Source organism: Eumetopias jubatus, unplaced genomic scaffold, assembly GCF_037043125.1.
Source record: "Eumetopias jubatus isolate StellerSeaLion01/CBP00866 unplaced genomic scaffold, mEumJub1_p1.0 scaffold_1, whole genome shotgun sequence".
In the NCBI taxonomy this organism is placed as follows: Eukaryota; Metazoa; Chordata; class Mammalia; order Carnivora; family Otariidae; genus Eumetopias; species Eumetopias jubatus.
The window spans coordinates 147,205,432-147,277,520 of NW_028274807.1; the positions used below are offsets into that span (position 1 = coordinate 147,205,432).

Genomic DNA, 72,089 nt, shown 5'->3' on the forward strand with positions numbered 1-72,089 from the left:
AACACCTTTGGATACACTAATACAACCATTTAGCAAGGTTCTGGGGCAACAGGAGGTACCGGTGGGAAAGGAGGGATCTAGTGCCTGGAATGTTGCAGGGGAAGGTCAGCTTGGAATGAGAAGGGATGGGTGGGGAGGGATGCAATTAGCAGGCAGGGGACAACAATGGTGGCTTTGGGGCCCCAGGAGGTGGAGGTGGGAAGCAACACAAATTAGCCTGCAGGAGTTTGAGGAATGGGGAGCATGGAAGACTCTGGCAACATTAGCATGAATAGCGTGGTCTTTGGACGCCAGTCAAGCTGGGTTTCCATCCCAGTTCTGCGACTCACTACTGAGTTACTAAACTTCCGAGAGTCTTTCTTCTTCTGCAAAACGGGAATAATAATGGCTTCGGTTAGGGCCAATGGGAGAGTTGGGTGAGATAATCTTTGAAAAGTATTTCAACACATTGTCTGGTGTGAGTGAGGATTCAATCTATACGTCTATTATTATAGTAATTCCTAGTTTGCCACCATCCTTCTCTAGAAGCCATTTTAACTAATATACTTAATTACATTTTTGCATTCTTGCCAAGCACCGTGCTGGTCACTCTTGGGTTACAAGGAAGAATGTGGCGTATTCCCTGACTTCTGACAGGTTCCAGTCCAGTGGAATAGACAGATTTGTACACAACCTGGTGAAATATAAAGCAAAGCACACATGAGAAGCAAACAGAAGTGCCCCAGCCCAGTACCATGTACCAGTCACTGTCAAGATTGACTTTTTAAACCTCACCCCAGCCCCATGAGATGGAGGTTCTTGCCATCCACATTTTACAGATGAAGAAACTGGGGCAAAGAGAGGTGAAGAACATGTCCAGGGTCACAAAGCAAAAAACTGACCCCATGCTGTCCTTCCCGGTGCCGCCAGAGCTGCCTCTCTCAATAGCAAAGCTGGAGGTTACGTGTCCGCCCTACAACATAAAACCCCTTGCTTTCCCATTCTCTCACACAGCTACTTTTCAGAGACAGAACTATTTCAGAAGGTGAAGAATTCTGGGTGAACTTTCCAGGTTGAGGACAGGGCTGGAGCTTAAGCGCAGGATCTGAAGGACTGTGTTCTGGGAAAAGCGTGAGGATTCTCAGCTAAAGAGCAGAGGAAATTAGTGAATAAATGACAGTGGCTTGGCTTCCCGCACCATGACACGCTTCAAACCTCAGGAAAGGAAGAAGCTGGAACGGCAACACTTTGTCCACTTCAGACGTAAGGGCGGGCAAAGAGTGGCCATTCCAGCATCGGGGGCTCCCCCGTCATCACAGAGTCCCCAGAGCTAGAAAGCAAATCTCCACTCTAAACCTGCTGCTCTCCTCGGGTTCTCTACCTCTTCAGATGCCCCCACTATCCAGCTTCTTGCTGGTCAGAAACCCGGGAGTCGTCTTCAACTCATCCTTCTCCTTCCTACTTCGCCAGGTCTATTTCCTAGGTATTTAAAACAAAATGTTTTAATTTTGCAACTGCCTCCTGTGGTAGTCGAGGCTCTTCAAGGAGCTGACACCAAGGATTTCAAGGAAGGAGGATGTCTGTGAGAGGAAACGTGGAGGAAGCCAGGGAAGTTCAGGCGAGCTGGCAGACCATGACGCAGTCTGACCCTGAGTGAGGGAGAAGGGAAGGAAGGCTGGGTGGAAGTGCCCCACCCTGTTCCGTAGCATAAGGAAGTTTCCACAAAGCCATTATTGGGCATTCAGGGTCCCTCAGAACACTCCTGTGTATTTATTACTGCCATCCCCAACAGCTGGTGGAGAGCAGTCCGTGGGAAGCATGGCTCAACAGAAGCATGGGTTTCTGAACCCAGGAGCCGGGCCAGTGGTCAATTATGTTCTCTGCAATTTGGAGATTCGTGAGGCCAGACACCCGGCTTTTCAGCAACTCTACCATCCCTGGCTCAGTTCAGACCCTACCGTTCCCCTGAGGATTGCACTAGACCCCCAGCTGGTCTCCCTGGTGCTAATCTTTATCCAACCCCCCCAAACCTTTTTCCACACCACAGTCAGAAAGACCTTTCTAGAACACAAATCTCACATGCCAGGCCTCTGCTAAGAGCCTTCAATAATGATTTTTGCCAATTCCCTTGAAATCTATAAGTGGAGCTCTTGCTTTGAATAAGAGATTGATTGAACATCTAATCAAACAAGATGTCCTTGAACTAGTAACACAGGCATTATCCCAGCACTCAGACCTCTGGGTGAGGTAGGATTCTATGGAGACTAAAAATACAATCTAACTTAGACACTTAAGCATCACTTTTGTGGAAAGTCAGTGAATCTCTTGTTGATCTTGTTGGGGAATTAAAACCTCTGTAAAATGTGACTTGGCTAGGCTTATCACCAGCTGGTTATTAATGATAACACAGCAAAACACAATCGAACTCAAGAAACTGCATTTGGAGTTCTTCTTTTGGAAATTTGACAAACTCGGGATTTTCCAGCACTTTAGGGACATGTTGCCATCTAGGATTCAGAGGTAGTACCATCTTTTGAAAACCGTATTAATTGATCCTACTTAATCATGAGGTAGACCGATACTTAGCCATGGAAAGACTAGAGGAAGCTCTTGCCATAAAACATGTGACTGGTAGTGTGGCTCCCATTATTCACTCAATGTAAACATGTGCTTTCATCTTGTAGTTTTATATACACATGTGTGTGTGTGTGTGTGTGTGTAGTTTCTGATCCTCTGGAGAACCCTGCCTAATACACAGGCCAAGGAGTTTCCTTGGGCTTTCTCTCAGACCTACAGCTGGGGAGAAGGGAAAGATAAACCCAAGAGACAGACCCACAGAGGGGGAGTTTGTGTCCCACTGGGGCCCACACCTGATCTGCCTACGCTTACACACTGAGGCTGTGCCAGGAGAGAGGGACCCTCCCAAGTAGGCAGTGGACAGTGAAGTGTTTGCACCCTAGAGTTCTATTTGATACTAGATCCACTTTACCAAGATGCCCAGAGTCACCAAGATGTCCTGTGCTGGATATTTTCCATTTGACCCTTTAGATCCAATCCCCTCCTGTCTACACCAGCCCCAAGAAGCTGATCGTTTTAAGCCACATTTGAGAGGTTCTCTCTCCTCCAGGACGCCAGTTGGGTTCAGCCTCTCACACAAAGGTCATTGCTCAGCAGACAGCCCTCCCCACAGAACTTCTCTGTCTCTAGGTTCTGAAACCACCCCCTTTCCTTGCTCCTTGAGGGGTTGTAACTGTACCCTGCTATTTCTAACTCCAGAGTATTTCCCATCATCCTTTGTGGTCTCCTGGGACTGTCCACACCTTTGTAAATAATATCTTCTTGAAACTCTTTTCAAATTCCTCAATTTAAGTGAGTCATCTCTTCTCTGACAAGACCCTGGTTGATGTACCACCTTCATTAGGGTTGCCAGATTTAACAAAACAAAAATATAGGACGCTCAGCTGAAATTGAATTTCAGATACATAACAAATTTCTTTTTAAAGATAAGCAGGGACCAATATTCATTGTTTATCTGAAATTCAATTTTAACTGGGCATCCTGTATTTTAACAGGCAACTCTAGCCTTCACCATCAACTATGAAAATATCTTGGGGATCCTGGTGAACTTCTGCTGATCCCTGAAAGAAACAAGGTTAATGACAGCCTCAGAATATTAATACTCATGTTGCAGATCCGGTTCTAATTTGAAGGACTGGTCTCTGAACTCTGTGTGTGTGTGTGTGTGTGTGTGTGTGTGTGTGTGTGTGTGTGTGTAAAGAGAGAACAAGGGAAAATAATGGGGAAAAAGCCTGGAAAGGAAGGATGGGGCTGGTTCACCAAGAACTTAAATCCAGTAAAGACAACCTGGAGCCTCACCATTCTATGACTTTCTCAAACCCTCGTATGCTCAATAAGAGTACGGATCCTCCTACATATTATCCAGATTTTCTTACATATCTTTTATGGTTGAATCTGATGAATCTGGCTCTCCAAGTTTGTTTTGTCTTTTTAAAAAATCTCCTGAGATTTATATCAAAGGATACAACTGGACTCTGGGAATCTTACTAGTCCTACTAATTTTAAGTCACATTTGGATATTATTTCATGTTCAATTTGTAGAACAGATTCTTGATAATAAGATGAGGTAAAAAGACTCAGTCTAATTCCCCTTTTTCTTATAGTTTTCTTGAAAAGACAAAAAGAAAGAAAAAAAGAGCAAGAAGGCAAGTACAAGGAGTTCTGAAAGCTCAAATTAAGTGAGCTGGAAAAAATTGAAAAGTTGTGGCTGTAGTAATCTATGGCGGAAAAAATAGAAACATTATGTAATCACCAAATAAATTATTATTTTTCACAGCCTCTAGCTATTATAATTTCACTGGATACCTTAAAAGCAATTATTATTCTGGGAGATACTCCAAGACTTGTTCCGGGATTTCACAAAGCAAAAGTTGCCACAAGTCTGAAAAGTATTTGATGCAGTATTATTGTAACTGCCTTTTCAGTCTTTGACGAGGGGAGGCAACTGTGTGGGTGTGTGGGAAAAGGGAAAGTGGCTGTCACGTGGGCAACAAGCATAAACAGCTCTTTGTGTTTTTTGAGTTGGAATTAAAAAGAAAACAACTTAATTTTCCTGCCTTCCATGGCTCTGAAACAGAGACTTCATGAATCGCTTTCAGCAGTGACTTCCGGTTTCATTGTGGCTGGTGGCGGACGCTATAGTCAGGCCCTCTTAAGCCAAAGCCTAGAAATGATAGAAAATATAAGAAGAATAGGTTACATATCTATATGAACACTCTCAAAAATAAGAAGAGGAGCTCTCGATGGACAAAAAACTATGAGAAACTCATAACAACGGAAAGCGGAGAGGATCCTATTGAACAGGAAGAGGCAGTGAGGAGCACGTGAGACAGTATGGCTGTGGAAAGGCAGCCCCGCAATGAGGACCTGTGTGCTGTAGTTCAGGAGCTGGAAGGGGCCCTGGGCAACCCATAGCATCACTAGTTGGGGTCCTGCAGTGGAGCAACCACGTGGTGTACTCTGGGCACCCCTCACCACCAGGCAGGGCAGTCCTGCCTGAAGTGTGAGTGTAGTTGCTCAGAGCAGTCAGACCACCAAGCCGTTGTCACCAGACGTGGCCACAACATGATGTTGGGTCTTGTGAGGTGTATGATTATCTGGCCCCTACCGCAAAGCACCCAGAGAGTCCCCCAGGGGGGCCCTCAACCTGTGCGTGGACACGGGTTTGTCTGTGAAGTCCGACTCCTCATAATAATCTTGAATCTCTATCAAAATTCCTTCTGTGTGCCTCCTGGCTTTATGCAGTCTAGGTCAGGGGCATTTAAAACAATGTTAACCAAACCCAGGCTGAAGGCAGAGCCTGTTGGTAATCCACTAGCGACCAACATTTCTCCAGGTTAATATGGAGGCATGAAATCAGCGCTTTCTGAGCAAAGGTCAAATCAGCTGCTAGTGCACTTCACTTATAAATGGTTTTGCTTAACCCACTAACTAGCTGTGTGAACCTGAAGGAGTCACTCAGTCACTCTGAGCCTCAGTGTCCTCTTCTACCCTTATAGGATTAATATGGGGACCAAATAGGAGAACACGCCTTGCACAGTGATTAGAACACAGAAGGCATTCAATAAGTGTTTGGTTTTTTTTTTTTTCAGCATTTGGGGTAGCCAATGGTTTTCCTGACATTGAGTCTTCCTGAGGTCCTCCTGCCCTTTATCATACTTTTATCATAGTCCTCGACTGTGCCCCCTTTTCTTTAGAGTACAATTAATCTGAGAGCCTCATTACTGGCACATTCTTCTCTGGAAATGCCTTCTTCTTGGATTGTTATAATTCTGTTTTTAAAGTCTCGATTTTGTCTTATGTCATATCACCATTTAGATATTCTAGCCACAGGATGGTGCCTATTTTTTGTGGCATTTTAGAAATCTGCCTTCTGATGTCTAGAATCCATTTTCTTACCATCCCCAATACTTTACTGATGAATCCCAGGGTAAAATGGTCACTTTATACAAAGCTTTTATCTCTTCCATTTTGCCGGCTAGTTTGGTGGTGGTGGTCAGACCCATTCCAGAATAATTTTTCTCCCCTTGCAGCCTTCTCTGGCTTGCTGGGAGTTGAAGTTGTCAGCAGGCCACATTAGGAATGTGCCGTGCTTTCAGCAAAATGGGGCTTGCTGCAGGAATCTGGAGAGCTGACACTCCAGCCCAGCCCCATCAGTAAAACCCCTGACACGAGACAGATTGTCCTTCCCAGCTTCTAGCCTCACTGGAATAGTCTCCACTGAGCTTGTCCACTTGGATCTATGAGTTTCTGGGTCACCCTATTCTGCAGAGTGATTCTGTTGCCATTCTTTTGAACATGGCACCCTTCTGCTTGTATTTCAGATGTGTTATTTACCAGGCCTGAGTGTACTTTGAGACTATTTTTCCCTTTTCATGTTAAAATTCTTGGTGACTTTGATTTTATTCTTCCCTCCCACTGTCAAGGCTCATCAAGTTCCGTCTTTATCAAGGAAGCAAGTCATATGAAACCTTCCTTCTTTTCTTCATGGAGCGCCTTCCATCCCTAGCCAGAACCCTCCACCTTGCCATCAAAGGCCACGGTCCAGGAAAAATTACCTCCTCCTTGCTGATGTGGAGCCAGCTGTTCACACCCCACACCCTCCACTTGTTCCTTAGGTCCAACAGTGAGAGCGGAAATGAAAATGCTGAGTCTTCAACCTTGCCGTTATTCAGACTCCAAGGCACAGCCCACATTAACACTGAGAGGATCCACATGAATCTGCAGAATGGGGGCAGCCTTTTTTTGGCAGACCTCCCATTAAATCATACCTAGCAGACCCTGTGGGGCCACCATATTGCCTCAACCTCACCATTGCCCCACACACCGATGGTTTTTTACTGGGAGCACCTGCAACTCTTTCCTTGAGAACTTTGATTAGTCCATGTGGCAACAGGCTAGAAGAGCTTGGAACCTCCAAAGGCAGCCATTGGCCAACAACAGACCCCAGCTTCCCTGTTCGTCAGACAGAACATCTCTGAGTCCTGCTCCACACTCTGTCCCAAAGATCCCGAGACAGACTCACCCCCAACTGTCCACAGCAGTAACTTGCTCAGAAAGAATAACTTTTTTTGCCTCCCTCTCTTACTTCTCTACTTTTCTACATTTCCAAATCAATGACTTGCATTCAAATCAGTTTCAGGGTCTGCTTCTGGGAAACCCAGCCAAAGACAGAAGCCCACTTGTGACATGTCCTCACATCTGCCTTGGTGCACACCAAGCAAGTTTGAACAGGTGTATACCTTGTTAGTTTCCTATTGCTGGTGTAACAGATCACCATAAACTTGCTGGCTTAGAACAGCACAAATTTATTATCTTATAGTTTCGTAGGTCTGAGGTCTCACTGGGCTAATCACAAGGTGTTGGCAGGGCTATGTTCCTTTCGGAGGCTCTAGGGAAAGAATCCATTTACTTGCCTTTTCCAGCTTCCAGAAGTTGCCTGCATTCCTTGGCTCATGGCCTCGTCTTCCATCAGCAAAGCTAGCATCATAGCATATTCAAATCTCTTTCTCTCTCTCTCTGTCTCTCTGTCTCTGTATCTCTTCCTCCCTCCTTCTCTCTGAAAATCTTGCCTCTTTTTCATAAGGCCCCTTGTCATTACATTGGGTCATCCAGATATTCTAGGATAATCGATCATTTCATCTCAAGGTCCTTAACTCAATCACATCTGCAAAGTCTCTTTGCCATATAAGGTGTCATATTTGCAGACTCGGGGAATTAAAACATAGATACCTTTGGGGGCCATTATTTAGCTTATCACAGATATTCAAAGGCCCAAATCACAATTCTGAATCAGGAACTGTTGCTGTCATGGTCCATGTGAAACATAGGACACATGAATGAGTTTGACACAGAAAGGGAGTTTCAATTAGGCCTTCCTGCATGGACAAATTTCCTTCTACCTGAAAAAAATTTTTATTAAATCTTGTCTTTCTAGATTTTCAAAGAGAAAGAAAGAAAGAAAGAAAAAGAAGAAAGAAAGAAAAAGAAAGAAAGAAAGAAAGAAAGAAAGAAAGAAAGAAAGAAAGAAAGAAAAAGAAAGAAAGAAAGAAAGAAAGGAAAGAAAGAAAGAAAGAAAGAAAGAAAGAAAGAAAGAAAGAGGGAGAGAGAGAGAGAGAAAGGAAGGAAGGAAGAAAGGAAAAAAGGCAGACCTTGGAGATGGTGGAATTCAAGCACAGGTGGGCACAGGTCTTCAGGGCTCACAGGTGGGCACAGGCAGATGTATCCATGCATTAAGCCTCTGGGGAGGAGAACCAAAGCCTTCTCTTTGTGCCTTTCACAGAAAGAGAGTTAGGCAGAAGGGATTGTTCCTCCCCAGCTCCCTGCCTGGCAGTGGCATGAACAAGAACCAGCACCAATTTACAGCTTGGAAAGAGAGGAAGAGGTGAGAGCTGGGGGAGGGGAGGCATGCGGTCTCAGCTGCGGGAGGGAGTAGTGCTGAAAACCTGCTCAGTCTTCAGTAATTCAAATTCGCCTGCAATCTGTCTTCTCAGGAGCCAGCAGTGTTTGATCCTGTGCTGCTGTTTTGAGCCCCCTGTCACCCCAGGCCTCCTTGCCTCTCTCCCCAGTCAGCTACACAGTGGCCTCTGTGTATGTATGGGGCTTTGCAAGCAACTGTTGAGAGCAGAATGTTCCACTGCCTCTTTGGTATCACAGGATCACAAAGAACCCTCCTTCCTGGCCCCTGGGGCACTGCTCTTGCCTAGCTCATGCCAAGCAGAAACACGCACGTCCAAGTGCATTAGTGCCCCAGACCCATGTCTTCACCTAAATCCCCATCCACAAGTGGCAGATGGGGACTATATTCCAACTTGCCCAGAATAAGGCTGACCTGGCTTGGTAAAGGTAGCTTTCTGAGGCTCAATTTCCTCACCTAAAAATGGAATGATCCAGTCTGGATGCAGGGTTGTTGAAAGGTTTAAATAAAATGCTGTAGTCAAAAATTCCCTTGATAAGTTCTTTTCACCTCTTGAAACTATATGTTTATTTTGACTAGTTCTCCATTTATAAAGTGGTAGAGAAACAAAAATACATTAAGTACATAATTTAGGCTCAGGAAATTGACCTTTCGCTCAATTAGCTGTTCTAGGCTTTAGGGATGCTGGGATAACCTGTCTAAATACCATACTCTCTCTATTGCAGGTGACCCTCAGAGGATTTAGAAACAATTCTGTCTTCCTGGTTGGTGAATCTCTGCCTCTCCTCTCAGAGGAGAATTACCTTCATTAACTGAGTCAGGAACTTAGAACAATGGGGACTTGTGTGCAGCTGGTCATGTGGCAAGGCAGAGGAGAGATCCAATCAGGATCTTCAAGCACGTGAAGGAATGTAACCCAGAAGATGAAAAAGATTGCTTACCTTAGCACCTCATAGTCTTCTGGACTGACTGTGTCAAGGACACAGATTTGCTACTCTCTCTGGCCCAAAGTACAGAACTGGGACCCACAGGTAGAAATGGCAGGAAAGGCAGATTTCAGTTTGGCCCCAGGAAAGATTTTCTAGCATCCAAAGATGTCTTATAATGGAGGGCTTCCTTTGGAAATTGGTAGTTGGCCTTCCACATTGCTAGGACTCTTCACTCAACAGTGGTTTAAACATCCAAGCCTTGCCTGCCCCCTCCCCACAATCTTTTCTAGGAGATGTTATTATACCCAACTCTACTATATTTTGATGGTTGTCTTAAACTGCTAAGTTTTGAGGTCATTTGATACACAGCAAAGCTAACTGATAGGGTTTCCAAACAATTTACCCACATCCAAGTTAACAACATAATCCCTGTCCATCTCAGGACTTGAGGAATTTTAAATTTGATTATTCTCATTTCTGAGCTCAACATCTATCATCCACGGTTTTGAACTCATGTGGAATTACACCTGTTCTTTTTTGGTATTGAAACCTTCACATCCTCCCATCATTTGTTTCTCACCCCAGGCATGACTTGGCTTTCTTCTCTATGCAGCCTAGACCCTGAGGTTTGATTGTCCTCCCTTCCTGGGGGTCATGGTCAACAGAGTCCTGGCCCCTGATTTTTCTGCATTTCTGTTGACTCCAAGCTTTCTCCACCAACCTCCATCCTGGTGTAGGGCCTCTTGGCTACCAGCCTGCCCCAAGGCAGGCGCTCTATCCTGGTGAGTCTTCATCCCTGCTGAACTCTGATCTGAGACACTGTAGGGGCCTTTAGGCTTAGGAAAGACATAAAACGTTAGAGCTTGAGGGACCTTCAGAGACTCATGCAGACCGTAGGGTCCACAGTAGGGAAGAGTTTTGGCACGTGACTGGTCCAGTCTCTTACCATAGAGCCCAAGAGGCTTACAAGCACTGACCAGCTCACATGTTCACTTCTAGTTCAAGTACCCATGGTCAGAGTTTTAAGGTACATGGAACAGGCTCTTCCAGGCAGGGACTCTGGGTAAAGCAGGCAATGGACACAACCTCATCTGACCCAAAGGCAGTATATCCATAGGCTAGCCAAATCAGATTTTCTTCTCAAAGATGTGAACTGAGATACATAGAGATTATGGTTAGCAAGGATGGGTACCGCCCCCTAAAAAAAGATCATGGTGTAGAGAGAGACCAGTGAAAGTCAAGTGGGATCTCAGTAGTATTTACAAGTCAGGTACATTCATGGGTTAAGAAGTATTCATTCAAGGAGATTTATCATTATGAAGGCAAACATGAAGATTTATGCAAGTTTCTGTTTACTTTACTTGTCTGCACAATAGAAAGCCCTGTCCTTGGGCCACCCCACCCCCACCCCAGACTAGCATTTTGGTAAGGTGTTTTATTTATTTTTTTTTATGATTTTATTTATTCATTTGAGACACAGACATACAGAGAGAGAGAGAGCGTGAGCAGCGAGAGAGGCAGAGGGAGAAGGAGAAGCAGTCTCCCTGCTGAGCCGGGAGCCCAATGTGGGGCTTGATCCCAGGACCCTGGGATCATGACCTGAACCGAAGGCAGACGCTAACCATCTGAGCCACCCAGGCGCCCCATTGGTAAGGTGTTTTAAATTCTGCTACTTTGAAATGGCAATAAACCAGTTTCTAATTTCAAAAACTCTAGCCTGCCTGTGAATTGAGTGAGGAATGGTGGAATCTATCTAAGGAGCTTGACAGTTTAATGCGTTTTGCCATGGAGATTACAGCTATTGCGGCATGGGGAAAGGGGCTGGCTTGAAAAGGTACGAGTGCTCATTGAGCATTCTGTTCAGGCAACTGCCCATTATCCAGGGGGTGGATGATCCAGTTTGTGGATTTTTCATGCCTCTGGCTTCTCCTCCCTTCTACTGTCTGCCCTTTGGCCACATTACAGATCAAATTAGCATGTCTTTGAGAGGATAGAAGGGGAAGGGACAGGTAGAATTCAAATTGGTCAATTTTGCAGCTTGTCCGCTCTTCTAAGACATGAGATCAAAACCAAAGGCTAACGTGGGGTTTTGGATTATCAGTGGGTTATACTGAATCTATACCAGACCTCCTCTCCATCACTAGAGAAATTGGAGCCTGATGAGAACTCACTGTATTTCATATGGACGTCAAGGCTCAGCATACAGCGGCTTGTCCAGAATCCCAAACACATTCATGTTAGAAATTGAGAGCTGGAAGGGGCCTCCAAGATGATCCAGCCTTGGAAAATCAAGGCTCAGGGATTTGAAGTGCAGTGCCCAAGGTCACACTATGTGATGACCACCAGTGGCTAGTGGACAACTTGCAAGGGGAGCAGAAACCAGTTAACTTCAAAATTACATAACTGTGGCTGGTCGATACATGAAATACTGATGAAATGGGTTTTCTTTTGACAACCCCCCCCATAACTCTTTGTTAGGACTTGCCAGCCACTAGAAACTAAAATCAAGACCATCCATTGTTTAGGAGATACCCCCAGCACAGGGAGCAAAACCCCTAACCCCAGAGTTGCTAAAGAACACAACTCCCGGTCTGAGACTGGATATACTGATGCAAAGAGGTGCCAGGAGACAAAACCAGGTCCTCCTTCTGCCTGAATAGAGGACAGCAGAGTTTAAAGATCCAGAATGAGAAGCCATGTATCCCACTGTATATATATACCCACTCATCACCGTTATCATCATCACCATCGGAGTAAGGAGCAAGATGTAGAAGAGAGTTTCTCCATGAGGTTTGGAGAATCCTGAGAGAGGAGAGAAAGGCCTTTTGTTTCTCTTCCGGAGGTTTCCAAAGGTGGTGGTCTCACTCAGCTAGCTAGCTGGAGCCAACAGAATGGAAGGGAGCCGATGTGGGGGAGAGGAAGGAGACCGGCGGCACTTTCCCCAGCCCCAGTGTGGTGTGGAAAAGATCTCGATGGGACCACATCCCCCGGCAGCAAGAGTCAGCGCGCTGCCTTGGCAGTTGCCTGTGAAGGAGGTAATTCAAGGAGACATACACCAAAAGCGGATGCAGCTTGTATGGTGAGGGCTAAAGGGAAGCATGGCCGATTTGGTTCTAAGGGAGCTTTTTGGAGACCAGACCACCCTCTGGCCACACCCAGGGTATGAATTATCTGAGTAACAGGCCTCAATAGGGCTGCCCGTACCTGGTCCACCTGTATGGAGTTGCTGGCCACCACCCTCCAGGCAGGCACCCAAGGCAGGACAGAACAACGCGGCTGCTCCCTCCCAACACATAGCCCACAGACCCCCACCCACCGCCCACTCCTAGGGGCTTAGTCAGAACCAGAAGGGGCAAGAAATTCCACAGTATCATTTGGACTGTGTTGTGACCAAACTACAAACTACAGATCCTGAGTGGACCCTAGAAATGACTGGAATCACGGCAATGAACTAGAAGTTTCCTGCTGCCCAGTGGTCCTGGGGCTTAATGAATAGAGGGAAAGACAAGGAGCTCTGTTGCTGTACTTGGTTCCCCGGGGGGCTGTTGTAACTGCAACCTTCTATACCCATAACGCTCTCGATGGAAGGGGCAGCTGTCTTCTGTCTCCTGAAGGCAAACGAAGAGGCTATGGCCTCAAATTATAGCTGAAGGAATGGCAGTAGCACCCAAGAGGCCTCCAACGACAAAGGGGTAAGGGGGAGCCCACGCTGAGTGAGCACCTAAGATGTCCCCACCCGGTGGTTAGCACCTCCACCATCCTTTGCGCCCCCCCCCCCCCCCCCCCCGTCCTTAGAAAGTCTCCAAAAGGAGGAAACACTATTCCTCGTTTCAGAGAAACAGCTAGGATGTAGCAACCTGGGGTCTGACATGGCCCACCTCCAAGATACCAGCCGCCCTTCCTCTTAAGCCAAGGCGCCTCCTGGCAGAGTATCTCAGAGAAGAGCTGAGGAGGATCCTCAGTCCCAGGCCTCATCCCCCTGTCTCACATCCCCTCCCCACAGGTGCCTCAAGAGTAGGGGAGTCAGCAGCTGAGCATACAGATGCAGCCCTGTCTGGGAACAGGCAGCCCGAGGGGGATGCAGCAGTGGCCTTTGCAAGGGTCAGTGACAACTGTGTAATCGGGGAAGCGCCTTGTCCAATTGGAAGTCCACCCTCCCTTTGAACTGTGCACAACCGCCCTCCCCAGTTTGGGTTGTGTTTTTTCCCTTGGCCAATCACACCATCCCACCGGGAGGGCAGCTTGCTGAGTGTGACAGTGTTGACACAGCAGTCGCAGGACACGTTCCGGGAAAGCAGGCCCCAGCATGTGAGATGAATTTTCTCTGAACCGTGTGGTTTCCGATGTGTCAGAAAAACAAAGTCGGAGAAGTCTGTTTGGCTTGTGTGCCTGCGTAGACCCCCTTCCGGAGTTGAAGATGCAGTTGGCCTTAGCCCCTGTTGCTTTAAAACAAAACAAAACAGAAAGTCTTTCCTGTGTCTGGCTCCCTGAAACCTGAAGCTGGCACAAGCAGCTCTTTCAAGTGGCAGCCCCACTGGCCATGTGACCGCGTCTTTGTGCCCGAGCGAGCAAACGAGGCCAGGGGAAGCTGCCTCTGTTCGGTGTCGCCCAGCCCTTGGCCCTCTCCCCCGGCCCGTCTGCCTCCAGGCGCTTGGCTACCCCTCTTCCACCCAAACAGCCGAGTTCCTGTTCCCAAAATAGCTACGCGGAGGAAACCGCCGAGACCTGGGGCCCCCGCAGGGGTGAATGCTGCGCGCGGACCGGGCTGCAGGGGGCGTGGCTGCCGCCGGCCGCGCAATTCAGCCGCCTGGCGGGGCCGCCGGGAGGGCCCGCGGCGCGCCTCCTCGGGTTCCGCCCACCGAAACTTCTGTTTTTCCTATAAGAGCGAGGCAGGCAGCAGCCTGAGTATTACAGCTTTCATTGCTTTTCCGTCCCTCGGGAAAGGCGCTTACGCTTCCCGGCGTTTGACCTCCAGATGAACTGACCAGTAAGTCCTCCCCTCCTAGCAGGGACTGTGGCTCCCGAACAATGGAAGCACCCCAGCAGAAACTTCTGGATCCCTACATCCCACCTTCCCATCATATGCAGCTGAAGAAGCCCCCTCGGTTTGTTGCCAGAGAGCGTGGTCTCTGCTTCTTCCTGCTGGGGGGAGGTGGGGGGGGAGCCAGGAGGAGGGGCCGGTCCTGGGCGGGTTCACCCTGAGCTCTGGGTGATGAAGCCCCTGCAAGTAGGCCACTCCTCTTGATTTCCCTTAATGTCCTGTAAAGTGGAATGAGCCAATGCTCTAGGCAGTGGTTCCCAGCACAATGGGGTCACCTGGGCAGCTCCTAATAACCCTTTACCCCTGCCCCACCCCCCCGGACCCCAGACCTAGGAAATCAGCGTCTCTGGGAGGTGGGACCAGGCATTGGTGGTTTTTTTTTTTAAACTCCACCTGTGGTTCCAGTGTGCAGCCAAGTTTGAGAACCACTTGTTTAGCGTTCCTTCTCAAACTCTTAACATAAGAACCACCTGGGATCTTGTTAAAAATAAATAAATAAGTATATCCGATTCAGCGGGTTGTGTAGCTCTAACAAGGGATGTTGCCGCCACTGGTCCATAAAACACACTTCTAGTAACCTAGCTTTAGGAGACCTAAAGAGTCTCTGATAACAGCCTGGACTTCTCCCTGGTTGATTTGACAGGAGCAATGAGGAGATGAGATGGGGAGTCAATAGACTTTCAGGCTGCTAGATCTGGAAGGGATTGCTGGGCTGGAAGCCACGTCTATGCATCTGGAAAATCTCTTCAGGGGAAGAGACAGTTGACAGGCAGTAGGAGGGTGACTGAATTTGGGGTGGAGTAAAATATAAAGGTAAACCTCAGCTGTCCAAGCCAGAATGAGAGAAATGGCAGGGTTAGGGGTCACCTGAGCTCAGTGGTGGTGACTCTCATCTCAACGCTGAGGCAGCTGAGTGACATAAGCCCCGATGGGGACCATCAAAACCCATCTGGCTGAGTGGGGTGATGGGGTCCCAGCTTGCTTAAGTAACAGGAGGGATGAGGCAAGGTGTCTGCTTGGCTCGGGGTCTCAGCGTCTCAGATATCACTGGTGTGCTCTCCCAACAACAGGGAAAGCCTCTTCGCTGCCCGTTCCCCTCTGCTTGCCTTAGGAAGTAAAAGTAGCATCAGAACCTTAGGAGAGGCTTCTCCAAGTTACAGGGCCACAACATGCAGAGCCTTTGAGCCTTCCCTAGCTCAAATACCCTGAGTCAGGAGGGCTGGAGCAATAAGGTAGCAACGCAGGTGGGATTCAGGACTCCCCAAACTTCACTTTCCACTGGTAAAAGGGGGGTAACAAAAGTATCCACCTCGATGGATTATTGTGAAAATTATATGAGATAGTATGTGTGAAAGCACACAGTACATGCTCAATAAATGCTAGCTCCTATTATAATAATAGTTATTATTAAAATAGTACCATTCATCTCATAGGATGTGCAAACATCTATCATAATGCTTCACCTACACTAGATGTGCAGTAAACACTTGCTAAATCTAAGCAAAAGCTAGGTGAGTTTTTCTGCTATGCCCCCCTTCTTTTTTAGGGTAATCCATCAGCTTTGAGTCAGTTTCCATCCACCCCTGACTCAGGCTTCTTGGCCTCAGCCCTAAACCTGTTCCCTAATTCCCATCCAGATGCACAGAGAGCGTGCTCTGGGAAGCAGGCAGAGAAAGTTTGGAATGCACGTTTTCCCTGAGGAAGTGCGGCCAGCAGGGCTGCCTGCTTCCCAGAGGAGAGGTCTTACTGGTGGGAGTCAGAGGAAAATGTAGACATGGGAAGGGAACACGTACAGAGACCCCACCAGTGAAGGACTCAGTACCAGGCACTCTGCAGGCGCTACTCAGTCATTGCCAGCATCCCTCCTTCCTTAATGACAAAGGAAGAAAGAGGAAGGAATCATCCCCATCTTAAGATGAAAGCATCCCCATGCACCACATCCTTGCCCTCAGAGAATGATTTTAGGAATCACTCCTTCATTGCTGGAAGTTTCTGTCTCTCCTAGGACTCAGAAGACCAAGTCTGGGGGGGCTTCAGCATCCATCAGCCTCATGGTGTCCCCTTGACTTTAAATGCAGAGGGAGACCCTAGAGAGAGGATGGGCCTCAGGAAGAGCCACATCCAGCCAAGTGACATCACAGACAACAGAGCCTACAGTGTCCCCGCTTAGATAAGTACGTGCAGGAGGGATCTGCTTTCTGCCAAGCTCCATCTCTGTCTGGCTCAAGACATTTGGGGGTGGGAAGCAGGGGACAGACTTCTGGAGACCACAGACCCTCGAGGGAGGGAAGCCATCTGAAGGGCGGTCAGCTTGGCCTGTGGTGACTTTCCCTGGGATTTGTCTCACCCAGCCCCAAGGACTCAGGTCTGTCCTGACAGACAGGGCACCGTGAGTGGGAGGGGAAAGGGCTGTTGACTGAGGAGTTGGGAGGTGCTGGAGCCAGAGCAGCCCAGATCTGGCATTCTCGGGCTCTGTGTGAGTTAGCAGCGTGAGACACCCTACACCCTACTCTCCTCCACGGTGCATTTTGTCACGTGGAGACTCTACATTTTCTTTGTCTAGGCTTGCAGTGGGATGGAAGCACAGACTGGCAGGGGTGGAGATGTGCAGCAGGTATGGCCATGCCCAGGACAGGTGGCAGTGACACCTGGGAGGGCAGGATGGAGGTGCCCACAATGCATCAGAGTGCCCTCTAGATGTAGGAGCTGTGACCGGAGAAACCCCAGTGCCTGGTGAGACAGAAGGACAGAGGTGCCCCACAGAGGCAGCATTTGGAGCCAAGGGCCAGCAAAAGAGGCTGGGAGCCTGGGGACACCATGTGGTGGCTGAGTGGACTTGGGCTTGAGCTCCCAGCAGACTCCCAGAAACACAGTACAGGAGGCTCTGCCAGGAGCTGAAGACTTGCATTGGCTGGTGGTGAGTGGACTGACTACTGTCCAAGTCATCCGGGTTTTAACCTAGCCTGCCCAAGGAATGCTGGGATAGTTGTCAATATCACAGTATCCCTGGGATGAAGCCTGCTTTAACACATGCCTTGAGCACTCATTTCTCTCTCTCTCTCCTCTGTCTCTCTGGGTTTTCTTTCTATCTCTGTCTTTGTCTCTATCCTTCAAACTCCATGTCTGTCTCTGTCTCTGTATTATTCTCCCTGCCCCCATTCCCACAAAATGCCTGACTCATTCTGGGCACTCAACCAATATTTTTTAACTCCACATTATGTAAAATTTCACACACACACAAAAGCAGCAGAATAAAATAAGGACCTCTCATGTGCCCATCACCCAGTTTCAACAATCATGGACATTCTCACCCACTGCCCCCCTAGATTATTTTGAAGCGAGCTCAGACATCACCCATAAATATTTCAGATGCCTCTAAACGATAAGGACTCTGTAAAAACCATAACCACAATCCCGCTAGCACACTCAGAAAAGCTAGCATTAATTCCTTAAATCAGTATCTAAATACAATCCATAGGTCATGTTTGTTAATGTTTCATAACTCTCTAAAATCCCTTTTAAGCTATAGTCAACAAATGTTTCTGGGCTGACCACATCTCTGTTTCTGTGTGTCTTTCTGTTTTTCTGTTTCTTGTATTTACATTTATCTTTCCGTCCACCAGTTTGCTTTCCATCCGTCTGTGTATGTCTGTTTCAGTGTAACGTTATTTCTGTGAGTTTTTTTCTCTGTGTGTGCCTTTATCTGTACCTTTCTCTCTCTCTGCCTCCTTCCCAAGCCCTGTCTCTGTCACACACACACACACACACACACACACACACACCAAGCACACTCACACATAGGCTCACGGTCCCAGGAGGGTCAGCAAGGGAGCCCTGCATACACCCTTGACTGAAAGTGGATGAATTTGGTATGAAGGAAGAAACAGACCTCTGGCCAAAACGTTAGTGTGGCTTCACCGAGGCACCTTCTGCTGTTTCATGTTGTGCCCATTCCACGGGCTCCCTTCCAGTGGACTGAGCCTCCTTCTGGTGGACTGAGCCCCCTTCCTGTTGACTGAGCCCCCCTCCTTCAGCAACCTACATACAGCTAGGACCACAGCAGATTATCAACGTGGAGGCTGAAGGCTGCTGTGTAGACGCGCCTGGTGTGTGTTACCTTATCTGTTGTTCCAAATAAAACTTCTGAAGGCTCACCCATCGGTGAATTCCTAAAGCACTGTCTGTAAAGAAAGCTGTAGAATGCTTGTTGGCCAAGCACTACTTTACATCAATCACAGGGACGGTGCTCCATTTTGAAAGAAGTCTTTTACCAAGTCTTAAATTATTTGTTAGAGCTGGAGGCAACAAACCCAGGCTTTTTCCATTCTTTTTAGCAATGGAAATCTTTTTTTAATAAAATCTTACATAAAGCCCAGAGATACAAAGTGAATAAAAACAGAACTTGGTATGTGTGGGCTAGGGGGTGGAGGGAGAACGCTGTAGAAAATAAAAAAAAAAAAAAAAAAAAAAACTCAACTGAAGAAACCTATTTTCCAAAGGAGTAAACTGAGTCCCAGAGTGGGGGCCATGACCCACACCAGGCCAACGGCAGCCTCCAGCATCCCATAAGTCCCTCTTGCCTTACTCCTTACAGACACATTCAGAATTTCAGGGAGGCTCTGCGTCTCGGATTTTTTTTATTTTTTTATTTTTTCCAGGTAGTTATTTTGGCAGATGTACTGAGCTGAGCAGTGATCTGGGAGATTTCGTGTCCCAGACATCACTTGAGCTGTGGCTTCTTTGTTTCCTGGGACAAAACCTGTTGGATGACTCTTTAGCAAATGACTAATGGCAGAATGGCTTTGAGAGTCTGGTCACCAAGGTCGGGATTGTAGAATGTGAGGCTGCCTTTTATGGGAGTGGCCCTGTACTTGCCGGCAGGTGAGTCCCAGAGTTTGGCTAACAGAGCCGGAGAGCCAAGCAGTGACCCTCCTTGACTAAGAACACTTGCTGTGAACCAGTGTGAAATGGAATTGCTGAGTGACGGGAAGGAGCCTGTGGGATGAGAGGTGCCTTAGCTGCCTGGGCCCCAGCTGCCACATAGGAACTCAGAGAAGCCACAGACGGCATAACTGTGACTCTAGAAGAAACTGGAAGTTCTTGCTAGCTGGATGTGGGCATCTCCAGTAGCAGCTGGCTACAAAAGCTGCCAGTCTCCTATAAATACAGAGGACAAACTGATGGTTGTCAGAGGGAAGGGACACAGGGGGATGGGCAAAATGGGTGAAGAGGCGTGGGAGATACAGGCTTCCAGCTATGGAATGAGTAAGTCCCGGGAATTAAAGGCACAGCATAGGGAATCTACTCAATGCCACCGTAATAGCGCTGCACAGTGACAGATGGGAGCTACACGTGTGGTGAGCAAGCATCACGTATAGACTTGTCAAATCACTACGTTGTACACCTGAAACTAATGTAACCTTATGTGTCAACTATACTCAAATTTTTTTTAAAAAGCTGCTGTTCTCTCGGTTCACAATGAAGGTCGATTATAAGTAAGCTTAGTGAAGAATTATGTTATTCTGTGCAGCTTAGAGACTTGGAAACGTGTCTGATTGCTACTCATTTGGGAGGACCAGTGAGGCATACTTGAAAACACCTGAGCCTCGGCACCAGAACGACAGAGTGTAAACTCCAGGTCCACCGCTTTCTAGCTGAGTAATTCTGGAGCATCACCTTGCCCACTAAGCTTTGGTTTCCTCATCTCTGAATCAGGATAATACCACCTTGCTAGCTCACAATGTGCTTTCATGTCATGTATCTCTCAGCAACTTTGCAAAGCCAGTATTGGGATGCTCACTTTACCGAAGAGGAAACCACGCCCCAAGAAGAGGCACCTGCAGCCCCACATACCCGGTGACAGTCCATTTGAACAGGTCCCCACTGGGTTCCTGGGCCGTGCGTTTTCCATCACCCCCACTGCCTCCTGCCTAATCTCCAGCTGGACAAACGAGAACACAGCAGCTGAGAAATACTGCATTTTAAAACAGCCACAATTCAAATTTATGGAGAAAGAAAGTAGACTAGTAGTTGCCCGGGGCTGGTGTAGGAACAGAGATGAAGTGTAAATTAGCACAAGAGATCTTACTGGGGGAGGGTGTAGATGCTGTACTAACCACTGAGTCATGGCAATGGTTGCACAACTCTGTAAATTTCCTAAAAAGCAATGAATTGGACACTTGGTGAACATTTATGTAAAATGTACCTCAGTAAAGCTGTTAACAAAAAGCCGAGATTATAAAACACTTACATTCTTAGAATTGTCTGTTTTACCAATCGTATCTGGAAGCAAAGTATTAGTTTATTTCCTTTAAAAGGTATTTCTTATAATTATTAATTTGGAAAAAATAGAAGGATCCACCTTTGCTCTGTAGTAGCCACTAGCAACATGGTTAATATCTGCTTTGTTTTGTTCTTCTCGCTCTGAGGCCCTGGGCTGGCAACCCTGCGATCAGTCAGCACTGGAAGTAACTAACACAGGTAAGCACTGCAAGCTCTCCCAGCTGACAGGGTTAGAGACCTGGAAACCCCTCTATACCTAGCCTTATAGGGAGGCTAGTTAGCAGCGAGCAAGGCTGTGGCGACAATCAGCAATCCTGTAGGAGAGCACCTACATGCCAAAATCAAGGCAATTAGCCTTTTTATTCCCCCTCAGGCCTACTAAGCCCCTGGACCTCAGTTATGTAGCAGAAACCCACCCCATGTCCCCAGTCTGGCTAGACAAATTCTGGCCTTTTAGAAAGCTGCATTCTTGTCCACCCTGCCTACAGTAACATGAGGGAGTGTTCTCTCACCAATTCTTGCCCACAAAGGAAAAAGAGGGGAAAATTCCAGCAAGGTTGTATTTTAAGGAAGGGTGATGCCTGTGGGACTGCAAATGTGGAGTTTACAGTGAGTGTTTTGTGGGGTGGCCAGGGCTACTCCTCCATTTGATTCGACCCGGAAAGTTGAAAGAGCAGCTCTTGACTGCTGTTGTTTAAAGGAAGTGCTCTTTGTGGTTTGGGGACACCAGTACATTTCTCAGAGTAGTGTGGCCACACATTGGTAGTTAGTTGGTGCCTGGGTGGAAACCAGCCGGTTTACATGTTGGTATGCGGGATGGGACTTATCAAGGGCTTTGCATCCTCCCACGCTGTCTGCAGAACCAGCAGTGGTTATAAGAAAGAGAAAAGACACCTCAGAGGGGTCGGGGGCCCCTTGTACCAGCGTCTTTGCTGGGCTCTGGGGGAAAGCAGGGAGCAAGGATTTGAGTGCAAGCAGCTCATCGTCTGGAGCCCATCTCAGAAAGCATCAGTAGGGGAGTGGGGAGTGAGGCAGAGAAGTGAGGGGAGACCAAGGAAGGCACATTACTAAGCAGCCTCCCCAAGGCTTTAAGGGAGGAAGCTCTAGGAGACTATGGAATAGAGTCTCAGCCTTGAACACACATCAGCATCACCCAGGGGGCTTGTTGAACTACGTTGCTGGGCTCCCAACCTCAGAGTTTCTGATTCAGTAGGTCCTCAGTAGGTAGGGCCTGAGAATTTGCATTCCTATCAAGTCCCCAAGTGGTGCCGATGCTGCTGGTCCTGGCATGATACTTTGAGAATAAGAGTGAAGAAGATGATTCAGAGTGGTCAGACCCAGGGATGAGGAGTTGGGGTATTTATCTATCAATTCCTATCTCAGGCTGCTCCTCGGATGGTTAACTGCCTGGTACCCATTGTGTACCAGCAGGCCCTGCAGGCAGAGAAGGTTTACAGGCTGAGAGTAACAAGTGCTTGCTATAAAACAAAGCTATAGAGCTATATGGGAACAGAGTGCTGGGGCACCCAGAAGACCAGACACACCGCCTACAGGAACTGTGTATCTCTGTGGTAAAAATCACAGTCCCCTGAATCAGATGGAAAGAGTATTACAACATAGGGGCACAAAAAAGGATTAGTGCCCCAGCTACTTCTATATTCATAGCAGTGTGACCTTGAATAGCTCTCTCACCTTCTCTGGGCCCTAACTGGAAGATTTCCAAGGCCCCACCTGTCTCAAAAATTCCTGGATTCTCTGACAACTAGATCCCAGTGATCATGCTCAACCACAGCCTCTGAAAACATTTGGCCCTGAGAGAGCTCCAAGAAAGCGCATCCATTTACATCTATCGCCCTGCCCAACCTTCCCCAAGGATGCAACCTTTATCCAAGCAGGTGCTGCCCCCAGAGTGCGAGACAGTACACTCCAAAGCCCTCAGGCTTTCTAGGGTGGGCATCCTTTGTGGTTCCCAAAAGCGCCTCGTCCCCAGGCACCAGGCTCACCGCCTACCCTTCACATCCTTGGCAGGTGTATCAAGCATTAATAAGGTACTTCATCTCAGTCAAAGAAGACTATAAGACTATGCATTTTCTTTTAATGAGTTATGTGGTTAAAAATAATAGGCTGCTTAATCTTTTCATTTGAGGTAGAGTGACATATTATGGCAGACTCAACTGCTCCCCTACTTCCCTCCCTTTTCCCTGGACAGCCTGGCAATGGCATTGCCTTGTGGTTGCCCTTTCTGGGCACCTGAGTGTAAAAGGCAAGCCTGGGATTCCCCAGGGAACTAAAAAACAAGAGCAGTCTGGCCTTCCCAGTGTCAAGGAAACTCAAGGCACCTGCAGCCTGTATAGAGGAAGCACTTAGATCCAGATAGACTAGCAAAGTAGACATCTATGGCTTTTGTCTTCCAAGCAGCCAGATTCCCTTTTGTCAGAAACAGCTCCCCAGTTCTCCATGGAAATCCACACGTCCTCATTCTTAATCCCAATGATTTAGGATGTTAACATCTACCTGGTCCCAGGTGAGCCTAATCAGTATATTTCATAGTGTTGGTAGTGAGGATCAGTCCAGTGGTAGCCAGTGAGGATGCCAGTCCATTAAGGGATCTCCTGCCTCAAGTGGCAGAAAATTCCAGGACCAAGATTCTGGGTCTGTTCACAATTCCCTGACTTAGATAGAAAGAGTACTAAAACATAGTAGCACAAAAAATTGTTAGTACCCAGCTGCTCTTGCACTCATAGCTGAGTGACCTCAAATCTCACCCTCTCTAGGCCCCTAACTCAGAGTTCCAAGACTCTACCTGTTTTGAAAATTCCCTGATTCTCTGTCCAGAAAAGCCCTGTGACTTGACAACTAGATCCATGTTACCATGCTCACTGCCTGTGAAACATTTACTTGGCACAGCCCCTGTCTCTGGGAGGGCCACATCATCACCATGCTTGACTCCTGAAAACCCAGAGTGGCTTAGGAAAGTCTCATAGCAACCTCTTCCATCATCAAGATTCCCCTTGTGTTCCTGGGTATGAAATCTCATGCTGTCATAAATACCTGTTACTGTTTGACCTGGCTTCAAGTCATAGGATCAAGGACGCACGCCTTAGCAAGACCTGAGAAAATATTTCAGTGAATCACTGAAAAGCTCAGACCTTCACCGACCATCTTTGCAAGAGGAGGGCAGGGCACTGAGGGACTTTGTCCTGCTCATCCCCCTGCAAAGACTATCTCTCCTGCTCCCCCAGGCAGCAAAGCCCTCCCCTCCTTCAAGGTTCACCCCTAGGTAGGCCCCTTGCTGAAGCCCCTCTAGGCCATCCCAGGCACAGCCAGGTGCTTTCTCTGTTAGAGCTCTTCTTCCTTTTCCTCAAGAGTCCAGAGAGTGAGTAGAAGGCCTAGGTTGGAGGCCCAAACCTTCATGGTCACCCATGACCCAGCCGCCCTCTTTGTGTTTCCTTGGTCTCAAGGAAGAATTGGCTTACTCTAGGGGAGGCTACATGTGTGTGCACTTGGACAGGTACATATATGGGTGTGATTCCTCTTGCTAAGAGATCTGAGCAGGGTGCCCAAAGACCTTCTCACATAGTTTCAGGGTTAGGGAAGAAGAATAAGTGGAGACCCTGCTTCTCATAAAAGTGTCTACTGTTTGTAGCCTCACACTGGCTGCCACTGGGATGGGGAGTTACTTTGTCCTGCCTGCCCCATGGGAGTGGCTAAAAGCTCCTTGTCTGACACCTGACCTGCTGCTAAACTCTCTTGGACCTCCTGAGTTTTGTGATGACTGATCTTAGAGCCAGGTCACCCTGGTTCATTTCTTCTCCTTTCAAACAAGTATGGGGGAAGGCACACCAGGTCACACTTCCTTCTTCAAATATGAACCAAGCTAATCATATGGAGTACTGGTTTGGATATTTTTTATCCAAGTTCTAAGTGGTTTCAAATCCTAGTTAAGGACTAACTAATATATGGACACTTAAGGACCCTCAAAATCACTTTTTCCACCTTGTAACTTGACCTTCAGTCTCTTTTCTCTAAGCCTTGAAAAGATCTGATACGTTCATGTGAAACTAATTTTGCCTAGTCAGTAATGTTCCTCCCCATTGTCTTTGGCTGCCTGGTATCCCAACCTCATTTTCCTATATTTAGGGTATTCTCCATCAGTCTTGCCTCCCATCATAGAGGTCAAAGACACCATGCAGGTAGGGCATAGGCAGACGGTCTAGGCTTGGAACTAAGTCAATCACACCCACCCTCCCAAGACTTCCAGTTGGAAGTTAGTGACCCAAAGAAGCGAGGACAGAGGAGAATTCCTCCTACTGCTGATGGGAGCAATATCATCATAGCTTCCCGAGTCCAATGGTCAACTAAGCAGGAGCATCGCCATCAGTCTGCATCTGTGGTACAACACTGGCGTGGTTCTGTCTGTACAGCCTTCCTCTGTCCATTTCCAACCCCCAAAACCTCATTCTCCAGATATCCCAGGGATACCACAAGCTGCCCAATATCTTTAGTGAATTCCTCTCTCTGACTGCATCATCCAGTCAATTCACATGCAACAAAGAACCCCAGTCATGAGCCTGCTACTGCTCTATTCTCCTGTCTCCCTCAACTGAAAGCTGCTTCTGTCTATTGCTGGCATAGTCCTTGATGGCCCGGCCCATCCCTCCTAAGGCATCCAAGCATCTCCTCTGAGGACCCACCACACCCTGATGGATCTTGCACCACACTAAACCAGAAGCACTTACTTGCCTGGGCTTTGTTTTGTTTTATTTTGTTTTGTGCCACAAATATCACCCAAGCAAGTCACTGATAGAAGAAGGATGCTTCTTGCCCTATGTTGATCCTTCAACCTGCTCTTCAAGACTTTCTCTGTGGGGCTGGCCCAGAGGCAGTGAGGCATTTGCCTCAAGGTCTGTGAAATCACCTGTACTGTATAGCAACCCAAAGGAAAGCAGTGGTGGCTTGGTGCGTAGAACTAGGAACTTTGCCTGGAGGCCTTGCATCCTTACTGACAACTCAGTAGTCTTTGAGCCAAAGAAGTCCCAAGAGATTTTCCCATCATATTTGGGGGGCAAATTAAGGCCTACCGGAAAGTGGTTTACTCTGAGTCACATGTCAAATTAGCAGCCGCTAACACTAGATACCTAGTAACCTTCAACCCAACTGGTCAAGTATTTGTAACAGCCTACCAGGCTTTCTTCCACTTTAAGGCTTTATTTTCCCTATTTAAGCAACTCTGCCAATTAAGTTCTGCCAATTAAGTTCTCTTCTTTGGGGCCAAACATATATGTCTTCATAAAAATATTTTTTAATTTAAAAAATATGTAGCAGGGATGATTACACATGATTTTTTTTATCTTTCCAAACTTTGTTTATTTTTCTAGGTCCTGACCAAAAGCTTCAATTTTTCGATGAAAGGATCAAGAATAGGTCTTTGTATCAGTCAAGATTCTCCAGAGAAACAGAACCAATGGGATAGGTAGGTAGGTAGATAGATGGCTAGATGGATGGATGGATGGATGGATGGATGGATGGATGGATAGATAGATGATAGATACATAGATAGATACATAGATAGATAGATAGATAGATGAGGAGAATTACTATAGGAATTGGTTCATGCAGTTATGGACACCAAAAAGTCCCACAGCCTGACATCTGTAAGCTGGACAACCAGGAAAGCCAGGGGCAAAATTCAGTCTGAGTCTGAAGGCTTGACAGCCAGAGAAGTTGATGGTGTAAGTCCTAAAATCTGAAAGCCCAAGAACCAGATGCTGAGATGTCCAAGGGCAGGAGAAGATGGATGTCCCAGCTCAAGAAGAGAGGAATTCACCCCTCCATTGCCTTTTTGTTCCTTTCAGGCCCGCAGTGGATTGGATGATGTTGCCCACATTGGTGAGTGCCAGTCTCTCCACTCAGTCTACTGAATCAGATGTTACTCTCTTTTAGAAACACCTCCACAGACACATCCAGAAATAATGTATCACCAGCCACCTGTGCATCCCTTAGGCCAGTCAAATTGACACATAAAATTAACCATCACAAGTCTACCACTTGTCAATTTGGCACCTATATATGTCTCCTTAAACCATACTTCATACTGAATAAGGACAAGGTTATAATTCCACCTAACATGATACAACTATTCTGCATACAACTGAAAAAACCCTTTCCCCTTCCCCTAAACTCCTTGAGTGCACTTTACCCCTCTCTTTGATATCCTGTATCTTAAATACTATGATGTAAAATTAACAATACTTAAATACTGATATAAAGACAATACCTCTTATGTTATGTAATAAGAAAAATAAGGGAAGAAAGAAAACAAAAATATTTGCTTAATATATGTACATACACACACAAACATTCATAAAACAAGGAAGAAATAGCGATAACAATTACAGCCTTGTTTCTATAACTGGTCATGTGATCATGGCTGGGACTTACAACTATCTTCGTCTACTATCCATTCTGTATTCCTTTTGCCTTCAGCAAGCACCTCAGCTGGTCATACTTCTATACCTGGTGAAGCGACCCAAACCCATTTTTGAAGAGTCTCTCCCATTACTAGCCCTGTCTGGATTGGGTCATTACAGTTTTCCGTTTACCTTAATCACAAGGCATGGTGATACTAAGAGATGCCCTGAGGGATCTCCTATATTCCAGACATACTCCTCCTTCCTCCATGGCAGAAAAGCAGTCCAATTTCCCCTTGTGAGTCAGAATCAAGCACCCCATCCAACCCAGCAACTCCCTTCTTTGCCGGGTGATTCAGAAGCATGCACCCCAAAATGGCCTGGTGACTATCTCAAATTCCAGTTCAGTGGAATCCTTGTGTCTCCTGGTGGCACCATTACTCCCTCAGGAACTAAGACTTCTAGGCCAGCAGAGTGTAAAGTCATGGGAACAGAAAGCAATATTTTGTTGATATGTCACTAGGGGTAATAGTGAGTAGTGCCACTTCCATTTCTACCCCTTGATTACTGGACCCGTGAATCCTGGCTATGGGAGAAACAGCACCAGATATTGGTTGCTGATTCAGACCATATGTACATTTGGAACACTTTGTTCCAGCCCTGCAAGGTATGGTCACCCAGCTGGTGCTGTAAATGAGTCTTCAAAAGGCCATTCCATCATTCTATCAAGACAGCCACTTCATGATGATGGAAAACATGGCAATACCAGTGAATTCCATGAGCACGGGCCAATTGCTTGCACTTCCTTTGCTGTGAAGCGAGTTCTTTTGTCTGAAGCAATGTTGTGTGGAATACCGTGATGGTGGATAAGGCACTCTATAAGTTCATGGATGATAGTTTTGGCAGAAGCATTGAATGCAAGGAAGGCAAGTTTGTATCTGGAATAAGTGTCCATAATAAGGACAAAACACTACCCCTTTCATGATGGAAATGGTCCAATGTAATCAAATTTCTTCTTATTTTTTCTTCCAGGCCAATTGCTTTGGAGCTGGGAAGAGTGTCCATCAGCCAAGGTCAGTAACCTTTATAAGTTGCTTCTAGTTTTGTTTTTTACTTTCTTTTTGGACCACTATAAGCAATACTTCAATATCTACAATGCATTGTCAAGTAAGAAAAGCTAAAAGCAGAGACATTTATTGACTCCATTTTTTAAACAGAAACACACACAAAATTGCATATATGTTTATGTATCTGCACCTGTTTGTATGATCTGGAGAAGTATGTGGGAGGAAACACCAAGTTGGCCAATATTTGTTACCAGATAGAATTAGGTTTCATCGCGAGTAACAGAGACTAGAAAAAAATGTGACTTAAGATAGAAGCTCATTTCTCCCATACATAAAAGGAGACTGGAGGTAGGCAGTCCAATATGATAGCTCTACAAAGTCATGGAAACAGAGGTTTCTTCTGGGTCACTCCTCCACTGTCCCATGGTATGGCCCTTTTCCTCATGGTCCAAGATAAATGCTGGAGCTCCAGCCATCATATTCAAGAGAGCAAGAAGGAAAAAGGAAAGAGGGAAAGAAAAGCTTACTTTTAAATGAGGTCTCTGAGAAGTTTCTCTCACATGACAATTCCACTTACATCTCATTGGCCAGAATCTAGATATGTGACCACACATTGTTGCAAAGGAAGCTGGGAAATGTAATCTTTTAGGGAGGGAGCACTGTAATACCTAAAATCTAAGGTTTGTTACACTGAGATGATCAGGCAGAATGGGTACTGATTAGCCTTCAGCAGTCTCTCCAACAGCTATTTTGAGGATGAGGAAGTGAGGTTATCAGAAAAGGAAGGAATGGAGGGGCATGCAGGTAGAAATGGTTACGTGTATATATGTGTATATATAACTTTGTATTATTTCATTAGTTTTAGTGAGTTAATTTTTAAAAAGTAACATTGGAAGAATTTAAAAACTTTTTTAATAAGCATAAGGGAAATTTCTCCATAAGTCTTTATGTAAAAATTCATGGAACAGACTAATGAACCAATAGCTTCATCAAATTTTTTTTAAAAGGCAAGAGGGCCAAATTGAGAGACCATGGTGGACAATGTGGGGTCCCTGTGGGGGTCTTCCACTGAGGCACAAATGAAGACCAGATGGAGAGATGGTCTGAAGGGAACTGGAGTCTGGAGCGGAAGCAGAATGCAGGGAGGGAAAGATGGCTGCCTGGAATCTGAACTCAAGACTGTTGGGACCTGTTGAGCCTGATCAGGGCAGAAACAGACCGTTAAGACCTCACCTGAAAATATGAGGCGGGCCTTCTTGGGCTTGAGAAAATTGTGGTACCAGGTGCAGAGTCCATCCCCAAACTCAGCTATGTCCAAGAGAAAACAAGGTAGACTGGCGTGTTCCATCCAATCCCCAGGGTGTAGAACCCAGATTAGAACTCAGGCAGCCCCATTCCCAGGAAGGGCTCTGCTCCCTGTTTTGCCCAACAGCCCTTTTCCCTCACAACCCCACGATCTTCCCATGAGGAAAAGCAAAAACTCATTCTTGGGTTCTCGTTCTTGGAATTTGGACCCCCATCAGGGTGTGGGGCGTCCAAAGTGGGGATACCAGTTAACTGCTTTTCTCCTGCTGGTTCCTGTTTAGGCATTTGTTTCCCCAAAGCATAAAGGGTACACAGTAACCTGGGTTTCCAGAAACAACCCTGTATTAATTTCCCAGTGTTGCAAAAAAAAAAAAAAAAAAAAAGTCACCAACTGGGTGCTCAAAACAACGGAAATCAATTCTTCCACAGTCTTGGAGGCCAGAGGTCTGCAGTTAAGGTGCGAGCCAGGCCACGCTCCCTGAGACTGGGTAGACCCCTTCATTGCCCTTTCCAGCTTCTGGTTGTGGCAGTTGCTCCCTGGCTTCCTCTGCTTTGCAAATGTATCATCCCAGCCTTTGCCTCTGTCATCCCATGGCATCCTTCCTGCGTGTCTGTCTTCTCCTCTCCTGTAAGGGTACTATTTATAGTGGACTAAGGGCCTGTCCCCCTCTAGCATGTCCTCACTTTAATTTACATATAAGTGCATTTGCAAAGACCCTAGTCCCAAAGAAGGTCACCTTCGCGGGTGCTGGGCTTAGGAATCCAACATTTTTTGGGGGCGGGACAAGCCCCTTCAGGGTCTTTCTTAGAAGCTTTCAGGGTCCTCAGCACCTCAGCCAGGCTGTGGCCACCAAAAGGGTCACATTTGAAAAGAAGCCACTATGGACATGATTATAAACAGAAATACTCTGAAGATAGATTTTAATGATAAAGAAAAAAAAGGAAGACAGAGTCCTCTAAGGTGTCCCCCCCACTCCCAAGCATGGTGGCCCAGGACAGTCAGCCAGGGGTGGGCCTGGCCTCTTCCTCATGGTTGTGAAAGCAACAACAATGGCCTTTCTCCTCCCCGCGAACAGAGTCCCTCTAGCTGTCTTGGTACAGATATTGGGCCCCCCACTGCCAGCCCTGAAAACCCTGGGGGTGAGGAGATGAGGTTAGATCAGGGGGTGAGGGGACTCTACCATGCACCACAGCATATAGGTTTATGGGCCAGAGTGAGAGCCTCCCATGCCCAGCATCTCAGGCAGTTGCCAGATAAAACTCTTAGTGTGGGTTTACTTCTAGCCCAGCCCTGACACTGGGCCTCGATTTCCTTATCTTCCAAATAAAGGAGTTTGATGTCTAAGGTCCCTTCCAAACTCAACAGTTCTGAGCTCAGAGTGAAAGCAGAAGTCTCTTGGAGGATGTCTTAGCTGGGTTCCCCTAGAAGCAGAGCCTGGGACAGGGATTCAGTACGTGGGAGGGAAGCAGGACACGGAAGGGGAGGGGCAAATATATCTGGTCTCAAGTAAGTTTAACCTTGGCCTGAAATTAATGGGGGCTCTGGAGCAAAAATCCTATGATTTCTAGCAGCCTAGAGGCAACTAAGGGCATTGTACCCCTTTATCAGTAAGCCAGCCTCTATGGGCTGCTTTGAATGGGAATATTCATAACTCCTAGGCAAAGTGAGCTCCAAGGGTTATTCTCCAAAGAAGAGGGGCTGCTGTGAGCTGTAGCAGCCCCTCAAAGCAGCTGGGGGAGGAGGAGGGGTAAACCACAGCCACCAATGCCCAGGGAAATACAAACATGAATTCTCTCAGACCTCTACACAGAAAAGACTTGCTAAGAACAGAAGCAAGATCCCGCCTTCTGAAAGCCCTCCCCATTCATTCAACTAATATTATTGAATGAATACCTGCTACCTGCCAGGCACGATTCTGGGTATTGGCTTAGTACCCAAAAAATCACACTAAATATTCTGATTATGGTCCCCCTCTCAAGAAGGGCTGGATCTCTTCTCCAGGAGACCCTCCCCAAGGGAGAGCTACCAGCCAGCAGCCAGCAGGCATCCTCTGGGCTGGGAAGGATGAGAGGAGGAGCGGCACAGCACGGGTTTGGTTTTGAAACGCCTGTGGCATATTCAAACAGAGATACAGAGCCACACTGGGACAATTTGGAGGCGAGTCTGGCCCCACTCTCCAGGAGTTTCTGGCCAGGATGCCTGCTGTGCAGCCGACTGTAGCCTCCATATGTTTGAGCAACTTCCACTTGGCAGGTGGAGAGCGAACATTTGTTGGTCGGGCTGTCCTTTCCCTTCAAAATCCACTCACCTTCCCCCTTACTTTATAACTTGCATCTGTGCTCATCTCTGCAGCCCTACGTCTGTGGGATCCTCTCCCAAGGGCCAGGGCATTCACACTGGGCCAGCCCAGGATCAGCTTTCACACCCCGCAGAGCCATGAGGGGGTGGTATACAGTAGAGGAGGTGAGCCTAAGAAACTGGGCCAGATCTGGGCACCTGCCAGGAGGTCCATGACAGGCAGTGCAGGAGGGGCACCACAGAGGGGTACCAGGTCCCCAGTCCTGTGAAGCCAGGGGGACGTTAAAGCAGGCTGTTTAATGTTCCTTCTTTACTCTCGTAGTCCTCTCTGTTCATGGAATGAAAAAGGGGATGATTTGAGAAGTGAGAGAAAGGGGCCTAAGGCCAGCATCATGCTAACGAGGGGGGTCAGGTTTGGAGCTGCTGGAAAGGAGGTCCATGCATAGCACCCACAAATGCTCAAAAAACCAGATAGTATCTGGGGAGATTCATGCATGGCAACAACTCCAATTGCAAACTGAATCTGTTGATGACTCTAAGCCAAAGTACCCACCACAACCAGCTCTCATGGAGCTCATAGTCTCTCTCTGTGTCTCTGTGTCTCTGTCTCTTTCTGTATCTATCTATCTATCTATCTACATATATATATTATATATGTGTATGTATATGCATATGTTTTTGTGTATGTGTGTATTTAAATGTATGTGTGTGTGTGTAGATAGATAGATAGATAAATACAGATATATAGAGATATTTCTCTAAAATATGGACCGGACCACTGTCTATCTTTCAGAGAAAGACCCAACAGCAAGTCATTTAGGTGGTCACTAGTCTGTAACACATGGTCATAATTTTAGGATTATTGTGTCATTCCAGGGAAAAATAAGACAGAAAAACGATGTAGTATTGACCAAAACACTAACATTTATTGAACAGTTAAAGTACAGCATGAAGCCTTTTCCTTGCATGATCTCTGTACCCCCATACCAGCCCCGGGTGGAAGGACCATGAGTACTCCCTCTTTTACAGATTCAGAACCTGGAGCACAGAGAAGAGCTCTCAGCTGTCTGATCTCTCATGGCTCGTGCATGGGGGGCTCCAGAACCCAGCTCCTGACCACTTTGCTGTAGACAGACCTAGATACCAACATAGCTTGGAATCATACAAAAAGCCATCAAAAGTGGTGTCAAAAATCAGCTTCTGTAAGTGAAGTCCAGTAGTAAATACAAGAGAAGGGCTGGGGAGGCGAGGGCAGAGTGGAGACCAGGGACAGAGAAAATAGCCCCCCGGAACGATGAAGCCAATGAGAAGGATGACCGCAGACCAGACGACCTAGCCCTGGCCATCCTGTCAAGTGAGGCGAAGGACAAGTCAGGGTGGCACTGATCTCACCTAGGAGCAACTCAGTCCCTCTAGTCAGATGAGACTTTACAGCCCTAAGTTCTCCTGACATGGATTTGTCCCGGAGTTTTTCTTATTTGAAGGACAAGATTCAGAATGGTTGTCATTGTCACTGTTGAGGAGCAGGATGCAGGACGCCTGGGTGGTTCAGTCGGTTAAGCGTCAGGCTTCAGCTCAGGTCATGATCCCAGGGTCCTGGGATTGAGTCCCACATCAGGCTCCTTGCTCAGCAAAGAGACTTCTCTCTCTGTCTGCCACTCCCCCTGCTTGTGCTCTCTCTCTCTGACAAGTAAATAAAATCTGAAGAATAAGGAGGAGGAGGAAGAGGAGGAGGAGAAGGGGAAGAGTGCTCATTATGGTTGGCATTTGTTAGACAAGCCTACTCTGCTTTGGGCATCTTTGTGAAGGGTTGGGGAGTGGGGAGGGGCCGCTGACCAAGGGGCAGCCGCGAGCACTAAAAAAGAAGCTCCATGTCATCGTGTGTATCTTCCATCTGAATAAGGCTGAACTTGACCTTCTCCCACATCCCCTTGACCTCTCTTCACTCTCCCTTTCCTCCACCTGCACCAGCACCCCTGCAATGCCGACGTGGCCTGACATTTCAGTTCCACAAGGTTGTGGATATACACTTTTTGTGTTATCTACTTAGGCAACAGTAAATGGACTCAGTTATTTATTTACCCTTACTGCCCCCACGTCTCCTTGTTTCCTCCAGGAGACCCTTTCTCAAGTGTCTGTACGTAGTATGCATCTGAGACTGTGTATCTTCGAGAATGTCTTTCTTCCTATTCACATTTCAGTGATAACTTAGATGTATATCACATTCTAGGTATGAAGGTTATTTTCTCCCACTCTGCAGCCGTTGCTCTCTATTCTCCCTGCATCCCACGTGGCAGCTGAGAGATTTAATGTCTGTTTGAAATGGATTCATCTGTAGAGATCTGTTTCCGTCTCCAGAACCTTTTCTCTGTCTTTGATGTATTTAAATTTCATTCTAATGTGTCTCAATGTGTGTGTGTGTGTGTGTGTGTGTGTGTGTGTGTGTGTGTGTGTGTGTGTGAATCTACACCATTAGGCACACCACGTGCCCCTCCAATCAGAGGGCTCAGTTCTTTCATTAAGTCTGGAAAATTCTCAGTCACTCATTCTTCAAAGACTTATTTTCTCCCCTCTGTTGACTCATTTCCCTCTTGGTGGTGGTCTTAGAAACAAACGTCGACCCTTGTAATGTTGGCCTCCATATTGATTTCTCTCGTCCTTTCCATTTCTCTCCCTTTCTGACGCCTTCTGTCAGAGTTGACCCAAATGTCCCTCTCCATACCTCATTCTGTAGCTCAGTCTGCAGTGTTTCTCAACCCACCCATTGGGTGCTCTCATTTAACAAGTGTATTTATCATGCCTATTATCTCTAATTCGTTTTCTTCATAAATGTTTATTCCTACTTCCCAATCCCCTGGAGGATATTTATTATGCTTATTTTAAATTCTTGTTCCATTAGCTTTACTCCTCCTGCCTAACTTGCTCCCTTTGTTGGATTTGTTAATAGTACATGCACTTCTCAGAGGGTCTTATCATTGTTTCCTGAGAGTGCTCACCCCAGCCCCTTGGGGTGGTCACCTTCCCCCACCAGTATATCCACTTGGTTGGAGATGAAAGGCTCCCATGGTGCTCCGCCAGCGGCACCTCTCAGAGCCCAGGGAGCACTCCAGGCTCACCCCATCAGGGGAGGGAGACTGCCAAACCACCTGCACATCGTACCTTCTACACTTCCCTCTGCCATCTGGACCTCCCTCTGGTGGGACTTCCTCCTGCCCTGTGAAAAATGACCCAAAGGGCCATCATCCTCTCCAGACAATGGGGGAGAGAAAAGGCACAGCTGGAAAGCCACCTGCGGCCCCTGCCCTGCCACTATTCCCCCACCCTGGGACCCTACCACCTTCACAGTCCCAGAACTTTTTCCAGTTTCTACGTTGGTTCCTGTGATCCAGCCACCTCCCTTTTATGCTTGTGAGGTTTCTGGGTTTGGAAATGAAGACAGAGCAGCCCACATGGGTTTCAGAAACTTCCTTCCATTTCTGAGTCTCCCCTCCCTGCCCACCCTGCCCTTCGCAAGGAGCACCACCTCCCACTGCCAGCCACTGCCTAAGCCAGGACCCTTCAGAACAAGAAACATTTACAGAAGCAAGCCAGAATTCCTTCAGGGCTTCTAACATCTTTGAATGAAGCCAGGCCACCAGAAAGCCAATCTTACCCCACCTCTCCACCATCCGTTGGCCTCCAAAGAATTCCTCTGGGAAGTGACTGTCTACCCAACGGTGCACAACTCCTATGGAATCTCCTCCAACCGTGAGAGGACAACAGGTCCCTAAAGGCTCTATTTCTCCAACAGGTTTGGAAAATATGGCTGGGCTGCCTAGGAGCATGCTTCATCTCCCCTCTTATCAAAGTTCTATGGAAATGCAAGTAGCTAAAAGGCTGCATGGAAATGGGTAAGAAACAATTGCCCTTTGGGCACAAGAAAAATACTCTTTGGGGAGTTTAATCAGGCCAGGCATCTGCCCCACACTAACTATGCAGAGTCTGCAGGAAATTTTTCAAATGAAGTTTCATCCTCCTCGAGGCTTAGGTTAGTGAAAGCATCAGAAGAGGCCATGGATGCTCAGGCAGGAATGTAGGGTCTGTGAATTCTAGGCCCAGATTTGCCCCCATCAGTGCCCTTGGTCTGATCCATTCATCTCTCTGTGCCTCTGTTTCTCCCATCTGTGAAACAGGGATGATAACCCCCTGTGTGGAAGGTTTGAGATTTGGGGGAGATGGTGAAGGATTCTATGCTTCTCAAAAGAGATCCATAAATATAAATCATCCTCATTGCTTTAAATGAGTAATAAGGGAGGAATAAATAAAATCCCATGGAAACAGAACTGCACATCAAATTCTGAGCAAATTTGGTACCCAAGGACACCTCCCTGCTATAGGAATTACTGCATACACTGGAGAATCCTTCTGAACTACAATTATTTACCCTTTATTGCTCTGTTGTGTTAGTTTATAATTTGGCACTCTGGTTATCCTTAAAGAAAGGCAGATAGGCTGTACCTTATATAAGGATTTGGACCCATAGAGTATCACTGAAACAGTGTGGATCTGTGTGCTTCGGTGGTTAAGTGCTCAGAATCTGACGTCAAATAGATCTAGGCTCAAACCCCAATTCTATCTCCTTCTAGCTGAGTTTCAGTTTTTATACCTGTAAAATGGAAATAATATTTAGCACATCAGGCTGTTAGTGAGGATTAAGGGAAATAATGCAAGAAAAGTACTTCAGACAGTGTCAGGCCTATGACATAACACTTTGCAAATGATGGCCGTAGTATTATTGTTGGAGCATGAAGGCCCCCCCACCACCACTTCTTTGTCTCTGTCTCTGTCTCTGTCTCTGTCTCTGTCTCTCTCTCTCTCACACACACACACACACACACACACACACACACACACACACACACCCCAAAGGGGAAAACTGAGGCCTGGGGAAATGTAAGGAACCTGAATCTCACAGGTTGTGTGTGGCAATGCTGGAGATTCCAAGGTAGATCTTTTCTTCCCCCTGCCATGCTCTGTCCTCCCAGGTCTGAGTGGAGACATTCAGAAACAGGGCAACAACTCCAGATAATTTGGGCAGGTTCCTGAAATCACACCTGTAATTTACAGAGGGGAGGGGGCAACTTCTTGTGTCCCAGGAAAGCTGTGCTCAACTCAATTCTTCTTCCACTGCCCATAAACCTTGCTTTGGAAACTGACCCCATTTGGCCCTTAGCAGGACTGGTGCTTAAGAGGAGGGCCTTCCGGTCACTTCAACAAGGGCTGTTTTGATTAGTCAGTGCCTGTGTCTCACTGGTAGTTAAATATTTTTAAATTAACCTGTGAAAAGAGCCCACAGAGGAATGACTTGCCCTCAACAAGGTCACAAAGTCAAATTCAACAGGCGAAGGTGTCTCAGCATCTTTATGATTCCTCAGATCTTCTGTTCTTGACTCAAACCCATCACCCTGGCACCACTGTTCACCCTAGTTCCCATCCTGGAAAACCCATGTATCCAGCTGACAGCCCTTTTGAGAAGCTAGCATCCAGGCGTGCCCGGGTGCTACCCATTTCCAGCTGTGCTCAGCACAAGGCCAGGAGGTCTCATCCCTGACTCTGGAGGGAGCCCTGACCAAGGTGGGGATGTGTGAGAAACCCCAGAGCACCACCCGGTGCCATCAGGAATTAGTCTTGCTCTCCTGAGGTCTACAGCTATAGCCTTCCCCTGACCAAAGTCTTGACTGCCCAGTCTGGAGCTAGCTTTCTGCTTTTGTTTCTTTTTTTTTTTTTTTTTAAGATTTTATTTATTTATTTGACAGAGGCATAGAGAGAGAGCACAGATCGGCAGAGTGACAGGCAGAGGGAGAAGCAGGCTCTCCGCTGAGCAGGGAGCCCGATGCAGGGCTCGATCCCAGGACCCCGGGATCACAACCCGAGCCAAAGGCAGTTGCCTAACCGACTGAGCCACCCAGGCGCCCCTCTGCTTTTGTTTCTTGAGATACTCCCATCACCAAGCTAGACTTGAGTTCAGTTTGGGGCAGCCTCTACCCCAGCTCCCTGTTCCCCATTCACATGCACAGCCCTGGCTCTTGGCAACTGCCTTTCCTCGAGACCTGACCTCGATTTCAGACTCTGGCTGGGTCTATTGCAGACTGAATGTCTTGCTTTGACTTCCACCAAAAGCCAACCCTGAGCTGCAGACCTGGGCAAGTGTAGCTCGTTTGGCAGATAATCCAAGGAAACATAGTGAGGGAGTGAGGAAAGGAGGCAGGAACGGAAGAAACCCATAAAAAAGTTTGGGCAAACGAACAGGTTACAACTATAGGCACTTGGAACTCAATCCTGGCAGGACCTCTCTGAGAGACAGGATAGAACCTAGACTTCACAACCGGCCCAGCAAGGGGTGAAGAGGCTGAGATATTTATTCATTCACTGACTCCCAACTGCCCTGGGTTGAGGCTTGATCTTGGGAGAATGAGCTCTCCGGTACTTCTGTCCTGTCTGTGTGTTGGCTGGTAACTTCTGTGGCCAGGGAAGCCCGGAAGCAGAGAGAGGTGCAGGGGCTCAAGGGATGAAGGCATGAGGGTGTTCAGAAACTGTCAGCTGAAGCTACAGGTGACCTTCAGGACAGCCTAAATGATGTGGCTTCAGAACCAGCAGTGTCGGCTGCCAGCAACACACTTCCTGAAATAGCAAAGTCTTCCATAGGATTTTAAAGGGCACCATCTACCTAGAATCTTTATAATATGAAGTTTTCCCCTCCCCCTCCCTTCCACCATCCCAGCCTTGATTTTCCCTCTGAGAGCAAAACTGAAACAATGAGAAAAAAGAAAGTGCAGAATTTCGACGCAATAATGGTCTGTAAACGTCCCTCCCATACGTCACTCACTCCATTTGTATATGTCAGGCTTCTGTCCTAGGTTGGGGTCCCCAGAAAAGACCCTGAGGTGAAAAATTGTGTGTGCTGGCGACTTCTAGGGAAACTCGTAAGGCAGTTGGAGAAGCCAGACCTGGCAGTGGGGAAAGCCAAGGAAAAGTTGTGATTAGCAGAGCAGCCTCAGCCTGATCCCACGGGGAGCACTGGAGTGTAAGTTAATCTCAGAGTCGCTGTGACCTGTGGCAAGGGAGCTAGGCTCTCATCTTCCTATACTGATGAATCATTGGTAAGGGCCACTCCAGAAGGATATAAATTTTCAGCTTTTCCACCAGTATGGACAAAGCAGGCTCTGCTAGTCCAGGGGCAGTACCAGCCATTGGAAATGAAGGTGCACCTAAGCCATGGGAAGCAGATTTAAGGGGATCTGGATGGGATCCCGACATTATCTGCTATAGCTTCCAGAGAAACTTGCATTTGAGTAAGTTCTGCTGCTTGGAAAATGTTTGATGCCACTGGACTACAGTATCTTTTGAATGTTTTTTTGTTTGGGTTTTGTTTACCTCCTGGCTCTGAAAGTCTGTAATTCTTCAAGGCAGAGCTGCAGACCACATGGTTTTGGGGACTGGATACTAAATTATCCCATTAGGGTTGGAAATAGTTCCTAAATCATACTCTAGGAGTGCCTGAAGCAAAAGCCCAAACATAGCTGGTGGCAGCAATTTTCAGCTCCGAAAAATCTAGTCACAAAAATATAAGAATTATTGAACCTTACCCATCACAGGTGCTAGTTCCCATGTTGCAAATTTTTCTTTATTGATGATATATAATTGCGTTTTATTTCCATTCAGTAATTCTTCAGAATAAACCTTAAGATACGCAAAATGAGAAATGAAGATGAAATTGTAATACAATAAAAGTGTCTTGGAGAAGTTATCTCTAACCCTTTCCCCTCTGGATACAATTTTAAGGTTATATAAGTTTTTTTCTTTCTTTCTTTCTTTCTTTCTTTCTTTCTTTCTTTCTTTCTTTCTTTCTTTCTTTCTTCTTTCTTTCTCTTTCTTTCTTTCTTTCTTCTTTCTCTTTCTTTCTTTTTTAATTTTCTTGTTTCTTAAAAAAAATAAAGTAGAAAAAGAAGGTATGAGGGAGTCCTCCAAACTATCAAAATATTTACCTTAACACGTAAAATAGTGAGTTCACCATCTCATACAAGTTAATCCCTAAGGTGCTGTCATATCCCATGACACCGTCCTATCTCCTTAAAAACGTGACTTTGGAGCCTACGTTGGAAATATCTTGTGTTTTTCATTCTCTGGAAACATTTCATCACTGGCAAATAGAATGATGTTTAGAGGAGTTTTTTCATTTTGACTGCGCATGAAAAGGTAAACCTGTTCTTTCTTCGTTGCCAACAGGCGGAAATACACAAAACATCCAATGGAACGTCAAAACAAATTAAATTCTTGCACTTGCTTGTAAATACTTTGTGCAAGCAATAGCTAAAACTCGTGAAGAGTGAGATCTTGGTGATACTAATTCCACTCACCTATTCAGCAAGTAATTACTGAGTGTTTTCTGTTCACCAGCATTGTCCTGGGTGCTGGGGACACCGCAGTGAACAAATCTCCAAGAGACCTTCAAACATTGAAATATTAGCCCCATCATTTTCTGAATTTGGTGTCCATATTGGAAAGATGTTTCCATTTTTAAATCTCTGTCTGCTGCTCTGATAAATAATGTTCTCCCAGGTTCCCAAAAGGAGAATTAATTTGGCGAAACAAATCAGTTGTTGTTTCACTCATTGTTATGGTAATAGAGAAATTAGGTTTTTAATTAAGGCTGAGGAAGGATGGATGGAAAAGACGAGGCAAATAAACGCCCACACAGTTGGAGGCCCAAGGGACAAGACAACCTTCTTTTTGCTGTAGTGTCGAAAATTCTCTACCTTCCAGCAGCTTCTGAGGGTTAAGGCATTTTATCTAGGGGAGGACCCCCAACTACATGCATTTCTTGCCGTGGAAATAGGTTAGCCCCCACCAAGTTGGCATGAATGATGATTTAATGTCAGCCACTTTTAGGGGGATACACTGCAGGTATCACTGTTTTGAAAATGAGTAAGCTGAAGCTTTAAGTAGGTAAGCAACATACTCCAGGTCACACAATTGTGAGATGCTGTCATGATTCCAATTCAAGCAGTTTGATTCCAGGATGCTCTGAGCCTTTAACCTGTATTAACTTTTAACACATAAAGAAGGGGTCTGGAAGTATTCAGTACATTTATCATCCATCTTGATTTTTTTTTTAAATCACAATAAATAAATAAATAATCACTAAGATATTTTAAATTACACAAGGAATACATGTTAATTGGGAGAAGGAAAGGAAGAAGGAAGACGTGAACAGCAAGAAATAAAGGGGGAAAGTAAAGGAAAATATGAAAGAAGCACAAAGAAAAATCTGCATTTTCTACTGTCCATACACCATCCATTCTCAATGGGCACAATACAGCCCCTAAGGGGACAAAAAGTGGTCCTCGAGGAGAGAAAAGCTTATTCTTCTATAAAGCACAAATAGTCATACAATACATACATAGAGAGAGATACAGTATATCTGTAGTATTAAAATTCTGTTGGGGTGAAAATTCTAAAAAGACTCTGGAGGGAGTTTAGTTTGAAAAAGTTGAGAAATACTGCCATAGATATGGATTTTAATACATCGGTAACTACCCATGTGGATTTTTCTATGTATTATATCTGTTTTGGTTTTTTTACAAAAACAGATTGTATATACATGCTATACCTTTCCACGCCCATGAAAATTCTTTCCAATAATATGTCATACCACTCACAAAGCACTTTTGCATATAGTATTTCATTTGATCCTTACAGTAACTGTGTGATGGTAGATGCTTTTATTATCATACCCATTTTACAGCTGAAGAAACTGAGGTATAGAGAGGTGAATTAACCCACCCCAAACTCTCTTACCCAATATAAATAGCAGAGCTAAGATTTGAATCTTATTTCTTCAGATCTTTGGGTCTATCTTGCTATTTTTTTCTAGCCTTTTGAGTAGCAATCTTAGCTCATTTATTATAAATCATTTCTCGTTTTCTAATAAAAGCTATAAAATTTCCTCAGCAGTCACTTGAGCTTCATCTCAAGTTTTGTAGTTTCTCCATCAGGCAGACACGAGAAGATCTTCCTTATCCTTGCAAACATATCACCAATTTCCAATGCGATACTGTTGAAGGAAAGGACTTCCCGAAGCTTGAGGAACTTTCCTTACCGTGCAACCTTGTAGCTTCTTAGAGGATGTTGACTCTCTGTCCTTAAATAGGCCTTAAAGAGATTTCCAGCCCTTGTGCTGGCATCAGGAGGCCATACTCTCTCAGGTGAATTCCTTTACCTTCACCTTGCTCTCGACCCCGTGCCCAGGCCCTACCACACTCAGGGTCCTGCTCACAGAAGGAATATGGTAAGAACTGAGCTGCCTGTTGGTTTAAGTCAGCAGCGGCAGCAAGTAGGCCTTGAGAAGCAATGATAGTAAGAAACATTTGTCTAGTTTTGACCACGAATTTTTTTTTTTTACCAGAAATCTTACTAGAAATTTTACGGTTTAGATTTTTCGAGAAGCGGGAGATGGAGGTTTTGTGTCCAGCTCAAACCCTGCCAGCCATAAGGAGGAGAGAGAGAACATGCATGCAGGCCAGCACTTGGGTACCAGCAGCTGAGGCTCTGCACACAGCCATCCACGCCTCCTGGAGCCCTGCACCCTGCGGGGTCCAGAGAGGGGGTTCCACATACAATCTGACCTTTGCCTGGTGAGCCACTCCAAATAGGCGGGCAGCCTTTCTCCACTGTGGCTCTACCTGGAGCTGGTTTGGTGTCTTTGAGGGCCCTTTTTCCACTGCCCTCGCTGCAGGCCACTCTTTGAGCCATCTCCACCCCATCCAGCCTCTGTTCCTCCAGTGAGAACAGTGCAGGAAAATCTTCTGGTGTCTCCTAAAACTTGTTCAGCTAGGAACTTGGCTACAAGGGTTGCTATGGCAACCAGAGCAGATGATTAGGGGGAAAGCCGTGCTTCCTGCTGGAATGTGGGTTGTGTGTTTGTGTGTTCACATGAGTGTGTGGTGCACAGGGGAAAGAAATACTACTAAGAAATGCTTAACCACTCCACACAAGACCCTGGGATTGTCCCAGAAAGCCATGTCCTTCACTCCCAGTCAAGTGGACCTGGACTCAACCACAATTGCACCTTCAAGGCAGCACGAAGCCAGTCCTTTCCACATCATCCAGATTAGTTCTATGCTTGTGGAAATCTTCCCCCAAAATGTGTTTCTACCAAATTTTATTGGGGTCTCTTTTCTTCATAATCTCTCAAACCAATGGACCTGCAGGCATCCATAGATGGATGGACGCCATGCCTGTCAACTTGGAAACATTGTTAATGGCTGGTGACAGGTATGCTATGAGTTGGATACATCTTTGAATGTTTCCTTACTTAACCTTTTTGAAATTAAGTCTACAATTTCTACAAGGTGTATGATCCAACATGATCTACAGATTTCGAATCTCATGTAGTGCTCTCAGAGTGTAAGAATTTCTACATCCTCATTACCTAACGTAATGTATGTAATTAAAGAGTGTTATGCACTATGAGTAGTATTTACTTAACAAAATATTTAAACTCTCATGTGTAAAACATCTGAATCATGTGTAACTGAAAAAAAATGTGGAAGAAATGCCGTAATTAGAGAGTTTAAAAATGGGAGACAAAATGAAACTTTATAGAGATCCTTCCCCTCTCAGATGTTAATAAGAACAAGAGATTTACTGGGCACTTATTATGTACCAGACTCTATTCTAAGTATTTTGTACGTTCTTATTTGTTGAATCCTAACAATAACACCATAAAGTAGATATTGTTATCTCTACCTTACAGGAAAGGAAGTGCAGGCACAGAAGGAAGGCGCCCAAATCACATGACAGTGATGAAATTGGGGTGCCACCTGGGTGATCAGGCTCTACCGCCCAGCCTGATAACCCCAGCAGCCCAGGGTCCTCCCCAGACCGGGGATCTGTCCTGGATGCGGGAAATGATGGAGAGCCCTGATCAGGTCCCAGCCCAGCCCTTCTCCAGCTCTCTGAATCTCCCCTCTTCGTCCCTCTTACGGGTCTTATTTCTTTCTGGGTAGGAAAACAAACTCTTCCATCATCATGCCCTCCTTCAGAAACTATTGTTTGGGGAATAAACTTTGGGCTTCTGGTTTCAAGCAGTCTATAATTTAAAAAGTCTTATCTCTCAAAGTTACTGCCTCTGCCATGAGCTTCAAAAGTCTGTTTCAAAATCCAAAGCTGAACACTGGCTCATTTCTATCTCCACATTTCAGTCCACTCCTGAGGAGATAAGGCTCAGCCTCGCAGTCCAATTTTAACAGAGGAAGGACTGTAGATTAAAATAAATTAGCAAGAATGAAGATACATCAATTAAAATTTCAAGCTATTATTCCTCTACATGTTGTATCTGGGAATAAAACATCATTAATTGCATTTGTGAGAAATATATGAATCAGTAAATAAAATGTGTTAACATTTTAACTATTCAGATCTGCTCCAAGGGAGTATGTTATTCAAAGAAAAGTTGTGTCAGAGTATTGTGTCTCAATATCTATTCTTCTTTATAGAACAAAATCAACCCCAAATTTTAGCCATACAGCTGGAGGCTACATTTCCCAGCCTGCTTGAGCTAGGTGTGGCCATTTGACCAAATTCTGGTTCCGGGCACTTAGCTTACTGGCCTTGTGAGCTTGAACAGGTCATGGAATCTGAATCCAGAACATGAACACCAGAAAGTACCATAGAGCTAAACCACCTGAAGGCCGAGGAAGGACGGAAGACCAGAGTTGCGAAGTGAGATGCCCAGGCTCCCCATCAGCATCGGAAGGGCTGGAGCTTGAACCCCCTCGTCTGCTGGCTACAGACCATTTTTTACACTACCCTTCTGTTCCCTAAGCTTCAGCTTCTTCTGCAATGTGAGAGTGATAAGAGCACATATGTAGTAGGTGTAGTGGATGACCTCCCAAATTCCATTGCACCCCTCCCCCCATTGAGTAGTGCCAACGTGGTTTGAGAACTTGACACTTACTCCAGAGGTAGACTCTGATTAGTCTCAGCCAATAATAATAACCCATTTCCCTTGCCAGGATTGATTCAGCAGCCCAGACCTAAGCTAATTGGCACTGGGCATTCTCTCGGTACACAGTTATTGGACAAGCCATGGGCACAGAACCCAGGACGGACCAATCAGAATTAAGGGAAAGATTTTTGTTTGTTGTCAGGGAAGAAGCCTTCTCTCCCCCTCTCCTTCCTTCTCCACCTCCCCTCCTCCTCTCTCCCCTCCTTTTCTCTGAATGGCAAGGAGAAAGCTTACAAAGCTGGCTGGGACCACTGGCCATCCTACAACATAAATTACCCCTGTCCTGGTTGTGAGCTGAAATGAAGCAGCACAGGTAATGCACTTTGCACTGTACCAGGCCCATAATAAGTCCTCAAATAACAGTAGCCCGTCATGCAAGGTCAGTCTGTCCATAGCTGCCCTGGCTCATAAGGACATTACCACATGGTTCCATTCTTTCTACCTTGATCAAGATGTAAGGTTTACTTGGGGCGCCTGGGTGGCTCAGTCGTTAAGCGTTTGCCTTCGGCTCAGGTCATGATCCCAGGGTCCTGGGATCGAGACCCGCATCGGGCTCCCTGCTCAGCAGGAGGCCTGCTTCTCCCTCTCCCACTCCCCCTGCTTGTGTTCCCTCTCTCGTTGTCTCTCTGTCAAATAAATAAATAAAATCTTTAAAAAAAAAAAAAGATGTAAGGTTTACCTTTATGTGCATTCCATGAAAATGGCTCCAACTCCACACCATAATTTAGAGGAGTTTCAGGGGGTTCTGGTGGATGGTGTCCCAGCTACAGATCAGTGGGGTCGCCCACTTCAGGAGAAGTGAGTACAGCTCCTTCCCATCCCATTCCTCATCCTAAAGACAAGAGGACATTCTCCCCTCACTCAGAGCATTCACAGCTCATACCTTCCTCCCCAGTCTGCCTTTTCCACCCCCGTCCAGCAGCCCCAGCCTTACCTGGTTTGGGGGAGCAGAAAACCTTGCTCTGCAACATGTATCCTAACTTTTCTGTTGGTCACTGTGCCCTACGGCTTCCTTAAGTTTTTGTCTCTGCCTGTTTAGAGGGGGAAAGTGTTTTTCAGTGTTCCTATAAGAGAAAAGGTTTTCAAGATACCTATGAGAAGAGCAGGAAAAAAAATAGTAGAATACTTACAGGTAGATTCTCCATGCTTTTGGGGACAAATAGATTCACCCGTTTGAAACATCTGGTAACAGCATCTGGCCCATTACAAGGACCTAAGTCATAATAGCTGTTCTAATTTGTGAGAGATTCATTGCAAAATGGCCCCAACTCCCTACCTCTTCTCATGTCCTTACCCTTTGCATTGTGACCCTGCAACTCCACCTTTGGAATGTGGGGAAGCAGCTTGTAACCTCCTTTGGACAATAAGACACATTGGAAATCATGGTGCGTCGGTGCTGTGTGAGGCCTTCACATGGCCTGGCATGCTTTCTCTCCCTCTCAGGACTCTGCCCACCTGCCATGAAAACAAACCCAAACCAGGCTCCTAGAGGATAAGATTTCATGTGGAGGGAAGACAAGCCATCCCAGTAACTACAAATGCATGAGTGAGCCCAGAGGGTCCCAACAGAGCTTGGGCCAAGATGAGCAGAACTGGCCAGCCAACCCAGAGATTCATAACCTGAGATAAATATTTATTGTTAGTATACCACTGAGGTGTTTCTGGTTGTTGTCGTTGTTTTTTAATGTAGTATCATTGTAGCAAGAGCTAACTGATGTGTTGTTTATTATTTTTATTTTTTTTAACTTTTTTAATAGATTTTATTTATTTGCCAGAGAAAGAGTGCACAAGCAGGGGGAGCTGTAGGCAGAGAGAGAAGCAGGCTCCCCGCCGAGCAGGGAGCATGATGCGGGACTTGATCCCAGGACCCTGGGATCATGACCCGAGCTGAAGGCAGTTGCTGAACGAACTGAGCCATCCAGGCATCCCTATTATTTTTATTTTTATTTTTATTTTTATTTTTGATGGACAGTGGGGAAGAGAAAATTCTGTGGGCAGGGCTGACTGAAGCCTGCTCAGGCACAGAGTTCCCTGGTCCAGTTGAATGGACTGGGGAGGTGGAGAGGGTGGGATCAGGAAGGAGAAACTGTAGCTCCTGTCTTTGTAACTGTGGCCTTTCCTTAGGTCAGTGGTCCTCACATTTTCGCTTACATGCACATCTCAAAAAGAATTTTGAAAAACAATGTGTCCAGGGCACCTGGGTGGCTCAGTCAGTTAAGCATCTGCCTTCGGCTCAGATCATGATCCCAGGGTCCTGGGATAGAGTCCCGCATAGGGCTCCCTGCTCCGCAGGGAGTCTGCTTCTCCCTCTGCCCCTCCTCCCACTTGTTCTCTCAATCTCTCTCTCATAAATAAATAAAATCTTAAAGGTCACCTGAGTGGCTCAGTTGGTTAGGCAACTGCCTTCGGCTCAGGTCATGATCCTGGAGTCCCGGGATCGAGTCCCGCATCGGGCTCCCTGCTCAGCGGGGAGTCCGCTTCTCCCTCTCCCGCTCTCCCCTCTTGTGCACTCTCTCTCCCTCTCTCTCTCTCATTCTCTCTCTCAAATAAATAAATAAAATCTTTAAAATAAATAAATAAATAAATAAAAACTTAAAAAAAAAGAAAAGAAAAACAGTGTGTCCCATAGCATATTCTAGGTTCACATGTAAGAGTTTTGATACAATTTTCTTTGTACTGGAAATATTGACATTTAAACATAAAACTATCAGTCTTCTAAAATATTAAAGGGAATCTGGAGCTCATAATAATTTCATGCTCATACCACCCAATCTAAAATATATGAATGAGCTCTTCTTCACTGTTGAGAAATTTTACATCTTTCAGTTTTCTCCTTGAATTCACGTTTCTTTCCTACTTACTTCACACACCTTTAACATAATTTAGCATACCTTAAAACTTTGAAAGTCCTTTATTGATTACCCTATCACACATTAAAAATACATTGAATACATATATATTTTAACACATTAAAAAAATATTTTATTCCTATAACCTTAAGGCTCTCCATGGTTTAAAAAAATGGTTCTGGATTGAATTATCACACAACTGATCAAAATTACAAAAAAAAAAGTATTACCAATTTTGATCATTATTAAACATAAAAAGTTAAATATAATTGGAAATGCATTTCCTAATGAGATGAAATAGGATCTAACTTGTCATATGCATTTAATGAAAGAGAAAAAGGTATATTCGGCTGAAAATTAATCAGCCCAGAAACTAGAATAATATTATTCTTTTTAATAGAAGGTAAAACGATTAAATATTTTATATGGTAAAATAAAATAAGCTTTAGCTATCACTGGATTATTTCATGATATGATTTCATAAAAAGGCCTTTAAATTGCCCTACTGAATAGGATATACTGCATCCAAAATCCAAAACAAATCACTTAAAAATTTTATCTGTGGGTTTTATTTGATGTATCTTGAGAATTGTGAATGTGTTGGCAAGGCTTTCGGTCTACACTTAAACGAATCAGTGTCACTAAGCTACATGCTTAGGCTGTGCTATTGTGCTCTTCCTCTCAGCTGAAGACTTGACCTGGGATTAGTCCGTAGTGTTGTTGGAAAGTATTGCTTATAGTTAAATACATGTTTTAATGCTGAGTTCTTCTTTTCTTTAGTGTTCAGTGTTTCTGACTGATGGTCTCTTTGCTTCGCTGTCATTGTCCTCACCTTCAAGAAGGGCAATGATCTTGACTCCCACCACTCAGGCTACTGTATGTCTATTTTCAAAGCATCCTAACATGGTCACTGTTTCTTAGACTGTCTTTCCCCTTAACATAAAATGTATAAGATGGGGAAATATGAGAGTCCAGGGGGTAATGGAATCTTTTTTTTTCTGAATTTAATTTTTTTATTGTTATGTTAATCACCATACATTACATCATTAGTTTTGGATGCAGTGCTCCACGATTCATTGTTTGTGCATAACACCCAGTGCTCCACGCAGAATGTGCCCTCCTTAATACCCATCACCAGGCTAACCCATCCCCCTCCCCTCCTCCCCTCCAGAACCCTCGGTTTGTTTTTCAGAGTCCATCACAGGGGGTAATGGAATCTTGATTTAACAATAAAGGAGTCCTCCCCTATTCTCCCTGAGGTTTTCACACCCTGAGGCAATGTACCATAGTCAGATGGGTTGAGTGAGAGTGATGCATTTTTGCCTTTTTTCCCCTTAATAAAGTACAACTTTTTCATTTTGTAAAACAAATAAATAAAATTGAGAACACATTTTGTCATTTCAGATGTATTCTCATGCAAAGCAAACCAGAAAAGTGTGTGTATGGAAATTAAGGATCAAGAAAATCATTCCCTTCAAACAACCCTTGCTCAGTACCCCTTGGAACTTTTTCACAGACCCCTAGGGGCTACTGCCTTTGTTCACTAGGTGCTAGAATTTTCAACTTAAAAAATCAGAGTGGGGCACCTGGGTGGCTCAGGTGGTTAAGCGGCTGCCTTCGGCTCAGGTCATGATCTTGGGGTCCTGGGATCGAGCCCCAGATCGGTCTCCCTGCTCAGCAGAGAGCCTGCTTCTCCCACTCCCTTTGCCCCTCCCCGCTGCTGATCTCTCTCTCTCTCTCTCTCTCACTCTTGCTCTCTCTCAAATAAATAAATAAAATCTTTAAAAAAAATTAGTGTTTAATGTCCTAACTGGGTAATACATTTATATAGTTCAAATATCAAAGAGTCTAGAAAAGTATAATGTATAAAGTGAAAAGTCTTGTTCCTTCCCTCCCCTCAACTCTCCTCCATAATCATGGACTTCTTTGGGCGCATATACAAACAAATACCATTTTATTACCACAGCCTCCTTTGGTTACTTACACAAATGGTGGCATAAAACACACATTTTCCTCTCCTGGATTTATTCTCTCCAAATTGTAACTTGGTGGAGGTCTTTCCACACCAGTATGTATGTGGAGTTCTTCCTCAGCTGTGTTTTTTTTAACGGTACAACCGCAGGGTATTCTGTTGAATATATGTCCCATACTTTGTTTAATTAGTGCCCTTTTGATGTGCATTTAGCTTATTTCCTATCTTAGCTATTTCAAACAACATGGCAATGACTAACCTTGTGCATGTACTGCCCTGCCTGTCTGAGAATTTATGTGTAACAAATTCCTTTAGAAGTGGGATTGCTTGTGGTATATGGGGCCTAATTTCCCTCTACGGGAGTTGTATCAGTTTTTACTCTCACTTGCGATGTATGAAACTGCCCATTCCTCCATAACCATGTCAATAGAGAGTGCTAACAAACATTTCGATTATTGCCAATCCGAAAAGTTAAAAATGGCATTTGAGGTAGTTTTTATCTTTGGGTTGGAAGATACCCAGTGCTTGCCAAGCTGTCAGGAGGGGATGCAAGCTGTCAGGAGCCATACTTCGGCCATGTGGAGAAGGCCAGTTTGGGAGGTCAACCACAGCCCGTGAGAAGCAGAGCTGAGAGACCAAAAGCACATGATGGAGGTACCCTGGCTCCAGACACACTGGACTCCATTAGCTAATGACTCCCCTCTTGATTTCAGCTGGTTCCCGCTTGGGTTCTGCTGACCCGCATCCAGATGGAGGGTACACAAACAGCCCCTTCAGGCTCCCACGATCTGGTTGCCAGGTGGACCGCCAGCTGCCTGGTCAGGCCCCAGAACCCTTGTAAAAAGCTGCTGTGGGTACAAAACAGCTACTTTGGGAAACTGAGGGTTTCTAATAAAGTTAAACATACATCTACCCTGGGGACCAGCAATTCCGCTCCTAGACATGTACCGTAGGGAAATGACTGCACGTGTCCCTGAAAAGACATAGTCACGTTGGTCACAAAAGATAAACACTGGAAATTACCCAAATCCACAGGAGAATGAAAAACAGACAAACTGAGGTATTTCTTCTGATGAAATGCTGCTCAGCACTGAAAATGAATAAACTCACCCTACACAACAACATGGATGGATCTCTGTGTTAAGCAGAGGTCAGACATAAAAGAGTACATCTTACGTGGTTCAATTTTTTGTAAAGTTCAAGAAGAGGTAAAACTAAACTGTGGTGATGAGGTCAGAATAGTTGTTGTCCCTGCAGGAGGCGTTTCTAAGAAGGAGACCTGAGGGCACTCTCTGGGGCAACGAAAATGCATAACCTGATGGGCAGGGTAGTCACATTGGGTGTTTGCAACAGTCAAAATGCATCAAAATATACATTTTTTTCTGTATGTCAAACAAAAGGAGAAGAACACTATCAACAACAACAACGAAAAATCCACTGTAGGGGACAGAAACCATTGCAGGGGGTCATTTCCAGCAGCTGCAGGTCACCCTGTATCTGTCCTGGTTGGCACTACAGCCCCTGTGGGTAGGAGGAGAGTCTCTGCTCATAGCACCCTGCACTTGGCTGTGGAGCTATAGCTCTCCGAGAGCCTCCCTCCAAGGCAGTCTCTTTTTAAACTGTTCTGCTGCTCAGATATTTTCCCTCACCTTCCAGACAGCAGAGGGCCCAGAGACCCATGGCTAGGGGTGAGACAGCCCCACATCCCCATCCTGGCTGACCCTCTGAGCCCCTGTGAAGGGAACAAGGACAGATTTCACGCAGGAGGATTGTGGGGATTCCAGATGTCAGGAGATGGGGTCTGACGTCATCTACTCTGCACACTTGGCAGCTACTTTATTACTTGCTAAAAGGAGCTGCACGGCCAGTGGCCTGGCTTGCAGGGGTGAGGGAGGGGCTGCGGCGAGGACACTGAAGTTTTGTGCTCACCAGGCTGAGTCCTTGAATATTATACTCCAGGATTAAGTAAAGCTCTGCAGCAGAATTCATTATGATTGGCTCCTACCCGCTCCCAGCAATTAGAGGATAATTTGGAAAAGGAGATTTGTATCGGAAGCCTCCTTCACACCGGCCTGCAAAAGCCTTTAATCCATCCCCTAACATCCTAAGAGAGCGATGCAGAGGGCATCCAGGAGAGCTTGGGGACAAACTGGAAGGAGTGGAGACTGCCCAGGATGACAGTGAGGGCCCACAGGGTCAAAGGGAGTTGGGGGGAGGTGTTGAGAGTTCCTGAAGGGAGACGAGGAACAGCAGAGACCAGGTGGCCTGCTCCGCAGTTTTGGTGACGCCACGCTTGTAAGAGCCTTAAGACTGCACTGCACAGGATCGCCGCTAGGAGCCCTTTGGGGCTAGTGAGCACTGAAACGGGGCTAATGCTCCAGAACCTGACTTTTAATATTATGTAATTTTTTTGAATTTTTAAATTTTATTTAAATTCAATTAACTAACATATAGTGTATTATTAGTTTCAGAGGTAGAGTTCAGTGATTCATCAGCTGCATATAACACCCAGTGCTCCTTACTTCAGGAGCCCTCCTTAATGCCCAACACCTAGTTACCCATCCCCTTCCACCCTGCCCCAGGAACCCTCAGTTTGTTTCCTAAAGTTAAGAGTCTCTTATGGTTTGTCTGTCTCTCCGATTTCATCTTATTTTTCCCTCCCTTCTCCCATGATCCTCTGTTTTGTTTCTTAAATTCCACATATTATTTAATTTTAATCAAAGTGAAAACTGAAAATCTGAAGCAATTTGATCTTATTACATATTCTGTATTATTAAAATTGTTAAAATTGTTTTCACTTGGTTGTTTTAAATTTAAAATTTAAATTGATAGAATAGGCTTGTATCATGTTTCCGTTGAGTGGTGCCGTCCATATACACCTGCTGGATTCAGTCCTTCCTTTTCCACAGGCAGTGTTGGGTTGAACAACCAGGTGGTCGATTCTTTACGTGCATCACACTGACCGTGTTCACATGAGCTCAGCTGCTCTAGTTTGCTCATCTAATTAAGTCATCCGATCAGAAGGTTAAGGAAATAAACAGATACACAAGCACATAATGGAAGTGGGACTCTGAGGTGTGAATGTCTGTGAGCTTCCCCTAAATGCACTAGAAAACCAGTCCTGACCTTTATTACAGAAGAGGGAAGTGAGGGGTTGGGGTCCAATTTGCATTTTAAGGAATCACTCAGGCTGCCCCTGAGATAATGAGCTGAAGAAAGGAGAGCTAACGTGGCGGGCCCGGTGCAGGTGCATAGACAAGCAACAGTTACTATTGCCTGCTGTAAGTATACTGGGAGTTGAATTTTGCTTTAAGCAAAACGGAGCAATGGGAAGGCAACTCTGAATGTCACCTTCCCCCAACCTCAAGAGTAACTTCTTCTAGTATATGTTCTGAAAGGGCAGCATGTCCTGGGTTGTCCACCCAGCCGTGGGCCCTTCCCTGCTCACTGGTCACCCCTGAGACCCTGGCAGCCAGCTTCTCTCTGGGATACTGCTGTCCCCAGGCCCCCGCAGAGAGAGAGGTCAGAGAACCACTTCTGTCTCGACTGCTCAACTTTGAATTTCTGTAATTCCACCAGTCCTGGCTTATCAAAGTCCCAGCTTCCTCTTTACCTAGACTCTGATTTCCCGGTGGGAGCTACCCGTGTCAGGAGGTCCACCGCAGAGCTATTCATTGATGGCTATGTCGATATCCAGCCAGACAATAATCCTGGGACAACAACGTGCATGGCTCTGCCCTCTCACAGGGAGGCAAGGCTCATAACAGATGTATAACTGTTTCTATCATGTAAAACACTGGAGGGAATTTGTTTCAGCCACCCCAACACCCCTCAATGATTCTCACATATAATGTGCACAGGAAACACCTGGGATGCTTCATGAAATGCATATTCCTACGAAATAGATGACAAAGTCAAATGGAGTAATTAAGGAGTATTTAATGAAGGAACTATTTACAAAATGTAGGCAAGGTTAAACACACCAAGGTTGGTACAAGAGTGGGACCTGTTGACATCCCTAGATCTCCAGCTCAAGAGAAGGGAACCAGGAGAGAGGAGTTGTTTGAGAAGTATGCCCGAAAGGAGCTGTGGCCTTGAGTAGAGGACAGAGTGGGAGAGAACTAGAGGAATAAGCACCTGGACCTCACTCTCCTCCTGTCCTCTGGACCTCTCACTGGTGTCCTGCATTGGCCAGAGAGTAAGGGCGCCATTGATGCACCCATGCCAGCCATGTAGGTGCCAGGATCGCAGGCTCTGACCAGGTTGGAGAAGTTGGAGGGCAGAAATGATGAGACAAACAGAAATATCCAACCTATATGGTGTATACACTCCGTACAGAACAGGAGTGATCACCAACCTGGTAACTATTGGATTATCTGGTAAATTCTAGGGGCCATAGTTCAATGGCAATATTGGCACACAGGCAATGAACAAGAGAAGGGTGATGAGGGTGTCAGGAAGTTAAGTCATTTTATTTTTTTTTCAGATTTTATTCATTTATCTTTTCAAGAGAGAGAGCGAGCACATGCACAAGCAGGGGAGGGGCAGAGGGAGAAGCAGACTCCCCGCTGAGCAGAGAGCAGTGTGTGGAGCTCTATCCCAGGACCCTGAGATCATGACCTGAGCAGAAGGCAGGAACCTAACGACTGAGCCACCCAGGCGCCCAAGTTAGTCACTTTAAAGAAGATTTTATAATAATAGAAATATTCAGTCTGAAGACAACAAGATTTGGGAGGGATAGCCAGTAGCTATCTGGTTTAACTGGTTTGAACCACTCCACAAATGTATGTCAATCTCTTTACTTTTTCTCATTACTTGAGTATACATAAACCTTGCTAACAGTTGGTTCAGTGTATCCCTCTTGAGGTTTTCTACCCACACAAACTGGATTATCCAAGAATCCCAAGAGGTTAGTCAGTCACAAAAGAATCAGCTTTCACCAATGCTGGGTGAGGGACCTGGAATCTGGGAGTGTCCTGTGACAACCACTGTCTCTCCCTGCCATCGACTGTGGCTGTTGAAGCTTAGGCGCAGACCATCCCTTAGACACTCGTGCACGGGAATAGTCTCTTCCCCCTTTCCATAGATGGAAATGGGCAAGTTGGCCTCAAGAGTGCCATGGTCTCATTCCATCGCCTGCCACATTATAGGCTATCATAGAGAAAAAGGCTTTTTCTCTACCCTCTGATATTCAGTACTTAGGGATCTGCAAATTAAACTGACAAAAGACAGATTAGCAAGAAACAACACATTTTTATTCACTTACGTACACGGGAGTTCACACAAAAATGTGACTCACAGGTGGAATGTGGCCTTACATATCATCTCAAGAGGAGATGGGGGCAGAGGGGCATTTTGGGAGAGCAAAAGACTTCTTAGAAGAGGTGAGGGGACAGAAAGGGCACCTATGGAAAAAGAACTTTTTGGAAAGATAAATGGACCCTTAGAATAGATGGGAATATGATAGTTTTGTGACAATAACTGCTTGGTGGTGCTACCAGTCGCTTGTCTCTAAGAAGAGATTAAAGCTTCGGGGGAAGGAGAGTATTGATGACAAATGAGTTTTGCGGGGAGGCTCAGCTTTAAAGCAGGTAAGAGATTTCAGGAAATCAAAAGCTTTGAACTCAAAATAATTTCTACACCAAAGTGGCATGTTTTGGGGTGGCTGTTCCCCTTCAAGACTTAGAACCACCATCTCTGTTCCTTCTCCTTCCCCACCCATCCATCCAACTACCAAAGGGTAAGGCTGATTTGTTTGTAAACATTCAAAAACAACATATTTTGAGAAAAAGCTTCTCCTTTGACAATTGAGGCTGCTCTGCCTATACCTGGCCTTTGGAGAAAGCTGCCGTCAGAAGCACAAGGTAGCTTTCTAACCTAGCCACAGGGTGACCTAGAGATCTAGAGGTCAGCTCCTTCCACTAAGAAGACAAAAGCCAAGTGTCAGCCCTACCAGGTGCTCTAACAGTGAGCCAGCCCTCTACAGAGCTACTTAACATTTTGGACAGAATGACATCATCGGGCCCTCTTATTTGGGTGATACAGGGACAGAAGAAGGCTCAAGGAGTGAAAGTCAGAGAGTGACAGATTTCTAATTCAATACTATGAAAAAATTTATAAGGGTGAAAGAAAACTGGGTCCAGAGTGATTGAGAATGTTGCATATTACAAGGGTCTGTGAATCAAGAAAGAGAGATGGATTATTGAATAAAATGGTGTTGGGGGAAATGGCCAATTTTTTTTTCTTATTCTTTCATTCATTTTTTTTTAAATTTTTTATTGTTATGTTAATCACTATACATTACATCATTAGTTCTTGATGTAGTGTTCCATGATTCATTGTTTGTGCATAACACCCAGTACTCCACGCAGAATGTGCCCTCATGGCCAATTTTTTTTTAAGTAATCTCTTCACCCAATGTGGGTTTCGAACTCACAATCCTGAGATTGAGTCACATGCTCCAACCACTAAGCCAGCCAGGTGCCCCAAAAATGAGCAATTTTGAGAGGGGAATAAATATTAGTTCTAGGCCAGACTTTACAATGAACAGAAATTCAGATGAGTTAAATACGTACTAAAGATTTTTTTAAAGAATGTAAAAATACAGATTAAAATATAAGGGATACTTAATTTTTTTCAGAATGGAGAAGGGGCTTCTGTGAATAAAAACAATAAAAGATTTCAGACAGAAAGATATAACTACATAAAATTTAAAATATCCATCAAAACCAACAATAGCAAAAAGGCAAATTGTAAATTAGGAAAAAAATATAAAAATAAATATGAAAAATATAAAAGTTATTTTAAGTCACAAAAAGTTCTTATAAGTTAATTTTAAAAACATTATCACACCAAATAGGGGGCAAAAAGTGAACCAAGGAAATGTAAAGTTAAATCACAAAAGAATGAGGGTCGCTTGGGTGGCTCAGTTGGTTGAGCATCGGACTCTTGGTTTTGGCTCAGGTCATGAGATCAACCCCTGGATAATGCTCAGCAAGGAGTCTGCTTGTCCCTCTCCCTCTTCCTTCCTCACCCCCACTCAAATAAATAAATAAAAATCTTTAAATAAATAAATAAAGCACAAAAGAATGAATATAAATGACTATTATGAGCATATGATAAAAGACATTCAACACCTCTATATCAAAGAAATAGAAAACAAAACAATGGCAGATGTCATTTTTCAATTATAAAGTTGACAGGTTTTTAAAATGATACAGTAAGTGAAGTTTCATTGAAAGAGGCTCTCTTATATTAAGAAAAAAAAATAGGGGCGTGTGGTTTTGCAAAGGTAAACTACGTCCCCAGAAGAGATTAAAGAGAAGCTGACTACCAACCCTTGGAGAAGGAGTGATGAAGATTCCAGGCGGCAGGGAGAGGTTGGGGCTAATAAGCGCCACACTCACCTCTGCTTCTGTGGGCTTCCAGTGCTGTGTCTCAGAGCTAGATTTCCACAGGGCTGGCCAAACAGGAGAGACTTTCCAGAAGAGCAGGTCTCCAGGACCTTACTGGTTATGTTTCTCTATTAAGGCATCGGGTGCGTGTAGGTAGAAGCTGGAGCAGACATTGTCCTCACAGCACCAACATAGATGGGTAGGTGTGCTGACGATGGAATTGAGGTCAAGCCCAGCTGTCCAAGGGACTAGGATGCAGTATGTACGCCCCGCCCCCCCGCCAAAATGTTGTAAGTCTGCCTGTGTTCTGTCTGGCCAACCCTTTTGTGAGCGAGGAGTTAGCAAATGCTTCCCAGTGCAAGGGCAGTCACCTCAGTTTTTGCTATTGCTCTGCAAACCAGAACCAGGTAACCAGCAGGTTCACTGGAGAAAGTATTGATCCTTAATTATTGATCTTTTCTGAAAAATAAAACAAGTTTCCCCCTCTCACTCACTCCCCATTCTCTTCCTCTCTGTGTCTCTTCAATATACACTGATATCTATCACACACACAAGTAGGAATGGCAGGGGGAAATGTTCAAAATGGGTGCAATCCTCTCATTGATTCGACCCTAGGCCATCATTGAGCCGCGGTGCCTACAGAGATGCACTATGATGTTCATCCCCAATATGGTAACTTTTCCTCCTCCACGTCAAGGTCAACGTCACTCTTGGACGGCATCTAAAAATACTACTTAGAATGAGTGGCCACCTTTGCTATTGCAGAAGTACCGGTCCTGTAGGATCCCACCCTCCCCCACCCCCCGCAAGAGGCAAGGCCCACTTTTCACGGAGCTCCATGACAATCCAAACCTGAGTGCTGGGAAGATGAATGCTCTTGGCTGTCCCTTGGTGGGAGGGGAGACGGGGCCTCTAGGGGCACCCTTGAGGGGCTTTCTTTCTCTCTCACACTCAGCCCAGAGCCTCACCTGTGCTCTAAACCGGGTCAACCAGCAGACCCGGGAGCGCATGCAACAGAGCCAGTCTGCAGAGCTAACCAACTTCTCCCTGAAAGAAGACCGGGTGAAGACAGTCAAGAAGCTCTAAACACTGAAACTATTATATGTCACATATCTCAATCAAAAATATTAAAACACTAAAATGTATGTTAAAAGATTTAATGAAGTTCTGATTTTTTCATGCAACTTCTTTGATTAAAAAAACAACAAATATTTTCTAGTATTAAATCATCCTATTAAGCCATTCCTACTATTAAATCAACCATATGTTCTTGGACCGGATGCCACTGGTTATGGTATATTTTTCTATCAAAGTGCTCTTGGGTTTATTTAGGATTTTTTGCATCAGTGTAAGTGAGATTGAATGGTGATTTTTCTTTTTTGTGCAGTTTTATGGAGACTGGTATTAATATTATGCTTGCTTCACGAAAAGAATCTGAAAGCTTTTCTCTTTTTTCTATGCCTTGAAACAATTTAAATGACACTAGAATGATTTATTCTTGAAAGATTTGGGAGAATTGCTCTTGGAACCATCTGGACCTGGGCTGCTCTTTGACAGTTTTCTCCATTTCTTTTACAGTGTTTGGTTTATTAAGATTTTCTATCTTCCCAATTCAATTTTGGTAAAGGATACTAGAACGTTATCCACTGTATCTAAGTGTTCAGATACATTTACAAAGAGTCAAACAAAGCAGTCTCTTGTGATTCTTTAATTTCCTCTATAATTTTACTTTTCCTTTAAAAAGTTTGTTAAAGATTTATTTATTTATTTGAGAAAGAGAGAGTGGGGGAGGGGCAAAGGGAGAGGGAGAAAGACAATCCTCAAGCAGACTCCCCCCTGGCCTGGAAGCCTGATGCAGAGCTTGATCCCAGGACCCTGAGATCATGACCCGGGCTGACACCAAGAGTCTGAGGCTTAACCAACTAAGCCACCCAGGCGTCCCTCCTTTAATTTTTTTTAATTTGTGTATTTTTGCATTCTCTTTTTTATTATTATTAAGATAACTAACACATTATCTCTCTCATCAGTTTTGTCAAAGAATCAGAACCTGGATATATTTAATTCACTTTGTAAACTTCTGCTTTGTAATTCATCATTTTTCCTCTTGTATTATTCATTCTTTTCTTCTACTTTTCTTCCTTTATTTTGTTATTTTTTTCAAACCAAGTTAGATGCTTAATTCTTTTGTTTTAATTCTTTTTTGTTGATATTCATATTTAAGAAGAGAATTTTTCTCTGAACATCACTTAAATGATGATATGTGATATTTTTAGTTCTTTAGATTTTCTAAACTTTCAGGTTGGAAATAAAAAGAGGAAGAAATCCTGATTTTATGATGCCATTTTCAAAATTCCTTTTTTAAAAACTGCATTTTGCATTTCCTTTACATTATTTCCACCATTGGACCTGCTTTCTCCGAAAGTAAAAGGTCATTCTCTGAAGCTACCTGGAGCAGATACCAAGAAAGAAGAGGTCTAAAACTATCATACTGTTTCCTTTTCGATCATCTGATCATGGTAATTGGAATTGGGAGGTAAAACCCAGGTGGGCAGCAGCATGAAAATCTCTCTCCCCCCTCTCTATACTCCCTCCCCCTGCTCCTTCTCCCTTTCCCTCTGTCCCTCCTCCCCTTTTCTCTCTCTCTCCCAGCCCCCCCACCTCTCTCTCTCCTTCTCTGCCCCAAGAACCTAACTTGGCAATGAACTGGTTATGTTAGGACCTGTTTCTACTTAAACTTTGTCAGCTATACTGGAGTAGTATCTGGTATATTCACTCTTTCCTTTTGTTATCTGTCTATAACTTAGTAGAGTCATAAAACTTCAGCCAGTGTCAATTATTCTAGAAAATCAATTCATACAGCCACGGAGTCAATGAATATTTATTGAGTATTTACCACAGCCCTCTGCTAAGCGCCAGGGACCCAGTGATGAGCAGGAACAGGGCTTCTCCCTCACAAAGCTAACCATCCAGAGGGGCTACAGCAGGGGCTCTGGGATTTCTTATTTGGGCTGCATGATTATCTAGAGGGTGGGCTAGTGGTGATTATAAGGAGATGAGGCCCCCTGCTGCCACCAAGGGAGCAATCCTTGGCACCAACTGCCCCATGCAATGCTGTGATTTTGATAGAGGGGGTACAAGATGCTATGGGAGCAGATAGGAGGGGCATTTAACCTAACCTGTGACAGGAAGACTTCAGGAGGAAGTGACATGTAAGGATGATTAACAGTGAGCTGCCCAACATGATGGGAAAGGACAATGGAGGTCCAGAAGGCTCAGGGGAGGGAGGGACAGCATGGTGACTGAGGAAATGAAAGGCTGTGGGTGATATGACCATGGGAAGCAAGGCAGGGGCTTGCTAAGGTCCCCAACAAGTTGTATCTTAAGAGGAGCAGAAAGAGTACATTGGTCTGGTGGTCACTGATAGGGAAGGAAGGAAGGGAGAAAGGGGGGAGGGAGGTAGGGAAGGACGAAAGAGAGGAAGGGGAGGGAGGAAGAAGGAGACAAGAAAGGAATGAAGGGAGGAAAGAAGGAAGGGAGAGGAAACAGACTCAAGAAGAATGAAGGAGAATGCCCCTTGAGTGATGAAACCATGCTTTATATTCAGAAAAAGGAGATAAAACAACACAAAGAGAAGACAGGAAAGGAAAAATAACACGTGCCAGATTATGACACGTCCCATTTATGGAGACATCCCAGCTGCTGATGATGCAGAACACGCAACCTAAAGTATACACGGACCAGGCCAAGTTGGCCTGGCAGAGCCAGCTGGATTTTCCAGTAGAGCAGAAGTTGGAGGCAGGGCACCTGAGGTTGGAAGGTTTCTTCATCTCTTCCTTTCCTTTATCTGACTCAGCTAAGGCTGAAAGTAGCGTCTGAGAAATTGGCTTGGCCGGAACTCATGTTTCTGACACGGTTAGTGGAGAAGGACCTGAGGCCACTGCCAAATTTAGAAAAAAACTAGTTGTGCTTATCAAGGTTTTGGCCCAACCAGCAGGTCTCTGGGGATGGTCGGTGTGGTCAGTGAGCTGGTCTGGACTGTACACGTTGGCCGGGCCTTTTGGGAGGGTCAGATAATCACATAGGGGGCTAGCGGGTCACGCATATGGCAGCAAAGAGCCAAGCTAGTCAAACTCTCAAGTGCCCCAGGATGTCAGTTCCCAATGATGAACTTGAACTCCTACCTGGGATGGAAGGGCAATGGGGAAGAGCAGCCAGGCCTGGAGGGGGTGTGAGGAATAGCCAAGGGTGGGCTGGGGTGCAGGATTGTTTCCAAAAGCGTGTGTACACTTGAGATGAGCACCATGATTTTCAGGAAGCATGGATTAAAAAGTGTAAAATAATCATGTGCATATTTTAATGCATGTTTAGGAAAATCAGCACATAAATTCTGTAACTTCATTGGTGTGGGATAAAGTTAGAATGCAGGTCAGTTTAAGGACAAATATTAAGTCCTAGTACGGATGTGACACAAACAAGGCCAGCCTCCTGAGGACCAAGCGCAAATGACTGAAATCTGGAAATTCAAGTTTAGGAGACAAGTCAGCAAGCATTTATTGAATGATCACTCTGCCCCAAGTGCTGTCCCAGTCAGTGGACATCAGTGATGAGAAGAAGGAGTAAATGTCCTTGCCTTCAAATAGCTGACATTTTGGTGGGGAGCCACAGGTATTAAATGTGGGAACAAGTAAGTGGACAGCAGGTGCCAGGGAATGCAGCAGAGGACAGAAGCGGGCTGGATGGAGGGTTGCATCTCCAGGGCGTAGGGAGGCCTCCGACGAAGGGATGACTTCGCTGGAACTCAATGACGAGAAGACAGCCAGGTGACAACCTAGGCAAGAGTGTCTCAAGGGAGATGAAGAGCAAATGCCAGGCCCTGAGGGGACATTGAACGTAACACGTGCATGCCCAGAAGGAAAGCCAGCATGAAGGGAAGGTGGGGAGGAAGGGCTGTGGTAGAGGCGACGTCAGAAGATGGGAGACGAGGAGAAAAGGTGACATGGGTATATGTCAGCTAATGGCACTGAACCTTTTACTGTATTTCCCTTTCACTTAAATGTGAAGAGCTTGTATGGCTACCTGCCGCCATGCTGGGTGGCACAGCGCCAGAGGGCAGGCCCAGGGCCCTGAGAGAATGGAAGGAGATGAGTTTCAGGTGTCAGGTCTGGGCGTGTTTGTCGCACCCCTGTCTGAGAGTGTGGACGAGCAGGCGGTGGGGGTGGCGGTGCCCAAAGGGAAGGGAGCCCAGGACCTCCGAGGGGCTGCATGGAGATGGCCATCTTAGTAAAAGGCCAGAGTCACCCTGACCACATGGGGACAACTTGGGGGGAGCATCTTCAGTGGCTACTCAAGGAATGCGGCAACCCCCCACCCCAGTGAAGGGCAGGGAACACTCCTGTTTCTGCACTACCTTCAAGACAGGATCCAGGGCTGCTTTCTCCCCATGACTCCATCTATGCTGCTCCTGCCTGCAGTCCTGTGAGATCCTTGAAAACACTCAGCACTAATATGGGTTTTTTTTTAATTTCTTATTGTTATGGTAATCACCATACATTACATCATTAGTTTTGGATGTAGTGTTCCATGATTCATTGTTTGTGCATAACACCCAGTGCTCCACGCAGAACGTGCCCTCTTTAATACCCATCACCAGGCTAACCCATCCCCCCACCCCCCTCCCCTCTAGAACCCTCAGTTTGTTTTTCAGAGTCCATCGTCTCTCATGGTTCGTCTCCCCCTCCAACTTACTCCCCTTCATTCTTCCCCTCCTGCTATCTTCTTCTTCTTTTTTTTTCTTAACATATATTGCATTATTTGTTTCAGAAGTACAAATCCGTGATTCATCAGTCTTGTACAATTCACAGCACTCACCATAGCACGTACCCTCCCCAATGTCCATCACCCAGCCACCCCCTCCCTCCCACCCCCCACCACTCCAGCAACACTCAGTTTGTTTCCTGAGATTAAGAATTCCTCATATCAGTGAGGTCATATGACACATGTCTTTCTCTGATTGACTTATTTTGCTCAGCATAACACCCTCCAGTTCCATCCACGTCGTTGCAAATGGCAAGATCTCATTCCTTTTGATGGCTGCATAATATTCCATTGTGTATATATACCACATCTTCGTTATCCATTCAGCTGTTGATGGACATCTTGGCTCTTTCCACAGTTTGGCTATCGTGGACATTGCTGCTATAAACATCGGGGTGCACATACCCCTTCAGATCCCTACATCTGTATCTTTGGGGTAAATACCCAGTAGCACTAATAGGGTTTTAAAAAGATTGTTTTTTTCTTTTATTCTCCTTTACAAGGGAGTAAACTCCCATCAACATTTACTAAATCCATATCAAGGTAAACAGGGTTGAGCAGAAAGAGATCATAGGGAAGAGAAACAAAAATGTCCTCATGTCCACATAAGATAAATAATATATTAGTCACTAGTAATCTACTAATAACACATTATTCTACTAAATCCACCCAGTGGTTTGGTGTGATCAGTGTCACTGTCAACCCTGATTACAAATGACAAAAGCCAGAACTGATCGCTGAAGCAACCCATCCAGGGTGCACAACCAGATGGGATTCAAACTCAGGAGCCCGTGGCAACCCACAGGCTTCAGGACAAACACCGTTGGCCAAGGCTGTTGTGGCCTGTCCCTACAGGTCAGGGGCCCATGTGTCATCCCCTAGTGGACCCCAAATGCACATAGTTCTCTGCCCTGCTCACCCTGTGCTGCATGCATCTCCTTATTGTCCTCTCCTCCTCCTACAGCACCTGTGTCCCTGGGTCCCTGGTGACCCCCTGCCACCAGCATAAGTGCAGCCAAGGTCCCAGGTTCCACCAAAGCATCTGAAGAAAGAGTCAAGTGGCCTCTGATCATTCAGTCCAGACACAGGCCCTGAGGAAAATTTGTCCCAGCCATGAGCAAAACCCACTGGAAAGAGGGCGGGCAGTGTAATTCATTTAAACCCTTCTGGCCTCAGTTTCCCCATGGAAAATGGAACAAGAATGGTTCTTGATTTGGTCTGGGCTCAAACCTGACTGTACACTTTCAGCTGTGGCCCAAGGGCCAGTCTGGCCCTGCTCTGAGCCTCACACCCCTCACCAGGTTCTGAGCAGCAGGTAGGGAGATGCATACCAAAGGGCACATGGAAGCTACAGGCAAAGAGCCATGGGGCGGGTGGCGGGGGGGTGAGTGGCTATTCTTCCAGAATCTAGTTTTATTTGACTCACATTGTCTCTCCCAGACACCACGACATTTTGGCAGCAGAGCTTAGTGGTGCAGGAGTGTGGCTCTGGAGCCAGACAGCTGTGTTGAATCTCGGCTCTACTAATCAGCAGCAGTGGGATCTAGGCAAGTAGCTCACCCTGCATGTTCCCCAGCATCCTCACCTGTAAATGGGTCAGTAATAGAACCATCTCTATGGTCATGGTGAGTAGTCAGGAGTTAATACACATAAAGGCTACAAGGTGTCCCCAGTAATAATCCCCATGCCTTCAGAAGGTGCCACAGTGTGACTCTTGTGGTGGGTGTGAGCAGCAGGTGGGAATAGTGACCAGGGAGGCATCCAGGAATAAGCTGTTTCCTGATCTGGGTGCTAGCTTCACAGGTGTATTCTATATATAAAAACTCATTGAGCGGTGTGTGGAAGATGTGTGCAATTTCTCTGAGTCACACCTCCAGAAAGGTGTCTTCTTTTAATTAGTGCTTGGGAATTAGCAAAATTCCTAGGAAAACTCCAGACTTTCTAAGTCTATGGAATTGCTGGGGTCTAAGCCAAATGTCCAAGGGAGATACCAGGTACTGCTACCCAGATAATGTCTCGGTTAGAGGTAGAATAAATTGAAAGGTTGCACTAAGGTATATATGGGATACAAAGCTAGGACAGGGCTGGCAATAGGAAACAGGGAAGGGGATGGCATCCAGATCCCCAGGAGTGTGAAGGGACCTCTTAGGCTGGATGCCAGGGGTGGGGCTGTGGATTCTTCTCCCCCACCCTCAGGAATCCTTTGTGACTGCCCCATTGCTCTGTGATGCAGGCTCGGAACTCTCTGGAACACAACACACATCTCAGGGCCCAATGCCTGAGGTAGCAGTGAGTTTCAGGCCTCAGATGATGGACGCCTATCTCCTTTCTGAGGAGACTGAGATGTGAGTGCAGTTGGGCTCCCCCCTCTTCAGCCTCCCTCCTACAGGGAAGGATTGCTACTAGTCTTCAGAATAAAGGGAACATCAGCCAGGTAAGGGGAGCCATGGCTCAACCCCAGCTGAAGCTTGACACTTCATATTCCTGTTCCTCCTCCCACTTTTTCTAAATCAATTTGTTGCCTCAGAGACACACCTGGAACAGGAAACATCCGGAAAGAAGAGAATATCATCCCAGGGGCGTCTGGGTGACTTAAGTGTCTGACTCTTGGTTTTGGCTCAGGTCATGATCTCAGGGTCATGAGGTGGAGCCCCGCATCAGGCTCCCTGCTCAGCATAGAGTCTGCTTCTCTCCACCTCTGCCCCTCTCCCTGCTCTCTCTAAAATATATATATATATATATTTTATCCCCCAAACACAGGGATTCAATGGTCACCAACTAGGTTATTAACTGAGTTCAGGATACCCACGGAAGAATGTTTGTGTATCACTCCTTCCCCTCTGTGGCACTTCAAGATGAGCTTCTCCCCTGGGCCAAGCCCTACCTGGAGAGTGGCACTGAGCTTTGGAAAGCCTCTGATGGCAAGACAGAACCCTCAGCTTGTCCTTGACAGAGACCTCAGCTTCCATGGGGAGCAGGATCCTAGCCCATGGAGTACTGAGTGTAAGCCTGAGACTTGGTGCTGTCTTCAGCTGAGGGCTACTAACCAAATAACAATTGAGGATATGATCATTAATTAATTAATTAATCAATAAGTAAAACCATCCTCACTTGTGTCTTTCAGTGTCAGAAAAAAGAAATATTGTTATCCACATTAAAAGTGAAAAACCTGGAAAGAACACAGCTCTGTTGACTCGGTGTAGAACAGCATATTATCCACACATTATGTCCACAAATTGCCCAGAAAAAGCAGTGAGACAGTCCCAGCCCCTCGCTCAAGTCTTTCAGTGCCAACACAGGGGCACACAGGGACGATAATGGGCCAGCCTGGAGACTGGCCACAAGGACTAAGGTGGCATAGGATCTAATTTCTCTTCAGAAAAAGTTGATTCGTCTCTTTCCTTCTCTCCTGTACCCTATGATCTTCGCCAACCTAGATTAGGGCCTGTGGCATATCTTTTCCTTGGAGCCCAAAATGAGATATAGTCCTTTGCCCTGAATGCAATTCAACACCTGAAGTGACATTTGTTGCAGAAGCTGCTGGAAGTTTGCGGGCTCACCTTCAGTTTTCCAAAGATCTCAGAAAGTCTTAAGTCCTTGGGTTCATAATCATCTCCCATCTAGCCTGGGCCCCCAGACCTATGTGGCCGGACTCCATACTTTCTGAAAGATTTCCTGTCAGCAATGAGATCCAAGGGCAACTGGAGCACCCCAGTTCAAAGGGGGCTCATCCAACTCTGGTGGACCTTGGCCTCAGAGTGTGAGTCTCTGGCAGGGATGTAGCCTCAAAGAAAATAACCAGGATTTCTTAATCAAAGGGCAAACATGGACTCTTACCACCCTGTGAATGTAAAGACCAAACCAATAAGGCCCTGAGGAGCAGGAGTAGTGGATGGAGCTCCCAGAAAACTTCTGTGTGAACTGCTTGACAGGGCCTGGCTAGGGAAGGACCTTGAGGAAACAGGAAATTCTCCCCAGTAAGAGGCCAGGGGAATGACTGAGGAGGAGGATGAGAGTCACTTGGTGAATCCATCAGGAAATGGCTTATTAAAGGTTTCAAGGGTGGGGCACCTGTGTGGCACCTTTGGCTCAGGTCATGATCCCAGGGTCCTGGGATCCCTGCTCCGCGGGAAGGCGGCTTCTCCCTCTCCCACTCCCCCTGCTTGTGTTCCTTCTCTCACTGTGTCTCTCTCTGTCAAAATAATAAACAAAATCTTTTAAAACTATAAAAATTTAAAAAAATAAAGTTTCCAAGGGAAACCAGAAAACTGGAAAATGCCTGGAAGGCACACTGGGCAAGAAGCTGGAACAGACCAGGCAGGGTCTTTCTGAGTCAGTTGTGAGTGGTCCTTGGACGGCTGCCTACTCTACATTGCCCCTCCTGGGAAGTTCCATAGGGCTGAGAAACCAGAAACTGAGCACATTTCGCTGGTTAGGAACACACCTAAATACCTCTTAAATTATCTTCCTCATTCAGGAGCTCAGTAGGTCTTAGATGGTCATATTTTATGGTTTTGTAGTGTGCGGCAGAGGCCAGATTCTCCTCTCAAGATCCTTTAATGAAAGTGTTTAAATTGAGAGATATCCAATCCTGGCCTCTCCCCCTATTTACATTTCCCTCCTTGGACACCCATGTTCCAGGGTGAGACTCCACAGCCAAGGCTACCAAGCAGTCCAGGGAAACATCATCACCCTTGAAAGTCCTTGCTCTGCCATAGCACCTGTGAGTGTGGAAGTCCAGAGGACCTGGAGATCCATCCCTCTCCTCTGGTAGTGACCATGGGCTCACACAGGGCCCTCAGACTGGGGAAGATGGCAAACAGATCTTTCAGTCCCTCACACCCTCATCATGGAAGCAATGTGGCACAGTGGGGCTGTGGATGTAGCCCAGAACCAACTTATAGGTGGAGTGATGGCAGGAAATGAGCCAAGGGATGAGGTGACCAAACCATCCCAGCTTGCCTAGAAGGGAAGGGTTCCCTGGGACACTGAACTTTCTGTGCTAAAACTAGGAAAGTCCTGGGCAAACCCAGATGAGTTGGTCATCCTACCAATAGATGAGGGAGGGTTGTTTCCTGAGACTCCAGCCACAGAATAGCAATGTCCCTAAGGCAGAGAATAGAGGGAAGAGAAGGTCCTGAGGGAGGAGAAGGTCTGAATGGAAGAAGTTGACCAGAGAACAGCGTCTTCTGTAAGATGAGTTTCCATCTTAAGAAAAGGTGCTGGACGTTAATTTAGGAATCCCCTAAGGGGTTGAAAGTTTCAGGGAAATAGTCAGGGTTGAAGAGTCCCCTGCTCCTGAGCCAAACCAGGAGACCACCCCAGAGACAGTGAATTGGGAAACTCCCCAAAGTTAAATGGATCAGGATAGTCTAAGGTCTCCTGCAACCGAGGAATATCTTTAAAAAGCAGATTTCTGGTCCATTAAAGCTCAAAGAAAGAGCCACAATGTCACCCTCAGGACCATCCCATTGACAGGTCCTTTGCTTCAGCTTGGCTTCTAAGGGCTCACAGTTCTGTGCCCAAAGCATCATATATCTACAATGGACTCCTCAATTTTACCTGAAAAGATGTCCTATTTTAAAATACATTTTTTCTTCAATTTTCTCTCTCCCTGAATATTTATTGACCTTGTCCATTTTTGCCAACTGAATAGGTGTCAGGGTGCGGATATATAGATATACAGATTTTTTTTTTTTTTTGCCTTTTATACATTAGTTGTTGTATTAGTCATTGTCCAGTTAGGAAAATAAAAACGATGCTCATTGTCTTAACAGAGAATTTGATATAGGTAATTGGGTAAACATGTTGGAAGCCTGGAAAAGTCAGAAGTAGGACAAAGGTGGCAATTGCCAACAGCACATCCACCCCCAAGGCTGGGGAAATAAAGGGCGAGGAGGACCACAGAACAGGTCTCATTGCCTGAGTGGTGTGGACATCTCAGGAGCTTGGAGAAGGGGATTCCAAACACAGAGAGAAACCCTTACCTGGATGCCAAGGGCACGTCAAAGGAGTGCAATGAGATTGTCTCAGGGAGGAAAGAATCTGGGAAAAGGAACCAACTGTGCTTCTTCTGAGGTGACATTGGGAGAAACAAGAGATGTTTCTTCCAACTTCCTTCTAGTACTTCTGGCAGAACCTAACAGGGAGTCAGCAGAGCAATGCAGTTCACAGAATCCCAGCCCCAGATTCACCAGCAGAGTAGCACGGATTTGGAGCTCACACAGAGCACTGGTGAAGTTGAGACTCCCAGGGTTTATTAACCATTCATGTTTCTTTGAATTTCTCATTATATCCAACCTCCATTTTTCTTTTTTTTAAAAGATTTTATTTATTTATTTGAGAGAGAGAATGAGAGAGAGCACGAGAGGGAAGAGGGTCAGAGGGAGAAGCAGACTCCCTGCCGAGCAGGGAGCCCGATGTGGGACTCGATCCCGGGACCCCAGGATCATGACCTGAGCCGAAGGCAGTCGCTTAAACCGACTGAGCCACCCAGGCGCCCCAACCTCCATTTTTCGTAAATGTAACAATACATTATTTGTATGAATCTTCTTTTTTTGAGATTTTATTTATTCATTTAACACACAGAGAGAGAGCACAAGTAGGCAGAGCGGCAGGCAGAGGGAGAGGGAAAAGCAGGCTCTCCACTGAGCAGGGAGCCCTACGTGGGGCTTGATCCCAGGACCCTGGGATCATGACCTGAGCTGAAGGCAGTTGCTTAACCAACTGAGCCACCCAGGCGCCCCTGATTTGTATGAATCTTCTACACATTGTGATAATCCTTTGTTTTATACACACACACACACACACACACACACACACACACACTACTGTATACATTTCAGAAATATATAGCTTAGTAAGATGTAGTGTGCATATATACACATATATATGAAATATATATAGGACTATAGGTACCTAAATGACAAAGAGGGAAGAAATAAGAGAGCATCTGGAAAGCTAATGTTTTTGTCTTGTTTTCCTCTAGATCAATATTTGTGGAGAGAATATTCACTTAACCTTCTGCCTGATCGACCTCCAGTTACTGTTATGGGCTGGCTATAGGCTGCCATGGAAATCACAGGTATAGTGGACCTTGGCCCCACTTTCCAGCCCCAAAGATCCCTGTGTGGTTGGGCCCTATGTTTCCAAATGTCCTCACTACATGTTTACCTTCCCTCTCAAGCAGGGCTGCTCCACATGTTGTTTATACTCTCACCATGACCCCTCTCACAGCACCTCCCTGTGGTCCAAGCTCCTTTCCCATGTCTACCCTTTCTCTTTTGTACTGGCCCCATCAATCTCTCTCTCCATCTCTCTCTTTCTCTCTGGTGTGCACATGCACACACACACACACACACACACACACACACACAGAGAGAAACACCCTCCATCAGCCAGGATAAGCCTTTCTATTCTTATTCAATTCCATATTGTTAAGATGTCAGTGTATCCCAAAGTGATCTGTAGATTCAGTGCAATCTCAACAAACTTCTGGCAGATTTTTCTTTGGAAGTGATACATTTCCTAAGGCTGTTATAACAAATCACCACAAATTGGTGGCTTAAAACAATAAAAATTTAATCTCTCACAGGTCTAGAGGCTCGAAGTCTGAAATCAGTATCACCTGGCCAAAATCCAGGTGTTTACAGGATCCTGCTCCCTTTAGAAGCTTAAGGGGAGAATCTGTTCATTGCTTCTCAGCTTCTGGTGGCTACCAGTATTCCTTGGCTTATGGCCACACCACACCAATCTGGAAGGCCGCCATCTTGAAATCTCCCTGCTCCATCTTCATATCACCTTTTTTTTGGTGCAGTCAAATCTGCCTCTCTCTTATATGGAAATATGTGAAAACATTTAGAACCTACCCAGATAATCCAGGATAACTTCCCCATCTCAGGATCCTTAACTTAATTTTTTCCATATAAAGTAATAATCATTGGATCCTAATCATAGAGATTAGGACATGGATATCTTTTGGAGGCAATTTTTCAGCCCACCACAGAAACTGTTATGCTGATCCTTAACATGTGGAAATGCAAAGAAGTTAAGAATAGCCAAAGCAATTTTGAAAAAGAGTGAACCTGGGAGATGCATAATAACAAATATCAAGCACCATTGTGAGGCTATGACGCAATATTAGATTAAAAGAAGGGAGTCTAGCAACAGGCTCACACACATACGATCAAGTGATTCATTCAATTCAGTGGGAAAAGAATTACTTTCCAATAAATGTTGCTGGATAAATTGGCTAACCACACAACCCCTAACTCACATTACACTAAAAAGTGTTTTAAGATGGTTCACATGCCCAAATATGAAAGCAAAAATGATCAATATTCTAGAGGAAACATAGCAATTTATCTTTTGATATGACATTTACAACCTTGGGTAAGCAAAGATTTCTTAAATGGGACACATGCAAAAGTAAAAAAGTGAAGGAGGCAGTCAAGAAGCGAGAAAAAGAATAACAACAACAACAAAAAAAAACCAAAATCAGTAGTAGCCTTGATTTGAAAATACTAACACAGGGCACCTGAGTGGCTCAGTTGTTTACGTGTCTGCCTTTGGCTCAGGTCTTGATCCCAGGACCCGCATCAGGCTCCCTGCTCAGGGGGGAGCCTGCTTCTCACTCTCCCTCTGCCCCCCCAACTTGTGTTCTCTCTCTCTTTCCTGCTCTCTCTTGCTCTTGCTCTTGCTCTCGCTCTCTCAAATAAATAAATAAAATCTTTTTTAAAAATTAAAAAAATATATATAAACACCATTACTAAAACCATTCACAAAGCAGACAGGAGGTTGATGCACTGCTGATGGAAATCCAGATGCTCCACATCCTGGCCCTGGCCACACCTTCCTGCTCTGCTGGTGTCCTGCCCCTTCTCAGCAGGACTCCCAGAAGGCAGGTGAAGGTCATAGGAAACCCAGAGTAACCTGCCATGTCTAAGAGATGTCTTCATGCATAGAGATGTGTGCAAATCTCAACCCTGCACAAGTGTTTATAGGGGAGACTTTCCGAATAAACCAAGCAGAGCCCAACCACTCCCAGTTGGGGTTTCTTCCCTGGGAAGACAAGGCTGGAGCTGATACTATAGAATAATAATATCTGAAATTAAAGAACTACAATGGGAAAAGCAGCAGAAGCAATAAGAAGTTATGAAACGATGTTAGGATTTCTTGGAATAAAACTGATCAGGGGCACCTGGGTG

At 45.6% G+C, this 72,089-nt stretch overlaps 1 long non-coding RNA gene across 1 annotated transcript; it reads left to right on the plus strand.

The window, feature by feature from the left end:
- The first annotated feature begins 20,776 nt into the window (after positions 1 to 20,776).
- LOC114212297 (uncharacterized) lies at positions 20,777 to 36,292 on the plus strand. The gene is made up of 5 exons (XR_003609935.2): positions 20,777 to 20,923; positions 26,104 to 26,198; positions 26,581 to 26,614; positions 28,168 to 28,208; positions 35,597 to 36,292. It is a non-coding gene; the product is annotated as an uncharacterized LOC114212297 (long non-coding RNA).
- Positions 36,293 to 72,089: the final 35,797 nt, after the last annotated feature.